The sequence below is a fragment of the Streptopelia decaocto genome (genome assembly GCF_964273445.1).
Source record: "Streptopelia decaocto genome assembly, chromosome: 6".
Classification (NCBI taxonomy): Eukaryota; Metazoa; Chordata; class Aves; order Columbiformes; family Columbidae; genus Streptopelia; species Streptopelia decaocto.
In genome coordinates, this window is record NC_138660.1 from 42112005 (window position 1) to 42172952 (window position 60948).

Genomic DNA, 60948 nt, shown 5'->3' on the forward strand with positions numbered 1-60948 from the left:
TTAACTTAGGAAAAGGGAGTTTATTTTGTGCTTTTAGTATTTTGTTTGTTTAATTTTATTTATTATTTAATTTTTAAAATGTGGGTCGCTTTAAGTTCAATAGTCTTCCCTTCAGGTTAATAGAGTGTTGCAGAAGGAACAGGGCCAAATAGTAAGTTACCAATATTTTTATCAACCTGTTGCTAAGTGTATTGAAAAAGTAGTTGTTTACTCAAATATTTGAAGCTGTTTAAAAATGTTATCTTTGTTATTATGTTATAGGTGCTTTCCAGAAGAGTGCTCCTGCCCATCACTCAACACATGCTGGTGCAGTGCCTGAAATACTGGAACAGTCAGAGCTGATGGGCACATGGAAGCTGCAGGAACTGCACGTGCTGTGCTGATTTTCAGGTCAGGCTTACATGGAAATGGAGGCTTTCTGAAATATTCAAAATGTTAGGGTCAACTTAGAGTGCCTTTCATCATGACAGACTTTGTTAGCTGTGTTCAGTGACTTAACTGATGAGGATAGTAAGCATGAAAGTTTTTAAATAATTCCGAGATGTGGCATATGTTGCATTCTGATAAAGCAGAAATGTGTATGGTTGGCAATAAGTTATTGATAAAGTGATTGCAGAAATAATGTCTTTGTTCTGCTTTGTACCTCATGAAAGCTATTAGCTGCTTTCTGGCAGGAGAAGAAAGGAAGGCATGTTTTCATTGGCGGGTGCAAAGAGTAGCTACCAGCACCACAAAGTGCTCTGTGGTATTTCAACTAGAACAAATGCATTGTAGAAGAGATAAGGGATAGTAAATGTCAAACAAGTCTGCTCTGTGTCTCTCTAGAGATCATCACAGTATCTTATGAATAAATTAGAGTAGCAGCATCTGTTTGCCATATATGTAAACTGCTAAATAAATACCTTGAAGGTAAGGAGGGGAAAAAAAAAAGCGCTTCTGCTTTGATCATGAAAACACCTTTTTGTTTGCATGTTAATATCACGAATGGAAAAAGAAAAAAGAAACAATAACCCACAGAAACATCTGAATAGTTTTAAATATGCTGTCAGGAGCACTTGTGTAATATAAAGTAGCTTCTGTGTCCATAAACACAACGCAACAACAGCCTGACCTCAGTCTGACTTAATGGGAAATGGTAGAATGAGTGAAAGTTACATTATACCATCAGATGCAACACAAGAGGCAGTTTTATTCCATACCTAGTTCTGGAAAATGAGATGCGAACAATAAGTGCATTTCACAGGACTGTGTATTGGATATTGCTCATCATTATCATGAAACACAGGATTTATTAGTTTCCAAGACTGGTAGTAAAACTATTTATCGAATATCAGCTAGAGAGTGTGTATAAGGCTCAAGATTTTCTTTTCTGTGGCACTAGTGGGTGCCAAGGCAGGCAGTCAAATTCACTGCTGCTAAACTGCCTTTTGTACTTTGTGGTTACTGATGACCAAATGACAGACCGATGGAAAACACTCCTAGGAGCTTCCATCAAATGACATGATGAGATTAGATAATGATGCTTACCAGATTTCTGATGGATTCTGCTGGGCAGAGTTGTTAAAGGATACTGTGGTTGTTCCTTTGTCTATCCCCATATCTACAGGAGTAGAATAGGCTGTGTAAGAAGTATGTGTACCTTTTCTTGCTGTAAGAATACATAAAAATTGATAAATATTGATTTCATTGCTTCTGACAAACCCTGAATATATGGACCAATCCATTCTTCCATTCTTGCTTAATGGAATCTTATTCAGTTGTGACTCTAAAACTTTATAAATTTAGGTGTTGTGGCTTATTTTCTCCAGAATGCTAGGCATGGCCGGACTGACCAAAACATGGTATTTGTGGAGTGGAAATAAAAGGAAGGATTACTTTTCAACATCTGTTATCAGGCTACATTTTTCTTTTGCACAGAGTTGGCTTTCTTTTTGTACTGCTGACCTTTTCAAGGCTTTTCAGAGAAAGAGTCTATGAGCAGTGGCAAGAGTACTTATTCATCAACAGTATGATCAGTAACTTTATTGAAGAGAAATAGTTATGTTACAGTTGGAGAGTAGAATTTTACATGTATTTTAAGATATTTTAATGATAATTAATATGATTATTTCAATTTTAGCTTACCAGTACAGTCCAACAGTATGAGAGCAAGGAAAGCAGGGCAGTGCTAGTGATGGCAGCCAGGGTCAGCTAAGAATCGAGATCTTTTTGGCCCTCCAGTATAAATTAACATTTATTTTCATTAATTTCCACTCATATCAAAGGACCCAGTCTGATTTATGCCAGTGGGTCATATTTTTATGCAAATGGATTATATGGATGACCCAATTTAGCTTTCTGTCTACACTGGTTGGTAAAAGATGCTGTTTAAATATAGATATTGATAGATATATGGTATAAATATATATATATATATATTTAGTAAATAAATACATTCAAATTGCAGGAGTGAGATAATATCATTATGAAAAACATTATGACCCAAGTTCAGCTTCATACAGATAGAGGTAAAATGACAGCACAGTATATACTGCCTAACAGGGGATTCACTGTTCAGTTTCAAGCTTGTTATGTTCTATAGGTCTCAAAAAATTATACATATAGAGTCTTACCCTATGTAAGTAGGGTATGACCAGACCACTGACCAGGTTGTCTGATTATTTTACTAAACCTCTAAGGTAGATAAACCTTGAAAGATACCTAATGTAATAAGAACATGTGAAGTTCAGCTGTATTTTTTTGAGTCAGTAGGGCTTGAAATTTACTTTACTTTTTGATCCATGCCACAGCATTCATTAGTATTATGCCTGTACAACCTAAGTTTTGAAGTACTTTCCCAACAATTTCAGTTAATCTAAATATTGCCAAATAATGCTCCTCTGCGTAATATAATGATTCATTGATACTACCCTAAACACTCCCTGTGTAATCAAACTATTTAATGGAAGTATAATTAAGTACAATTATATACATTAACCACAGCGTGACTGATTTGTGTCCTCTGCTCTTACCTGTTGCTGGGAGAGCAATATACTTAGAACTGTTTTTATTCTGAGAAAGTCTACTTTTTTGCAGCTTCTTTAAGCAATCTAAATCAGCTTTAGGCTTACCTCTAGGCTTGTAGAAGTTTGTCAAAGATGAGACAGTAGTTTCGTGGACTTTACTACCTACTCTTCTCTTGTTTATATCATAATTACTTTTCTCCACTAATACCAATTTGTAATCCTGTTTTAGCCGCTGAAATATGTGACACCAGGTTCAGAAAGATATTACAAAGCAAAAGTGAATACCAAAGGTGTCCTCTAATCCAAAAAGATCTCTGAGGAGAGATGGGCAAATATAGCTGAAGATTTGCCAAAAGAAATAACTGAGTTGTTCATCCTATGTAGGTTTTCAACTTCTTTTCAGTGAGATGGCCTTACCACATTTAATAACATCTGTTTATATTTTCTGAAAGCCTGAGGATAATGTCCTTTTATGTTTAGAGTATGTCACAGAGGGACCCTGAAGTTAGTTTAGGCGGACAACCAGGTCCAAAACAGGCTTTTATTCTGTCTGGGAAAACAACCAATTAGAGACGGGGTTTATACAATCAGTTACTCTGGTAACATAAAAGATAGATACGGATGTCAACTTTGAGGAAATTATTGGGGTACAGCAAATAAGAATAACGGAGATCCATAGTGTGCATACACGTGGGTCACCAAAAAAACAATGCCAGAGCCGTCCCTGACCCCAGGAAAAATACACCCACATTTTTAGTGAGGAAAACACCCGCCCAAGCGGTGAGGAATTATTTAAAACACTCGCTGATCTGGTGAGGAAATATCTAAGTTATATCTAAGTTATCACTCACCCAAGTGAGGTGACGAGGCTGTCCCAATCCTGGGAGGTTACCTTAGGCAACGATCCTGCCTAACTTCTTCTGGCATCCAGACCCGCGGCTCCAAGGAGACCACAACTGGCCTTTGTCAAGACCCCATCTATATCTGTGTCAGATTTGACTGTGTGCAGTCCAGAAACTTCGCATCTTCTCTGCACCCCTCTGCTGTGGCTATGTGCACCTCTGCACCCCACTGCTGTGGCCACATGTGCCCCCTCCTCTCTCCTAATGACCCTGGCCTGGATCTCACAATAAGAGCCATTAATGAGCCCCATTGTAGGAGGAGAGGGGAGGGCGTGCACACATGCAGCTGCCTCATATGTTCTCAGCAGAGCTGGGAGGCAGGGGGAGGGTGTACTGCAGCATAATCCACCCTGTGACCACCGTCATGATCTGACAAACACTTTGCAGTGGTGGTGCAGTCACCTCTTGCCTCCAAAGTCAAAAGGGGGCATTTCTGTTGGTGAGTTTTGATGTCCATTGTGGATCACCATACCTTATTTGTCATATTATCATTACAAATCAGTTTATGAACAAACAATAGAATAGTTCAAATTACAGCAATTACAATTATCAACCAATATTGGAGGAGGCTGGTTAGCCTTCCTAGCAAGGAAAACAAATGCATCACCAGTTGGTCCCCAGTACAGCAACAACTGCCCCTGAGTCCTCTGTTATTTGTCCTTATAATGACACAGCTTCCTGTATACGCCCTTTTCCTTCAATAGGATCAATAAAAGCCTGGTTTGGACATGGTTGTCTGCCTAAACTAACTTCGGGGTACCTCCGTGACAGAGTAAGAACCTCCATTAGCTCTGAAGCTGTTACATGGTCTCTATGGAATTTGTATTCCATTTTAAACCTGTCTTTGTATGATGTCTTACTGCATCTTAATTGTGCTACATTTTATTTCAACTTCCAAATTAACTACAAGTAAGAAGTTAACATCTGGAAGATGGTAGGGGAAAAAAGAAAACACGGATTACATTTTAATGAAAAGAACATGATGAATGAAAGGGTGGCGTACCTCTTTACGAAGAGCTCCAGTGTAAAGAGTCTTCCTTTTCGTGTGAATTCTACTTTCCACACAATGTACTTTTTTTCTGAAAGTATCTTAACTTTGCAATTACAGGAAAACTGGAATAAATAAATCTCAGTTTCCATGCTATTTTTACCAAATAAACTTCCTGTTCTTTTAGGAACTTAATGTATCAGTCATGTAATTTCTTTCTCACTATTCCTGTAAATTGAGGGATAGATGTAGCTTTCTGTGTTTAATTTCTTGGGTTTTATGATGCACTGAGGAAAAACTCATCTGTGGAATTGCTATTTACGTTGCAAGAGGAGAGAGAGACAATTTCATGTACTGCATGCTTTGACTTGTTCTGTAGCTACTTTTCAAATGAATGGAGTTGGATTCAGGGACTAAAGGTTCCCTTCCCCTTCGTGTTTTATGTTGTTCAGTTGTTTTACGTGATATATGTAAATCTTTGTTCACAAACATTATAAGCATTTAATTATTTATGCAATTTTTTGATCACTTTTTTTTTTTTGCTGTGCCTTTTTCTCTTTAAAAAAAAATTCTAGATCTCTAAGTTTTTTTGTTTTCTTAAGTTTCATAATTTTAAAAGGCTAACTAGACCTTTGAAATTAAGTGTGAAGTGTTGGCATTACAGGAAATGGCTCAAGCTATGAGTTCTACTATAAAGTATGTTCATAATTGCAAACACTTCAGCATTTTTCTATGAATAATCACTTATGTGGAATTAGTATGCATTTTTTGAAACCAGAAAGTATGGATTCATCTGGTGTTCATTATCATGTTACCACATATTAATGATGCCTGGCAAACATTTTGTTCTTTTCCATTAATGTGTTTGTGGCGAAGCTAGTTAGTTCTGCTTCATTTCAGCGAACTGGGCTAATGCCCAGAGAGCTATAATTAGAAGTTATATTGTCATAATTTATACTGAATAGCAAAATTTATGATTTTCAGGATGAAATGTGTAACCTGAAATGGGAATTCTTGGGGAAACATGTTTGTTTCTTTTTCTTTGTAGCTATGCCATATTCATGACAGCTACATTTTCACAGTTTATGTTGTTATTTTGGATATTTCCAACAATTTTAAAATACCCTTACATTTTGCAACTTTAGTCTTGGAAGCAATCTTGGCTGTAAGACATGGCCATATGAGAAAATCTATTGTAATGAGTACCTGAAGAAAACACAAATAATGAACTTCAATCTGATTTCTGATTTCTGATTCAGCTACATTTCCCTGAAGTAAATCTGCACAACCAGGAGGTTGGTCTGTCTTCATGGGTAGCTTCGCTAAAGAGATACTTTGTGATTATCACTTTTATAAAGAAACAATTGTATTTCAGCACCACCTATAGGTATTTAAAGGAAATTTATTTAGATCTGTGATCAGGATTACTAAATGGATTCCATATTTGTGGAAAATGAAGTCATTTGTCACAATTGTATAGCTGCTGCTACAAATATTTTGAATTTTCAATCCTGGGTCAAAAGATAGTTATAATACACTCTGCTTTATTGAAGAAATATTTGGTATGAAACTGAATGATCAGAGAGCATGACAAAAACCTTAATGAGATGCAGTTTTCAAAAATAGTGTTTTTCAAGGTTTTGCCATTTTTGTTTAACTAAAGGCCTAAGATACAAATAGAAGATTTTTCATAGTGTAAAATTTTCTCTTTATTCATAGATGGATATTCTATACTTTACAAAGTGTGTTTTTAATCAGTTTGCCGCTAAACTTATGTAAACGTAGCTGAGAGTTCCAAGTACCTAGTAAATTTTTATCCAGTCTCCCATTTGTATGGAATGATTCATATGTTGGCATTGAGTAAGAGTGGTGCAATTGCAGGACTTTTAAATGAGAACTTGGGTTGCATAGGTCTCCAGAGAAAGTATCTTGAAAGTAACAAACGCATGAGTTCTTTGAACAGAAAATGTACCAGTATGCCAGTGCCAACAGAATTTCATTTTAATATTTTGTGGAATTTACATATAGCTTAAAGAAGGGGGTTTGTTTGTTTTTGTTTGTTTTCCTGTTTTAATTTTTAATCAAAAGTCAGACTGTCTCAGATAAGCCATAAAATGTATACCAAAATCTGAAGCCTTAAAATATATTGCTAGATCTAAGGTAAAAACTGCTCAGCTAGATTAAATTTTCTACTTGCCTGGAATGGAGAATATCTGATTGCAGGGGAGAAGGAACAATATTATGTGCTTTTCTTGAGTTAATTTTTAGAAACTACTCTGTGCCAGGGTTTAAATGTTGCTAGAGAAATTCAACAACATAGTGTATGCTGTACAGGCTGGCTCTTCAGAGTCATTGTCACACTAAGTTGACCCTGGCACTGGATTTAGTGGAAGGGAAGAGAACTGTTAAAGGCTCTTCTATGACTGCCTAGGCTTTCCAGGCTAGTCATAGTACTAGTGGATTTATGTTCATCCAGTAATCATTGCCACACTGCCACAGTCCAAATACACCCTAAATACGTGAGGTAAATGATGTATGTCAAATACAGCTCAGTAATGCCTCGTGTACATCATTCAGAAAACTTTTACTCTAGGCCAATTAAGATAGTTCCTTGTGTACTGTATTCTCCACATAAAGAAAGCAGTGCCACAAAGGGTAGGGTGGCAAGATCTGTTTGTGGACATAAGGCCCAAGAGGGTGGGTTTTTTTTTTACTTTATTTTGTCAACAGTAGTAAGAAAATGCTAAATGAAGAGCAGGGAGTTCTGCCAATCTGGTGAGAATATTTGTTGCATGGGCCATAATTTTATTTTTCGTTTTACACAGCAGAAACTTCTTGCCGTGTTTGTATAATTTCTCTGTATAACTGGCTACAAACAGTTTCATGCCCCATTTGGTTTATAAAATAGAGACCTGTGCATTCTGATTTATTGACAAATGTATCAGGGCTGGCCTTTGATGGTACTTTGTGCTTTCCAGCTTGTATTTCTGAATGTGAAATTATCATGGACTAAATTTTTCTACAGATCTGCACAGTGAATATAGGCTGAGCCATCCCCTTGTCATCCCTTAATATCTTCTGTGAGTTCATTTTCTGTTTGACCACACACAAAGAATCAAGCAACTACTTTAAATTTGTTTGTTTGTCTTCCTTTCTAGACAGATGTTACTAGTAGCACAGGTCACCCTTAAGGTCAAGGGAAAGCATTAACAGAACCAATAACAACAGAACACAAACAAACAAACAAAAAAAAAAAAAAACAAAAACAAAACAACCAAAACCAACTCTGCAAACAAACTCAGAATAATTCCCAGCCTCCATATGGCACTTATCAAAGTGCTTTGAAAATAAGGTCAATATTTTTATACTTATAAGGTAATGGCATACATGTATTTATTACTGTGTTTAAAAATAAACACACACCTCCCTAATCCTAAACACCCTAAAAAAAAACACACCTAAAGTGAACCAGGGCTATTAAGCAATACAACACTAGGAATGGGGGGAGGGGAGACAGGGAAGTAGAAAGAAAAGATTCCTGACACACTCAAAATTGCAAAGTCCTACTGTTTTCATCTGAACCTTTGCATCACAAATATTTCTGTAAGGAACTTCATTGTAATTTTTCTTTGTGCCTTATTAAAGAACCTACAGTACAAAGCTGTTGTTTAATAATTATCCTTTCTACATAGTGAGGTCAGCCTTTGTAATGTAATCTTGTGTCACTGCAAAGCACTTGCTGGAAATTGATGCATCTTGTCTTTTGGATTTTCAAAGGCTGTGCTCTTGGAATTTTCAGTTGCTGTTCCAATCTAGGATTGGAGGAGTTGAAAAGGCAGCTTGTCATAACCTTTACAGAAGACATGAGCTGCAGCTGGTGAGGCTTTAACCACTCTAAGTCTCTAGAAAATACAGCTTGGTGAATTTGATTTCAGTTTACACTGCATATCTTATACTTCCCAATACTGTCCAATACATTACTTAACCAAAGTTGTTTTTCCTAGTAGTATGGTATATTATTTCCATGCCTTGGGAGCATGCTTCTGCTCCAATTTCTGCATGAACAATAAAATGAATCTTATACTATCTTACTTCAAAAACATAACAAATTATAGCTGTGGTACCACATGATTCAAACAAGAATTATTTATTTAATATTTTGTAATCTTTCCATGTAATCTGTTATTTTTTGCCTGTTTAGTGTGTGTCTTGACAAGATTTTATTATATAGTCTGTAAAAATCTTTCTAGTTTTGATCAAAAATGGTACACTTCAAGCAAGAAAGTGAAAGGTAAATTAATTTATCTTCTCCTTTAAATTAAAATTCAAAACTTAATCTGACTGTAACAATGAGCTCCCTCTAAAGAAATTAAGCTTTTTCTGATTTTTTTTTTTTTTTAGTTTTGTTCTTAAGTTTGCTACTAAAAAAGTTTAAGGTGAAATGGTGTTCACTGTATGGGAATTGTTTTTTACCCAGAAAAAGTAATGAGGCTTCCAGATATTAGTAATGTCTTCCTCCTTTCACCCAGAAAAAATCCATTGTAACAAGCTGTGTGATTTAAATGAGTAAGCCAGCTAAACAAAGACTTAAGGTAGTGAGTGGTGTAATTCAAGTGAAACAAAGACACTTTATTTCCTAAAGGAATCCAGTCAAACTATCCTGTGAAAAAGCAGAGTTTTGGTATGAGGGTGGATGAGGATAAAGGAAGAATGACCAGTATTCTGGGTGATCACAAGTGGGCGTGGGTTGTTTATCATGTGCTATTTTGTAAGCTGGTTATTTCCTCATTTAGCGACATTCCAGTCAAGGACGCCATGCAGCATACAAACAAAAAAGTTGCTGGATCACCGGTAGATTTTAATTTTAGTCTTTGGTAGAAGGGTAAAATTACATTTTGTTTAAGTTGGAAACAACTTTATGGAAAAGGCACTGCAGGTTATTATTTGTCATTGCCAACTATTACAAATATGAGCCAATTTAAACAGGTAAATAGATGTGGTGTCTATATCTGCAAGTTTTCAAAGAAATCAACCTATCTGAAAGTCTATTTCTTCATGCAGCCTGCAGCACATTTCTCTATCCAAAAGTAAGCAAAGAGATCATATTTGGTTTTTGTATTAGCAAATGTAAATACCTCAATGAAATTTGACAGTCTGTTTGTTTTGCTATTTTCATTTGTGTCAAGCAAATAACTGGTTTGAAATAATCTGTGTTTTTGTGGAGCAGGTTTCAGCATAAACAAAATAGCTTCCAAAATGAGAAGAGGCTTTGGCTAGCTGTTACACAGTAGCATTTCTTTTATGACCGGTTGAAATGTTTTGTAGTGCTACAAACAAAGCAATGCCAGAGTGCAGTGGTTTGTTTCTGTGCTATATAGTTCCAGGCTGTGTGGAAAAGTTTCTAAGTTCAGGCACTCGTCTGTCTGTCTGTCTCAATATTTTATGGGTGATGGGGAATCTTTGCTTTTTAAGTCTGCCAGGCTTATACAGAAAAGCAGCTTATCTGAAGAGAGCAACTGGAATATACCTACCTTCTTTGAGAATGAACACCTCAGAAAGACAGGTGCTGAAGGAATTTTAAAAGAATAGGAAAGGATACTTTTCAGTAGCATTCTTCAAGGGGATGGAGGTGGGCATAGGTCTATTTATGCCATGCGCTTGGGTTAGTTTCCTTAATCCAATGTCTGAATGTTTTAATTCTCCTTCAGCTGCACCAAGTAGAAAAGAAAAAGGTAGAAATAAATAAAATGACTCAACTGTTCTGCTGGAGTAAATTGAAAGAGATCTTCTGTTCGTGCAGAGTTTTTCTGTCAGCTGTTCAAAGGCTTTTTATATTAATAACAGGCTTGTTCAGTTTTCATGGTAGAACTTCAATGTCATTTTTTCAGTAAAATTACTGATTACTAATCTGCCCTTAGGCTCTGACCCATAGTGAGCTCAGCACCAACTGACCACTGCACCCACACAAAAGCTCATGGATCTCAGAGGTCTCCAGGGAGAGACAGTCAGATGAGAAAAGTTACAAAAAAACCCCAGACGGATTAATTACTAAAGGGCAGGAGAAAGATAGGTTTATTTTTTAATTATCCTCAAGGATCAAGTTACGTTAATACATGTTTTGAACGAACAACAGGTTATTTTTAGTATTTTGCTGACACTGCAAGCATTACTGATTTTTGATAATGTCTACTGCTTCCACATAGAAAAACTGAGTTTCAATAAATCACCTCTTCATTTATAAATTGCAGTGTTGTATCATGATTTTTTTTAAAATGTGTTATGTGTTTGAAGATACTTAGCATGTAATCGAGGTTTCAAAATCTGATTGTATTTTCTGGTTTTGTTTGTTGCTTTGCTAAAACAGATTTCCTGAGAAGGCTAAAGTGTTCCTTAAACCCCCCAAGAAATAAGAGGTGATAAATATATTAGTGTTTAGATTAAGGTTTAAAACAGTATTAGCCAATCCCATCAACAGTAATTCTTCAGAGCTGCTTTGTTAAGCCATGCACTTTGTGTACAAATAAGAGAGAAGGAAAGCATACTTGAGGCAACTTGAGGCACTGATGACAAGTTGTTCTGATAAGACATTACTAAGAAAATAAGATGAAAATACTCAAAATTATTTTAGATTGTAATGATGAAAGAATGGGATGAAGTTAATGAAAATACAGTGCAAACAATATAAATTAAAGACATGCATTGCCTTAGATGTCAATCAGATAGGACATGAGACAGCAACCAATAAGATTAAAAACTGAAAGATTTCCTTAACAGAGGAGATCAGAACGACAAGTTCATTCAGTTTAGGTATGAGTAACAAAGAGCATAGCAAAAACATATTGAATGAGTGTGATCTAGAGAAGGTCACTAGAGGATTTTCATTTACTGTCTCATGTTGGAGGAGGCTATAAATACAACCTCAGAGCTGAAAGGATGGCAAAAACTATTTGAAACCAAAACAAGCCTATAAAAATTATCAAGGTTATTAAGAGCAGCCTCTTTTTTTTTTTTTTTTTTGTCTCAAAGAGGCGCACAGGTACATTGACGACAATCCATTCTATGTCAGGTGAACATATTGCATACAGCTGTCACATTTCAGGTAGAGATACTGGTGAGAGGGCAGCAATTTTATTTGTTTTGACCTACATGTGTATCAGAAAAGAGAGGTCTGTAGCACAACTAGCTACAAACTGAGCGGAAGCAGTAATGAGATTAGCGTTAGAAATGCTGAAGCGTTGTCTTGTCTGGCAGGAGAAACTCAGACCAAATCAGGATTTGGGGAATTGCATTAAGAGAAATTATACAAGAAGTTATTATGCAAAGGTAGGATGTGGTGGTGGAAACTGCCAAGCTTGAGCAAAAGTGTAGGAAATCAATGCTGTGAGCCCACAGGTTGCATAAGGCAGCTATTATTTGCCCCATTTTTTGTGTCCCTGTTCCATGTTCACCTTAACTCGGTTCCATTCATTACACCAATGGTTGTCTATCCATCTGAGACATCTGCCCAAAGGGGACTAGGCATTCCTATCCTGCATTATTTATGGCAACTCCTTATGCATTCTATTTTCCATTCTGCCCCTCTACTCCACTCTGGCTAGAACCCAAGTGGAGTACTGCATCCAGCTCTGGAGCCCTTGGTACAGGAAAGATGTGGACCTGTTGGAGAGGGTCCAGAGGAGGCCACCAAGATGATCAGAGGACTGGAACACCTCTTGTATGAGGAGAGGCTGAGAGAGTTGGCGTTGTTCAGCTTGGAGAAGTCTCTGGGGAGACCTTGTTGTGGCCTTTCTGTACTTAAAAGGGGCCTATAGGAAAGATGGGGACAGACTTTTTAGCAGTGCCTGCTATGATAGGACAAGGGTTGATGGTTTTAAACTAAAGGAGGGGAGATTCAGGTGAGGCTTGAGGAAGAAATTATTTACAATGAGGGTGGTGAAACACTGGCCCAGGTTGCCCAGAGAAGTAGAAAATTCCCCATCCCTAGAAACATTCAAGGCCAGGCTGGATGGGGCTCCAAGCAACCTCCTCTGCATGAAGATGTACCTGCTTATGGCAGGCGAGTTGGACTAGGTAGCCTTCCAACCCAAACTATTCTATGATTCTTAGTGTCTCTTGTTTTTCTCTTATCTTAACCTTAGTCCAAGGCAGACAGGAAGAAAAAGGACACTGTTTAGTTGTAAAGTGATTATTAAATTCTTTAGAGACACACATGGGGATGCAGCTTATTCAGGTTTAGTAATATCATTATATAACGCTAAAAAAAGATAAAGCTTTAAGTATTCAGTACTCTCTGTCCTGTTACAGCTTCATATAGTAAGTTTGTTGTATACCAGAGAGCAGTATTTTTTTGGTGCTGTAGACAAATTATTCCTGTGAAGTAACGAAGTACCTACCTGGAGGAACACGCTTCCTTTTCTAGTTTTGGCCAAGTTATCACTTTCTGGAGCTTAAGTACAAGCCCTTAGGAAGCTTTGAAAGAAGGGAAGAATTTTCTGTGTTGTCTAAAGAACAACAGTTTACAGATGTTTATCTAAGTATTGAGTTTCCTATATATTTTTTTAATTTTTTTTTTTTTTTTAAGCCAGAGTTTCAGAATTGTGTTCTGCTAGGGCAGATTAAAGCCCAGACCTCTCACATTGCTGCTGCTGTCACATTTCTAAGTCACTGAACAAAATGTACAAAATGACAAGCAGACTGGTAAGTATAGCACTTCCCTGAGACCATTTTTTTTCTCTCCAAGTAAGGCCCTAATTGCTAAGGTATTGGCACTTCTGGCATCTGTCTTCAGTTTCTGGCTTTCTGCGTAAATTTGATTGTAGCATTCTGTTGGTATGTTCTCAATTAAAGGTTAAGTTTTAGTGGATTGATGTATTGTGATTGAAAGCTGTTTCATGATAAATCATCTCTATTTGTACAGCATATCCACATTTAAAGTGAAAGCGATTCACTCTCAAAACTTTAAGTTCTTTTGTCCTGACCAAGTAGGAAATACAGTGCATACTATTATAACTCAGTCCTACAGACCAGTGGCATCTTTCTAAGTACAGAATAATACTGCAATCTCCACATTCTCCCAGGGGAGTGTTAAATTCTTCATCATGTTCCATGTCTTGCACCAATGCCCTTCCTAGTACTTACCTGACACTTCTAGTTTGTGTAAGAACCCAGAAGCATAGAACTGCATGTACAGAAATGGGCATTTAAGAAGAAAAAATAGTCAACAAAAGTTATTCAGGCTATGAATGAAACACATGTATTAGTTGACTGCTGCATTTCTGCACAGCAGATCAACATTGCATCTCAGTTCCTAAAGACAGATGACTTGGAATATAACCAGCCTCTCATTGCTCGTGGTGGTAACTTGGCAGCAAAAAGTGGTGCCAGTTAGCTTCTAATTTCATACTTTATGTTGCTGCTTTTCTCAATTTACTTCCTCAGCTATTCCTTAAGCTTTCTTTGTAGATGTTCTCTTTGCTGAACTGACCTGCTAAGGCAAGCGCCCATCTTCCAGACTCAGTGTGCTTCATTGAGTTCAGTTTTACCAGCATGAGTCTGGTTGTGGTGCAAATGGTGGCTAAGAAAGGTGAACTGGAAATACTCTACTTTGAAGATCACACAGACTGGTTATTTTACTAACCCAGTTAATATTGTGACACATCTGCACGATGGACAAGATCTTACTTCACAACTAGTTTTTGTGAAATCAAACTGGAAGAAACAACAGAATGAACAGAGCTTTCTTAAAGGAAGTCATTATTCAGAATTTATCTTTCTGAATATATGTTTTTTCTCCTAATTTTCATTCCTGTCTGAAATCTACACGTTAGTGTATTCCAGAATTCCAGGTAAGGAGCATGAAGGGAGGAGGGAAGTATGTAATAAAAAGCTAGCTTTCCATCAAAAAGATCTGAAATTGGAAATCTTTCAATTACATACTTTCTTTTGCATATAGTTTCCAAGTAGGCTGCTTATTCTGTTTAAATAATGAGCTACTTTTGTATAACTGCTAGATTTTTTTCTTCTTTTGTGTGTGTGGGGTTTTTAAAATTTATTTTTATATGATTGCAAACTATTTGAAGAAAAAATTAATTTGGTCATATTTTATGTGGATTTCTAGATATGATGAAAAGCCACCATAAACAGGTATTTTGTGTGTATGTTAGCTAGTTCTTCAACAAGTAACAAAATTTTTAAAAAGAGTGTTGGAGGAAAGAAGTCTGAGGAAAATATTTAAATACATTTAATAAAATACGGTCCAACAGATGGCTCTGGTTACTATAAGCCTTTGTTCAGCTTACATTTAGTTATTGAGAGGAAATTGTTTCAGTGTTTGAATGATTGCAAATAGTTTGTATTAAGATGTTCCTTGAAACATAGGTGTAAGCAATTGCAATTTGTTGGAGGGTTACTCTGTGAAAGAAATTTATATGCTTCTATTAGAATAGTAATCCAGTGTATTAGAGCAGGGTGTGTGTATTCTAGTGTCCCGGCTCCAGGCAGGTTTTGTTACCCTGTAGTGTGAGGAAGCAAAAAAATACCACCCCTGCTATCTCACATGCTATGAAGAAATCAAATAAGCTGTCATGTTTCTGCCAGAATCTAGAGGAGATTTGTATGGTGCTGGAAAGAGGTTGCAGAGGACCAAAGGAAAATATAGGGTAATTCTTAATCTTCTTTTACCAACAGCACACAGACTTTATGAAAAGTCCTCCTTCGTTGTGTGTTTTCTTATTAAAATTGGCTAATTCAGGGAAGGTGGAGAAGAGACTTCAATCCTTGATCAGGTTCAAAAAGATGCGTAATGAGAAAAATGTGTTACTAAAAGGCCTCACAAAATCAACATTAGAAGGAAATTTCATATGTAAAAAACATACATCTTGCAGGTTTGGTTCAGAGAACCAGCCAAAAGTGTGATGATGGATTTTTTTTCTTTAGTAGTCGTTATAAAAAAGTTGTTTATATGATCAGAATATTGCAGTGTGAAACACTTGCCATTTAAAAATTTGCCACTCGGCAAACTTGGATTTTACAGAAATCAAATTTGGACTTTTCTATAGAAGCCATAGATGTTTCCATACATCATAAATACAATTTTTATGAATATTCTGAACAATTGGGTTGAACTGTGCTGTACCAAAGATGCACTTAGTTCCCATGAAGCACCTATAAATACTGCTTTTTTCTAATGAGTGAAACAGGATCATTATGTTGTTGTGAATCTTCCATAGGCTACACTGTTTCCTATCTGCCTTGTCCTCTGGTAGCACTATTAGTAAATCTTTCACATGAACTGTCATTAATTCATTTCTATTCAAGAACCATTATGGGTACAGTTTCAATAGGTTCATTCATTCATTTACTGACCAGATCAACGTGTCTGAATTTGCTAGATAAGACAATAATGCAGCAACAAGTAAAATTTTCTGTAGCAACCTGTCGTGTGTGTTTGGGTTTTTTTTTCCTTTTAAAAATACTTCCTTATTCCAGCCTTATTTCTTATGTGTATAGTTAAGCACACACTTAAGTGATTTTGTCTGGTTAGCATTCCAGATGTTTACTTTTCATTTTGGAAACATCGATCCTGAATGGAAAACTGTTGTGAAAGGCATTATGTTCTATTTCCTATCTTCTGAGACAGGCAATCTTGCACAGGATCTGTTCTGCTTTTTGTTGCTTTGTGTGTGTACACAATGAAACTGTTGCACATAAGAGATATTTTGAATACAGTGTATTAGTTGGAGTAATTTTGCTATTAAAGAAAGGAACAAATGATACTGCTGGTCAATAATCTGATGTATATCAGTCATCTAAGGTAGCTCTTAGCTAATGAGTTTGATGGGGTCTCCCACCTAGAGTATTGTCACAGGACCTATGACACACAGCTTGTTAGTATCACATAATGAATTTCTTTATTGCAGTGTACAAAATATTCGATGTTTGGCATAGTCTTCTTTTGACTGATAAGCTTTGAAATAGTGTGATACTGGACTTTGGACATACTTTGTTTTTTGCAGTTTCAATCCAGTACTTCCCCCTTTCTTGAAGATACATACTGATATTTAGAGTTCTTACCTGTGTCTAATCTGCTCATTATTTATTATTTATTTTCTATTACTGCAAAAAATAGCAATAATACTGGAAGAATAAGAATTTTTTTCTCACTGTTAGGCAGCATGAGCTTTGCTGAAGATGGATTAGTGTTCTGTCACCCGGGAAAGAAACACAAATTGTTTCCAGCTTCTTGGAGAGCAGGAACATGGCAAGGGGCAGACAGTTGTTCTGTGCTGTCTAGGAGTTATGAACACTGCGTTAATAATTGTCCTCCATTCTTTGGTAAGCATGTGCACTGCAGTAACTGTCACACAGGAACAATTGTCTCTTTTTAGTTGTCTAATGACTTCTCATGGGAACACTTTAAAAACTTGTTGAGTTTAGGGATGTCATCTTAGATACTGGATAGCAGTTGAAGACAGCCAAAGCCAGTGAGTTGGTGAGGGAGCAGCCAGCCCCAGGGAGTGCAGGTCTTTATCACAGTAGTTGTTGGTAATGCTTTATTTTCTTTTTTTAGCAGCCCAGTAGGTTTGGGAAACCATTTTCCTGCTTATGCGCTTGGATTGCCTTCTTATGTCTGGTTTAGACATTAAGAGTCAGCAGGTGACAGAACGGAAATGACAACTGAGGCAAGGATGCTGAGAGCCACTCTTGGCAAGAGGGTATGGCACAGTATTGAGGTGAGATGAACAGAAGGAAGCAGGTCTGACTCTGCAGCAGCAGGGGCTGAGGGGTGGATACACATTTGGCATGTCTGCTGATAATATTTCTTTACAAAGGCGCTCAGACTTCCCAGAACTGGCAGCAGATGGTGGTGCCCTCAGTTGCTATCTCCTTCATTTGCTCATACCCTCAAAATACTTTTCTGAAAACATTGTGAAACTCCTGTTGCTATTCCTTATGTTATGGTTTGAGCATCTCCTGTACCTCCTTTATTTATTTCCCATTCATAACATAGAGTAGGATGCAACCTGTGAGAAGCTGGCATGTTAAAAAAAAAAAAAAAAAGACACAGAAGCTGACCTGGGTTCTGTTCACCGGAGCATCTATAACTAGTGTCTTGCAGTCAAATTCACCATAGAGAAACTAACTTTCACTTCTATTCAACATTTGTCAATACAAAAGAAGTACAGGCATGCTCACAACTTTCTGAGAAATCCAATAAATAGGAAATTCTGCTTCTAAAACCAGCTTTCATTTAGTTTCATTTACATGAGAGTTGGAAACAGTTTAATATCGTGATGGTACATTTCTAGTTGATAACTTTGGTGCTGACACAATATATTTCAAGGGGTTTTGGAAAATCCTCTGTAAGAAGTAAGACTGACTTTGTAAGCTGCTTACATACATGCTTCTGTTATTCAGTTTTCAAAATTATGAACATATAAATTGGTGTTTTTCTTGCTGTTCAGGTTTTCCTGAGGCTTTTTAAGGCAAGGTGGTAGGTGTTTTATTTTTGCAATAATTGATCCTTTAAATTTATTGCTTATATGAACCTACCAAGAAAATTCTTTTTGAATGTTTTTTAGAAATCTTACAATGATGCTGTATGTGCGTACCAATGTGTAAATATGCATATCATTCTGGTACTGTTGTGTATATATATATGTGTGTGTGTATATATGTAGTTCCAGAATTATGTACACTGTGTATATACCGACATATATTCAGAAATAAAACTCTTATCAGAGTAGCAGAAACAAAGAACTAAAAAAAAAGGCATATTTTAAAGTTAAAATAGAAACAGAGTTTTAAAAATAAAATGAAAAACCACTGGTAGAGTAGTCTTTCCTGAAAGCATGAATTATACTTAGGCATTAACACTTCTAAATAGTGAGCCAATAATAAAACTCACTCTAATTTCAACCTGAGCAGGAATGCAAGCCTTCAATAATAATGAAGGAATAAAATACATATAAGCATACTGGCCTCCTGTTTCCAGATAAAATACTTAAGCTCTTAGTGCTGCAACAGTGACATCCAGTGACTAAACCAGTTAGTTCTAGACTTGATCTGTGTTTGGAATGAATGCTAAAGGACATGGATGGCAAGGGAGACTTAGTTACTAAGATCCTTAGTGAAGCACTGGAGTCATTAAAAGGATAAACAGACACTGTGTGAGAATGCAAAACATGACAAATAGCTAATCCAAAAAAATTACATAAATGTTTAATTATTCCATTTCTGTTTCAGAATTAGACATTTGTTGAGCCAAGTGGGGAATAAATTATTTTTTTAAAAGTGCTTTGTCCAGTGAGGCAATTTTTAACAGTTATTTAACAATAACAACAGAATTCAGTAGATAATACTCCTATTACATTTTGCTTCAGATATTATCTACTTCAGCTCTAAATATAGCTCTATGGTGGAAAGTTCTTTCAATTTTTATCGAATTAATGAAATAAAAAGACCAAAAATAATTAAGAAACCTTATTTGTGTAGTGAAGGTGACAAAATGCTCCCCATCCTTTTACATGAGAAGACCCTTATTCTTTGTTGGTTGAAGGCCCTTATCCTGTTTTGGTTGAAATCAGTGAGAGTTTTGTAACAAAATTCAATCCTTGTATCGCTTCTGGCTCTAAAAATGTGTGACATCTGCTACTGACCTGATCCCCGACTTCCTCAGTTATCAAAAGACTTTTGATTGGAACTGAGTCTTGAAACCTCCACATTATTCAAAATGTTACATGATATGTTCTGTACTTTCTGATTATTTTAATCGTACTATATAAGTAGCTTATCTCTGGGATTTTAAAAAAAGTAATTCTTTAGGATTTCATAAAAGTAGTTCTTTAGGATTTCTACTTCAAAGCATGCTCCAAGTTTCCCTCTTTTTACTGTGAAGAAATTGATGAATGAAGAAATAAGTATTTTGCTTATGTAAGCCCATAAGCAAAAATAAAGGCCCAGAAAACCTAATTAAAAAATAAAGCGTGGTTCTAAGAACTAGCTTACAAGTTCATGAAATGGACATTATGACGCATTTACTTGCTCTAGATGCAATATTTGTTCCAGGCCTCTTCCTCAGATTACTGTGAAGTAGAATATAACATTAGACTTACTCTCAATTTGTTTTTAAAGTAAAGATGGGAACATTTTAAAAGTCTATTAAAAGGGTATATATTGTTATTTCTAGAGTAGTGCAGATGTCAATTTACCATCATACGCTTTTCAGCTCAAAACAATGGGACACATATTGCATTCATTGGAAGTATGGTCCATGAGCAGAACCAGCTCGCTAAATAGTCTGCAGGACCAACACTTGTGACGCATTGCATTGCTTAAGTATAGGTAGTTTATTGTAAAATGGATTCCAATGAAGTAGTAGTTGAACAAGAGCTCTGATTCAGCTCAAGTTTTCCAGTGGAAAGCTTTTTGTTTCAATATTGCTTTTTTGTTTCAAAGTTGATTTTTTTTTTTCTTGAAAAGCAGCTTTCTATTAGTAGTACTTTTAAAAGAATTTCCTACATTTCTGTCAGTCAACTTCAGTAATATTATGCCTTATGGTATTGCTTAAAGGTATTACTATCTCAGAAGTGAGGACAGAAAGAAAACCTGTGTTTTTAGAGCTTCCTCATCGTACTAGCTCAATATTCTGCTATCTGCAACAATAGTCGCCCTCTCTGTTCCTTATAATTTCAGCCTTTAGAAAACACTTGAGATAGCCATGGTTTTTGTAGAAGAACAGGAAGTTACAGCAAAGAACAAGGGGAAAAAGAGAAATGTAATATAGAGACAGGTTTTCAAGGACCAGCTGCTGGGTTCTGATCTCCCTTTCACTGGAGACAACTCTTCAGTTTCACTTCCTTTCATGTATTTTATATCGGTTTTAAATATTCAATGCTATAAAGACCACAACAAAATTACAACAGATATAAAACAGTAACAGAGCCATTTGCAAAACACTTATTGAAAGGAACTTCAGATAAGTTCCTCTTTTAGAACCTGGTTGGGGTTTTGAAGTTGTATTTCATCAACATGTAGATGACTTCACCTGGCAAAAGTAGGCATATGCTTCAGTGGCCTCAAAAAAGTCAGCTAATTTTAAGATAAACTAACACTTAACTACAAAATTGACTGCTAATAATGCAAATGTGCAGTCTGTGATAGGTAGCTGACTGTCCTGTCCTGTGTTTGCGGTGTCAAGCAATTGTACACGGGGAAGAAGCAACTTCCACTACTTTCAGAAATTCTACAAGAGCAGCAGCCTTGCACTGTGTAAGATGATTAGTGTCTGCACTGGGAAAAGGCTCTTGGAAGCTTTTACCCTGCATGGTGACAGCGACTGCTACATCTTAGCTCTAACGCTATCTCACTGGGGCAAGCCAACTATGCTGATGGTATATTTCCTGTAAGCTTGCTATCGAGTTCCTTAAGCACCAAGTAGAAGTATTAAGTTATAATTTAGTTTGTTGAAGGCAGGAGACAAGAAGATCTTGCTGCGATGAATATTTTTAAGACAGTGGAAGAATGAAGTGACATCACTAGGGGGCAACAAAACATCACAAACATCTATTCTGTTGAAGTCCAAGCAACATCACACCCTCACTGAGAGAGGTATTTGTGTTATGACCTGAAGAACAGCTTGCGTTAGCAAATGCTTTTGTGCTTTTTCAAATGTGTTACATAGTGAATTTTGCTTCAGGGATGATAGAGCTCAAAAAGAAAAAGGAAAAAAAAAAAGTAAACTTTTCATATGGTTTTTTCTTGTAAAGTAAAAAATAACAGGATTGGACATTTGCATAATTTTCATTTCTGAACACCATGTGTTTAGCACTATGGTTCAGTACAGCAAAATCTGCTAAAGCACATCCACTTTGTACAAATAATGATGCACAGTATAAGATAATTTGAATTTGAATTTCTCTTTTCCTCCTTCCCTTTCAGTATCAGCATGATCACCAGCCCAAACTGATGACAAATGTTCCAGAAGAAAATGATGCTGCCCCAGTCCTCTGAACCTATTACATTAGGTTAGTTATTAGTCCTCCTATTTTCCTGAGGTCTCACTGGCACTAATACTCCCAGTGTAAGACCAGTAATACCTTGCCACACTGCAGTGGGAATGTAAGCTGCAGAACTTCCACGGCAGGTGATGGAAGGAGGAGGCTGGAGTATCTGATCTGTAGTCACTGGTGTGACTCAAAACAGTTTCAGTTGTTTTTGACCTGTGGATTGTAAGCATTTTTCAAATTCTGAGACTTTTACCATTAAGATTGTTATCCTTGCCTACCTTCTGCAGACCAGTAACCAAGACAGAGCTCCAAGCAAGGGGTTGTTCTGGGATGGCACATTCTCTCCCATTTGATGTGTTGGAAGAAGTGGAACTATCACCAGAAGGAGCTCCACAGTGAGAGCTACCTGTGGTCGGGTGGTAGCCAGGGTGCCTTTTCAAGCAGTGTCTGTACATTCATTAGGTTTGTAATAATGCTGACCTCTCACATAAAGCTTTCCCCATTTTTTTTTCCATTCCTTGTTCTCCAGTTTGTGGGTAGCAATTCTATGCATTGTCGGGAGTTTAAAATCTAACAATCTCAGCTTTGAACTCTCCAGAGCCAAACTACCTTTGAGTATTCTAAGAATTTGTACAAGGCATTTTTTAAAGGCATCTCTGTTTTAGTTTACTTTAGTTGTACTTTTGTATATATCTGCTTACTAACACATAATTACGTTTAGAGGTCACGAAAAACGAAGCTGTAAATATTTTTTTTTTTTTTGACAGAAATGCAATACAAACTGTGCTTGTGTCAAATTCATTTATGGAACTTCTCAGTGATATGAGCAATGTGGAATACACTCAGTAGCACTGGTCTTGTCTGCTATCCTTCAGACCTTCATGCTAGGTCTCTTCTGCATCTTTCCAATCTGTGATGTTTTGGGGTTGTAATCCCCATGAAAAGCTATTTTAGCTATAGCAGAAGAATCATGTACATGCTCTCTGGACTTGCCTTTGATTGTCAAACCCAAATCATTTCAAAATAAGCCAGCAGAGAGCAGCTTGTGGAGGGGGCTGGAATATTAGGCTTGTACTGCCCCTGCTGCATGCCGGTGTAATCTGTGAAAAACAAGCAGAATTTGGTAGCTAGCCTGTTGGCTTATGTACTGTAAATGGTGTTCTCTCACACTGATTCAGTGATGTGTACAGATCCTACTATTGCATAACTGGCCAGAGCTTGACTCTGGGGGTTAACCTCAGAAGTCACATGAAATGGTGATATTCCAAATTGTAATCTTTGTATTGGCAATTGATTCATGCAGCACATGCTACAAATAACTGTAAAGAGAGAACATAATGATAATTTCAAATACTCAAAGGTTAGAAATGCCCTAAGTAAGGGTTCTTAGGTTCTTTGGAACAGCAACAAACCTTAATAAAAATATTAATAACCACAGTTACAGGATTTCTTAAGGAGAAGCTAGGTCGGTCAGTTTTGTGATTTGCAAATTTGGGGGTTTGAGAGGTTTCTAGATTCCCATAGGACATTAGAAAAGTGCTTTTCAGTGACTAGTTTTGGACCTTACAAATTTAATCTTGCTCATCTTGAAAGCCCCTTCTAAAAAAGAATAAAAAAATGTTTTTTTAGAATTGTATGGACTTTTTCCCGCTGTGGACCTTTAACTATTGACAACTGTCTTAAGCTATCAGCAGGTTTCAGGGCAAGCCAGAGGTTAGTGTGATTATCTAAGCAAGGTCATAGCTGAATGGAATTCTTTGATCCCACTAAAGGTTCAAAACAGTTTTGTTTCCATCTTCTGTCTCAATTGAAGCTTTTTAGGTTAGAGTTATAATAAGGCAAGGGATTCCAGAGACACTTCTGACAACTAAATTAGGAAGACTGCACATGGGAACTAGAAAGACATAAACAGAAAGCAAAATATGCATTTTAAAATGAAATACTGTTTCCTTTGAATTTTTCTTCTGGACATCTGTTCTTCCTATACATGGTTGTATTTTTACTCTCATGTTGTTTTATTATTTACCAAAGATTCAATAATCTAAGTTTTAATCAAAATAAGGGTTTTCATTCTCTTATATGTTCCCCTTAAGTATGTTTTTTATATGTGATTCTCAACTTATTTGACCATAAGAAGACAAATGTGGTTTAAAACTGTAGCATTTTCTTTTTTTTTTTTTTTTTTTTACACACCCATGTCTGCATGGACAATTTATTTCAGAATTAATTTATTATTATTTGGCATACCAAATATGAGTGACTTGAGTGAGATCTTGTGAGAAAAGAAGCAACAATGCTAACACGTTATGACCCATAATTTGAAAATCCTTTTTTGTGTGTTCATTTAAAAAATATATTTCTCATTAAATCAAAAAAAGCCCTGTCGAAGTTTTGACCAGGTCAGGTCCCTAGACTAGGAATATATTTGAATAGATTGGTAAATTCAGACTATTCAGGATCTAGTAGAACTAAAAGTAAAGCAGCTTGTCTGTAAATGACCTGTAGAGTGGAGCAAGTTTGAAATTCTTTCTATTCATCCAGATAGATGCATTCTAAGAAAAGCAAAATGAAGTATGTAGTCTTCTGGAAATTTAATTTGGTTTGTTTCTATTGTAAACATACAGACTGAGATTTCTTTAAATCATGGTGTCATTTTGATCCTTGAAGAGATTTATGGGTAACACTGGTAGATATTAATTGTTAACACATGGACTCCCAAAATATGTTTTGCAGAGGCTTCATGTCACACATGACAGACTGATCATTTATGTTTAACTGACTTCTGAGCTGAGTTGCTACTCGCTTTATCTGAGTTAGGAATTAGTAATTAGTAACTGTATGTAGAACCCCACCCCCAGCATTTAAACTGCTCCTTTACTTCATGTTTCTTATCCATTTTTGGACAGTTAATCCATTTGATTATTGACCCAGTTAATAGTCAGTAGACTCAGCTGACCACTGACTTTGCTGTGAAAAGTAATACAGACATTCTTACAGTCAGGAGCAACAGGCGGGAGATCTAAGAAGCTGCCAGGAGCACTTCTGATAGTGTCAAAGATAGCTAACCTGTTAACTGACCATGAGAAACTTCTTGATCGTGATCAGCAGATGAATAGAAATGATTAATATACATTAATACAATGAAAGTGATTTAACTCACCTGTTTGTCTTTGCCTAGAACTAATTGCAATAAGTTACAGCTACTAGCTCTAAGTTACTGTTCTTCAGCTAGTCTGTCTCTGTTGCTGTTTAATTCATTATCTGGGAAATTTTAATCCTGTACATCCAGGGCTGAGATTCTGATCATCTGTCTCTACATCCACACGTTACAAGGTCTCAGTATGACATCTAGGATCCCAATCCCTGTCTTCAACCATGGTACTCCTACTGATCCTTAACTTCAGCTTTAGAACATAGTAGCTTGATTTTTAAGTAGACGGTATGTTCTAGCTGGAGGCAGAACAGCCTTTGTAGTACAGCTCCAAGTACTGTGATGGATGCAGCCTAGATCTAGAGTGACTAGCCTGGCTTTATTTAAGAACAGACAAAAAACAACAGTAAACCACAACGTATCTCTCTTAAACAGACAATGAATATGGCATCTTCATGAGCCATGTCAAAGCCTGCAAGGTACGATGAATAGTATACCTAACATTCTGTCTCTCATTCTTTAAAAGTGCATTTCATTTCAGCTGGTGCTGTTTAGAAAACAGTTGCTCTAAAGTGCAGGCAGATCTGAAAACTTTAAACAGGAAGCGTCGTCCCTGCTGCGGCTGCAGATCTCTGACTTCTACCCAGAGTGAACCCATGCACTCTGCAAAAAGCAAGAACAAACGATTCGCTGCTTAATCCACAGGCAGGAGCCTGCTGTCGGCAGATCAGGTTGCAGTCCTGCCTTTGTAGCTTTACACCACACCCCTTCAATGTGAATTAGTAGGGGAGGATCATATTCAGCATTGATTCAGGAATTCCATCTGTCTTCGAGAACTGTTGCTAGGAGTTTGGTGAGTACTTTGGAACAGACTTTCAGTCTTAAGAGAGATTTTTTTTTTTTTTTCTTGAGCTGGCAGAAAGGAGTATCTGCTGTCATGTTTTCTCCAGAATGTGGTAGATGCAGTAGTCTGATGTTTAGATTCAAAGTCCAGCCATGAGTGCTGCAGAAAGGGAGCCTTTTTTTCTTTGTAAATTTGAAACAGTAAGACAATGAATATACTTTTATGATTACTAATGCAACTAATCTTTGGTTGTCAGAAACTCAGACTAAGTTATTTTGAAGTCCAATACAGTTATTTGAAATAAAGCCGTCCTAAAGGTATGTTTATTTTGTTCAATAGCTGGAGTTGAAAAAAAAGTTCTTGTTTTTTAAAATAATTTCTCCACTGCAGTAGCTCTAAGAGAAACTTGACTCAGACAGAGTGGTCTGCCAGGCTGTTTCAAATCCTTCTAAGGCATGTAGTGTTTGCAGCAATTAGTATTTTGAGAAGTACAAGGACATTTTAGGATAATTAAATTAAGCTGATGCTACTATAAGCCAGTTTCACTCACAATGCATATTGAAATTCTCAAGAAACTAAAAAACCTTGAACAATGAGGAGGTTATTGAATGAGGCTTGCAGTGGTGCCAATGTAACAAACACCACCCCTCTTCTTCCCCCCAAAGAACCCAGAATACAGAATATTATTGTTGATTTTTGTAATGTTTTACTTGGGAGAACTGACATAAGCTTCAATTTTAGTAACTGCTTAATGAAAAACAGTGATACTAGCCTGTATTTTAAACAAAACAACAAAACCCAACCAAACAAAAAAAAACAACTGCTAGCTAAAATGTAAATAGTTATGTTTTAGAAAATGGAAATACAATTTACATGAGGAAAAGGTACATAACAACGGGAAAAGTGAAGCGGGGAAAACTCAATAACAGTTTGGATGGGGAGAGTATGTGAAAGGTCAGTGTGACTCAGTACTCTAGAAATTAGTCATCAAAGTACTTCGTGAAAAACATGTAAAGATATAAACCTTCCTTCCTGACTGTCTCATGGACAGACGCAAAGACAGGAAGTCCAGCTATCAGGATAGATACGAACAGCAAAGGCATGCTGTAGGAATTGCTAGGCACCTACTTGGGAAAAATTGTCAGCTTTGTAATCTGCTCATTCTTTAATTCCACTAGGAGAGAGTTTGTTATTGTCTATGAAGGCAACGAGTATCTGTATCCACAGTAAATTAATCTGGATTATTGATTAAATTCAATTTAAGAATGGTAATCAAGTTTACTTTGTGTGGAATGCACACAGAACAATAATGAGGAGGTAAAGATGATTTAAACACATTTGGTTCTGGCCTTTTCTCCTGTCGAATATATCCCACATGAAAGGGTTCATTAAAAAGTAGTCATGTGGAGAATTGCTTGATAAATCCATTTAAAAAAAAAATGTACAACTTTCATGTTGGAGAATCTCCAAGTGTGTTTTAAATTATTTATCCTTACATTGTACATTGCATAGTTTGTAATCTGGAGATCTAATGCATTTCAGATGTCCGTTGTAGTTATATGACCTTTAAAGTGTATTTAGCCTTTTAGTGCACTATCCACTTTCACTAATATTGCTAAAGAAAACTCAACTGTATCTCATCTAGCTAATATTCTAAATGCAGAATAATGGTAAAATAAAGCGTTACAATCTTCTTCACTCGGGACAGATAGAACACTTAATGGCATTGGATTTATCCTTAATCTCATCGGAAAGTTAATTTTGGAAGTTTAATGGTAAAAACTTATAAATTTTTGTTAATTATTTTAGAGTTTAGTGTCAGATGTAAAGGGCAGTGAGGGAGAGTGTACAAAAAGGAGGCGGAGTTTCTGTCAGAGGAAATTTTAAGAGGTTAGGGGAAAAGTGGTCCAAGATACCGTATGTCTAGGAAACAAAGCAAAGGTGTAAAAGAGCAAGCTTACTATTAGTGTCTCAGCGAACATACCCAGAGCATTTAGTGAGTTTGAAATCTCACCTCTAGCTAGACCAGACCCACAGAGAAACAGAGTTATTGGATTCCAGGTCCGTCTTCAAGGGCTGTTTCTGTTTCTCTGGTAACCCTTGCCAAGTGAAGTGCATGAACAGGAGCAGATACTGACACTCAGGCTGTCTGTTCTCCAGTAAACAGGCACTGATTTCCTTCATGGTGTTCTTCTGACTCTGTGGACCTTGAATTACTTTTCGGGAAGAGAACACAGGTTGCTTTCCCAGTTACCTCAAAGCAATTAGGATTGTTTCTAGAAATAGGAATATTAAGTCTCCTCTGGAAAAAAAGAGACGCTGATACCATCTTCCACATTCTGGGAAGCTGCTTTAGCTCCTACATTTACTTTAAAAAGGTGATTCTGGCAATAGCTCTTTTCTGCATTTTAAAATAAAGTGATAGCTGTTTGAAGTGCTTTGTAACTAGCATGATTTTGTTGGTGTGCATTCAGTATGTTCTGAGGATGTCTGCCAGATAAAGTCAGAGATGTTTACAGCAACACAAAAATAAATTGGAAAAAAAGAAAAAAAAAGAACATCAATGAAGTTTAGGAAGTTTACATGACTCTCATATATCATGATTTTGGGATAAACTGTCTAAAACCTGTCTAATTCCAGTACTTACTATTCTTCTTTGTTAGGGCTACATTCCGAACAGTCATATTTTCTCTATTAATAAGTAGGAGAAGCTGACAGTTCCTAAAGAAACCAAAACTAGATACATTTATTGGTGAAGACTGAAGATGGAGTCTTCATATCTAAAGCTTTTCTTCACATTGAAACCAGGGAGAGCTGTCTTAAAAACAAGGACAAATTACCTACTTCTGTGTGTTTCTCTTATGAAACTGGTTTTACTTTACAAAAGGGACAGACTGCCCCTGGGGACAGAATGAAGCAAAAACATATGGGGAATTGTGTAATTCCTTTCCTCTCATCGTTGTTTCATGGCAAGATAGGCTTATTTTTAGTCCTTTCAATTTTCTCTCATAGCTCCTTTGTTCAGTTTCCTTCATTTTATTTCCTGTTGCTATTAATACAGCTGTTCATTTTCCATCTTTAGTATTGTTGCCATCTTCTCCGACATATGCTGTTCATAACTGAGTACACCTCTGAAGTTAACCAGTTAATTAGATTTACTGTCTAGTGAAAAAAATAAGACTAGGCATTTGAACATGTTGATCCAGGTTATGATCTGGGCACAAGAAAGTTCAACCTTCTTCCAGAAAACAAAAAAATCCAAAATAACTGATTTTAAAAAAATTATATTGAAAATAGCATTAGCAGCAAGTGAATTAGAAATACATGTATTATATGGAGGAAATACTTGGCTTGTACAGTTTTTATGAACTTCACAGAAAGGTCTGCGGGAGTATATTAGCTTTTATGTAAACATATTCTATTTTTACTGAGAAGCAATATTTTTCCTCTATATTTGTACAATATCCGATGTAATGAGGTTTTGGACAATTATTTATGCTTTCATCAGTCAGAGAAAAGGTAGTGTAGAAAGATGAGGCTGAAGTTTTCTGTGCTCCAAGACTCATCTGATGAATACTTTAGGTTAGGGGTGTCAAACTCATTTTCACCAGGGGCCACATCAGCCTCACAGTTGCATTCAAAGGGCCAAATGTAATTTTAGGACTGTATAAATGTAGGAGTAGTTATGTTATAAAATTGCCAAATGTACAAAATGTATAAAACTAGTCCTACAAAATGTAGGAGTATTTACATTTATACAGTTTTAATGGGAAGTTTTAATGTGTAAAATAGCATAGAAATGTAAAACTGGAATTCTAGTTAGAAAATGAATAAGGACACTACTTCTATTTATTTGAAAAATACCTGAAACTGAACAATTGTAGCCCATCTGTGTTTTCTCAGTTTACATAATCTTTCAGAATTTGTAATAAGTTTGTTCCTATTCCAAGAGTAGTCTTTACATCTCTCATAGAAAGCAGTAATTTCTAAATTTGTTCATAGAAGTAAAAAATAATCTTTGAGGAAAATTTGTTTTAAAATACTGATTGATAGCACAGTGTTCTCAGTGTTTTTCACTACAATATATACTGAAGCCTTCTAAAGTGAATTGTCAATTTAAAAAAATATCCAAGTAATTAGTGCTACTCAAAGTCTGGTCTGTAATTTCATTAAGAATTATTTTTAAGAACGTATTTCTTTTTTTACTACAGATGCTGCAAGTTAGGAAAACACTGAGTATGCAGGAGGGAAAAATTTGTAAGTTGTCAAGAGAGAAAAGAAAATTCTGGTTCTGATTTGGTGTTGAAGATATAACTGTGCGTTCTGGCTCTGGCACAGTTCTGAGTAGCTGTAGGACATTGCTTAATTTCTCTTTGTGCAGATTTAACCTTTCTGAGACATAGTTTATTGTGTTTTCTTAGATACCCTAGCTATGATTTACTTCTAACTTCATAGATAAAGATATATCACTCAGAGAAAAGTTTAATCTGTTAAAAATGGCTTCTGTTAATGTCACCTGTCACTTCATAATCACCTCTTTAGCCTTCCTACCACAGTGTTGTATCCCAAGCACCATGCCAGGTCACCTCATCTACTCCGGGAACCCTGCTGCCCCACGTTTTGAGTGTTACACACATGATACCTTCACAGGCATGTACACAAGAACACTGAAGACAAAACAGTGTCTGAAGGCTGGTCCTCAGATCTTTAATTTCTGTTAAGTTAACATCAAGTTAGCTAAAGTTTAGTATTGTACTTGTCAGAGAATATAGGGAATCTATCTCTTGGTAGCTAAAGGAGATATTGAGCCTATTGTCTGATTAGAATTCAGAGATCCTTAGGAACTTTTAGTTAGTTGGAAAATACTTATTTCTAAAATGTTAAAGCAGAGGTTTTCCTGAGGTACTCTCATATGTGCATGCATATCCTCATCTTTGGCAACCTGAACATGACAGCTGCCATGGAATAAAACTATTTTCTTTGTGTGGATAACTAGAGTTGCACTGATCTTATGTGAAAGATAATAGCTCTACACTTAAGTGAGGTATTTATTATTAAAGGGATTTACAAGATACAAAATACTTCTTAAAGCATTGAAGCCCCTGTTGCAAAAAGTTCACTGTCTCCTGTGAAATGCAACTTACACAAAAGTCCAGGAATTTGGTAAATATAAATTGATGAAATATTTGTTAAAATATTTCCTATGTTCGTGGTAACGCATCTAGGGTCTGCAGACAGAGTAAAACTTATTTGGAAGGACTGGACATGCCTGCCAACTATATGCAGTGTAAAACTGATCAGGACGTGAGAAGTACATTGTGTTACATTTTATATCATTATATATTCTGGGACATGATGTCAATTGTGACTTAAACTAAAAATAATAGTCTTGACTCTAATCTGTACTGGAGCTGGGATAGAAGACTTGGAATCAGCTGAGCACAACTATAAATCTTGTCTTGTTTTTCATTGTGCTTACAATACAATTATACTAATATAACTCACATTATTTCCAAAGCTGCCAGTTTGTATATCTGCTCATATGTCTATGCACTACCCTGCAAATGACTTTTGCAGAGCACTGGGGTTTCATTGAAGTTTATATTCTCATTTATATGTTTTACAGAAAAGATGAAAGGAAGAAAGAAGGGATGCTCCTTACCTTTAATGTTTATCTTGCTGTTCATCTGTATCACTGGACATGCAACTACTGACTTAAAAGATGGCGAAGAAGAGGATGTTCTGGGTAAGAGGTTACAAAAATTGCACGTAGAACTATCTCAAACACAAACTACTACGTTAAAATGAACTATAGATGTAATTCTGTACTTGAGAATTTTTCTGGGGAACTTTTAAAAGTGGAAATAAGCTAACAATCTGTCCCTGTCTCTGGCAGTGAGATACTCAGAATTTTGCATTAAGCTCTAGCAAAATTGCAATCTATAAAGGCTTCTGTTTCCCATACTTTTTGGAACTTCTAATTCTAATAAAAAGCTATGTTAGATATCAGGATTATTCCTTTAAAACTCTGCTTTAGGACCCATGGAAAAGTTTCGTGCTTAGGGAAATGAACATACAGCTGGTAAACTCAGATTCTATCTCACCACGCCAGTGGAACAGAAACATGATGAGTAACATAGCAGACTGATGTTACTCTGTCCTGTACACAGCTCCCTTGAGTCACAGTTAATTTGCAAAGTTTGGTCTAAAGATGATGCAATTACTGCCCTCGTTGTTTTTCTGGGCCTTGAAGAAACTCTTTACATAGCCCCAAGTGATTTGATATTGCTGCATAAATAAGAACTCATCAGTTAGAAAGAGATTTTTGTTAAGAAAAATAACGTCAGAAGTGTGACTGCTAGAACTGGGTAGGTTCCTGAATTCTTACCTAAGATCACTGTTCACTTTCACTCCATTGGAATTAAGTAAGTGGATCAAACTTCTATACTGGATATCATTATGAAAGAGATTTATTTTCCTCCCAAACAATTTTCAGAAAGCAGATGAGGGAAAACTACACTTTTGGGCCACACTAAAATATTCTTCTTTTCTTTGAGAAAATTATTTAAAATTGTGATCTCTTTCTTAAGCTGCAGAGAAATGCAATGGATACTTCTCCCATTTGGCAGGTCTGATTTTGAAGCCTAACTGGGAATGCAGCTAAGGGGAACCTTTTTTTTTATGTTGGCACTCTACTCAATCTGCCCATGTCTAGTCCAATTTCCATCCAAATTATTTCTCTCTGTCAGTCTTGCAACAGTGTTCCTTGAGACAAAAATATTAATTGTGCGCACTCATGGATATACTACAAATGAACTAGTGCTTTAGGACTGGACTGTGTCACAATCAGTCACTACAATTTAAGACATGTACCATTCTGCATTGTGCATATGTTTTGCATGGTTGTGTAGTCAAAACTTTTTCATACAGAATAAATTTGTTTCTCTTTAACCCTGAAGTACATAAATGCCCTTCTTATTTGAGGGCACAGTCACATTTATCTTTGCTCTACCCTGCAAGTCCTAGTTTTATAAAAACCTAGAAGCCTAATCTTGCGGTTCACGAAGGACAAATTGTCTTGCTTGTTAAAATAACATACTTCATCACCAGAACAAGAAATCTGCTGGCTTATTTTTTTTCCTCTATTTACTTACATTATTTATAAAAGACAATAAAGAAATAATCACAAGGAAATTAAATAATCTTTTTATTGGGCATTATTTTATCACTGATTGTTTTACAACCTGTCATGTAAGATTATACAGCCAGTAACTGATTGAGTATAAGGAACAGTTCTGAACTTCTGGACTTGTATTCAAAGTTTAAAAAAAATAAATAAATAAATCAAATGTGATGCTTAAAAATTAAACTAGGACTCTGTTTTTGTGACTCATGAAAACTCAGTTGCAGTATTTACTAAAAATATATTTGCAGTATTCTATTTCTATTAAATTATTATTGTTGCTATTTAAAATTATATTTGTAGTTTCATGAGAGTGAAATTCTGGTGTCAGTGAATTTAACTGTAGAAATTTTGTATGCTGCAATTTCACTGATAGCATTAGTTTTCTGAGTTATGTGGTTATAAAATATTGAAATATTTTACCCTAGAATTCAATAGATTTCAGGTATTAAAAGGGTAAAATAAGTTGTGTGCATCCATTATGACATCACAAGTACTTTTGGATCTAAGAAGGTTTTTTGTCTGTTAGTATTTAAATTACAATAATAATTCAGGTTGCAAGTCAAGTCCAACAGGATAAAAAAGGATTCTCAATTTGTTCTCTTCTGACATTTTCCCACCAATAAATAAGGGTAATAACAAAAATTAAAGAGATAAAAATATTATATGTGTTGTTCAGTAATAACTTATGTGATTGGGAGCACTTTAGTTGGTGTTCCAAAGACTGAAGAGCATGACTCACAAGTTGAATGTGTTTTCTATTCATATGTGAAAGTTTATCAAGAATAAATGTGACTGCTTAAAGAAATGGGTAGGAAACACATGAGTAGGAAGAGCACTGAACAGTGTGCTGGTGGGAAGCTGTCAAACTGACAAAGATGGAGAGAGAAGGAACAGCTATTCCTTAGTGACAAGGTGCTTAGTATTGATATCACTTATCAAAGAGAGACATTTACAAGAAAGCCTGGAAAGATGACGGAATTTCTTTATAAAAAGGATAACCACAGAACTTGTATCAGGTTCAGACCCATAACCTAAGTAAACAAAACCAGAAATTATTTTACATGAAAAGTCAGAAATTTTTCTGATCCAATTTAATTTATATAGTTCTGTTGTGAAAAACAGCTGTGCAATAATATTGTTGTCTGCCTTATTTATTGTGTCATAGGTATAATACACAAATCAGTTCAGTGTCTAATTAAAAGGATGTATTTTTAAGCCCTGCCGATGCATTCTTCAGAGTCTGAAAGTCAAGTTAGAGTCTTATTATGCCAAATGGTCAGGGGAAAAGGTATTCTTTTTTTACTTGTATTCATGTAAGAGGATTAGAAACATTATTCACTGCTTCTGGTTTTGTAATATATTGCTTACTAGTAAAGTAGTGACAGTGCTTTGTGTTGATGAGAGTTCTCACAGTGACGTTACTGCGTGCTACCTGATAGTAGCTGTTCATATGCTAAACAGCCGTGTCTTGAGTTGCAAAAATTGTCATGTGAATGAATATAAATGCAAGAATGGCTGTGCTGTTTAGGAATAGTCTTGGCTGGCATCCTGTTTCTGACAGTTGCTGAAAGTAGGAAGACTGAAGGAAAAAGGGAGGAGGTAGTGACGTAAGATATCAGCACAGAACTCATGCTTACTGTGAGCCATTTCATCAGTGTTACTTTGCACTTACCACAGACTATAAAGCAGAAAGACTGTAAAGACAGAGCTGCAAAAACTTGGTGCCTTCTATTATGAAAACCTATGTAGCTGACGTAATGAAGTAATTAAGTTAAAAATTTGAGGGAGGACAGAGAAGGAGAGGAGGCTTTGCTTTGCTTTACTTTGTTTTTAGTACGTTAAGTAATCACTTTTGTGTGATGGTGAGCATCAGCTGTAACCATTACTTAATGTATTTCTAGCAAAACAAACTCAATTTTCTTGTTCTAGGGTAGTACAGTCCTATAATTCTATAGATTTTATAAGTTTATTTGGACCAGAAGCCTGAATAAGTAATAAATATCCGACAGAGCCAGCTCCAATCTGGAAAATTAAACTAATTTTCTTTTTTAAAATTACAAATGCAGCATGCTGTACTTAGGAGGAGTGACAATGCATTTATAAATACAACATGGAAAATAATTGTTGGAACACCTGTATAGGAACGTTATATTTGCTGGAAAGTAAGTGGAAGTTACAGAGCATTAAAAAAAATGCAATGTTATTGTAAAAAAAAAAAAAGGCAAGTAATTATGTGATATATTGAAAGAAAACAAAGCAAACAAACAAAAAACCCCATCACCAAACAACAATAACAAAACCAACACCAAAAAATAATGGATAATTATTCTTCTCTCTTTAGCACCAGTAATGCCTCAGGTAGACAGTTGTGTTCAGCTCTGGGCATCACACTTTAACAGTAATCCAGACTAATAGGAAAAGATCCAATGGAGAGTTGTAAGAGGGTTAGAAAGCAGGACCTACAAAAAGATTGGAAAAACAGAGTTTAGCATAGAGATAATTGAGACAAAAGACTTCCAAAAGAAAGACTAAATGGTTTTAAATTTTCTATCTATGCACTGAAGGAAGTACAAAATGATTTAATATGTAACAAGGATTATTTAGGCTGTATATTGTATATTACAAAAAAAGGCCTGTCTTGCAAGAAGCGTAGTGAAATCCTGGAAATGCCTGGTTCAGGTTGCTAGGAATTTTACTTCACTGGAGTATTTTAAAGACAACATGAAAAGGCCTCAAGGTATTTATCCCATAGAAATATACCACAACTTCAATGTGAAACTCCATTAAAATTCTTTCCAGTTTTGGCTTCCCATATTTCCAATGAAAAGCATTCACTGACCTTCCTGGCAGACATCTTCCCTAAATGTCACATCCTCTGATCTTCACACAGGACCTACAATCTAGTAGCAGCAAACTGTTCCAGTGTTTAAGAGCAGAGGAGGAGGCCTTATACTAAGAAATAGTTTTCTCAAGGTATATTCCACATATGAAGTGAGTATAGGCAGATTTGTATCTGTGCAGATTGCTGGCCAAACACTCATGTTCGCCTTCTCATCTGCTGCTCTCATCTGAGAAGGAAAGCTAATTTAATATCATCTGTGTGAGTTAAGTGTTCCCAGGTGTAAGATTACGGGGAAGAATTCTTTCACTGTTACCAGACACAAGAATGATTCAATTCCCATGAATCCCTGTGAGACTCCTTTCTTCAGAATCACTTGGTTCTTGTTCAGAGTTAGAGGGTTTAGCCCCGGGGGTTTTACAGGCTACAGATTTTATTCGAAGTATGGTAACTTGCTGGCACTCCTAAAAAGATAAATGTCTGATTGCCAAAAAGTGTGACACAGTCATTATATTTGCAGCAGATGTCTATACATCTGTCAAGGGTCAGTGTCACTGTGACTGCAGAAGAATGCCCTTAGGAGGTAAGCAAAACAATGATTTAGTTTGTGGGTTTGAGTGGAAACAGGCTAAGAATTGAGACCATAAAGTTCATAAGATAAACTCTACTAAAGTCATTTGTTCATCATCTTTGTGTAGTTTTGCAACTATGCTTGCAGACTATTTCTCTGTGGATAGCCCACAACACTGGTGTGGCATAATGTAGCAAGCAAAATGAGCTGACATAACCCCATGTCTGAAATTCCGGTAGTTAGGAAACCTAGTAAGTTCTCATAACCTCTTCTAGACTGAACTAGGTCACTGACTCAGGTCATGTAGGACATCTCATTTCTTGTGTGCCAAGAAAATAACATGTTTATAAAACAGCTGCCAGGCCTCACCCCATCTGCATTTGGGTTGGATCCGTTTCAGTGGAGCTCTGAATGTTTGATTTTACCATTTCAGGGGTTATTCCAAAAGTTACTGAATACTTTGATGTTTCAAAGGCATTTTTTCCCTATTACTAAGTGGGGGAATTCCAAAGTTTCATTTTGCAATGCAATATCCTCTTAGCTTTTCAAGTTGAGCCTTTTTAATTCTCTTCCAAAGGATTCCCAAAACTGTTAGAGAACCTCAGACCCTTGAGGTCCAACTTGGAATCACTTGTGACTTCTAAATCCTAATTCTTCATAAACAGAGGAAGACCCAGATAAGGAAACTGGCAAGAAACAAATTTCAGAAATTTGTTTGTCAAGCTAAGCAATATAGGAAATTGTCTTAATCTAACGTATTTTTAAAATGTTTCTTTTAATTCATCCACATTTCCTATTAGACAGTTTTCAATAATTTTAAATCTATTTTCCTAATCTGTAAGTCTAATTTCACTATTTTCCTAATATGTAAATCTAATTTCACTAATGAGGAAACAGTCACAGACTATTTTAGGGACTGAATATTTAATGAGGATTTTGAAATTAGTCATCTCAATCTGTATTTTAACACCAAGTTGCCCATTTTTGGCATATCTACTTATGTGCTACAATTTTTGTATTGATGATAATTATGTAATAAAAGTTATTAGTTTTTCAAGAATTTAAATTCTATAAGATTTTATTGCTGAAGAGTGTTTCTTTCTGGTAGGTTTAATAATTATAAATGGCTCAAATGGAAAAAAAAATAGTAAGCTTTCATTGACCTCAGTATTTATGAGGATTTATCTCAGCTGTGCATTTCATTTAAAGATTATATAATATAATAAAGCCAAATTTATATGTTAAAGTTAGATATCCACAAAGCAGGTAGGTAGTAGTTACACCAATTTCCGTTTTACCATGTCATACATCCTGATTTTTGTGGGTTCCTTTAATCAAAACTGGAAACTTAATTTAGTTATTGGTAGGAAGCCATGCAATGATCACGCAAACTCCTGTCCTCGTGTTGGTTTTTTTTTGGGGGGGAGTGTTTTTTTGTTTGAGTTTGTTTGGGGTTTTGGTTGTTTTGGTTTGGTTTGGTTTTTTCTCCTCTCTTTCCTGGGCCACTGCAAAGAGTACTGATAGATACTTTTGCATATATGTGTTAAGAGACATCAGTGTTCTGAATAGCTGAGAATGAATTAAAAAATTCAGGTCTGTTCTTCTGGCTGCTATTGCAAGCATACAAGCTCGGTAAAGCTTTCAAAATCCTCTAGGGTAAAATATTTCCTTGGAAAAGCAAAACAGGAAAAGATATTAAACCGTACATTGATAAGGGTACAGTATCACAAACCAGATCATGAGTCAGAATTTCCTTATAGACATTGACAGTGTAAAACTTTGATAGTACTCTCCTTCACAATATATTTGACCTTTTTAAAAAACATTCCTTGACCTAATAATGTATGTTAAAAGACATAAAAATGACACAATTTGAAAATATGCAGTTTCTTTTCACCAAAAACCAAAAAACCAAACCAAACCAAAACAACCAAAACCCCAAACAAACTCAAACAAAAAAACACTCCCCCCCAAAAAAAAAACAACATGAGGACAAGAGTTTGCGTGATCATTGCATGGCTTCCTGCAAGAACAGTGAGATTAAAGAAAATAAGACAGAATGACGACCTCTCAGTTGTACTGGATGGGTTTATTTACCAGTAAAGTGTAATCTGTTAGGGGAATGCTGCCCTCTGCAGGGCTGTTTTGCTTAGTTCATCCCATGCAGTTCACTATACGACTTTATGAGCTGTGGTCACTATTAGAAATGCATGGAAGAGAGCACCAAGAACCCTCATTCTGCTTTTTTTTAATGCAAGGGTAGTCACTCTGTCCTTGGGAGCCGCTAGGATTTTCTCAATGTATTTGTTGTTCCGAATTGTTCACTAGCTCCTGTGACTAACACACTATCTATAGCAATGTAGAGATTTATGATGAGGGGTTAAAGTTTATAATATGAACTGTTTTGGCTGAAAATTGAAACCACACAATTGGTTTGATAGAGTGGAATTTGTGCTCCAATACAGATGATGGTTTCTTTTCACATCTGTGTTTAGTGTGTTCAGAGTTTTATGGCCAGATATTATGTAGTGCCTCTCTAGCAGAAGGTGCAAGCAATCTCATTTGAAGTTATGCTGTGCAATAAAGCAAACTAACTTAATAACAGTTGTTCTACTTCCCTTTATTACAGGTGCTGCTTTTCCACCACTGAAACTAGGACATTCAGTCTGTGCTATGAAAGCAGATGAAGGTCCATGCAAAGCAATCCACATGCGCTATTACTTCAATATTCAAAGCCGTGAGTGTGAAATATTTGAATATGGTGGATGCCATGGCAATGAAAACAACTTTCTAACACTGGAAGAATGTGAGAAGACGTGTGTGGTAACAGGCCAGTACCCATTCTCTCATCCTCCTATCAGTTTTTCTTCTACATCTGTTATTTCTTATTCACAAACCATGTGAATTTTGGAAGTAGAGGCCCTCTTAAGTTCCTATTAATACAGTAGTGTGATGCCTCTAATTATGTTCCCAAGTATTATACGATGTTGTAGTCATCTGAATTATTTTACATTGTGCAAGCAAACATTCAAGATTCAGAAAGGTGTGACTTTTTTTAGTGGACCTCTGGAACAGAGAAACCAATGCAAGAAAGCTCATTTTTCTAGCCAGAGCCCTGTTTGGAATGAGTTCTTAAAGTGAGATTGATTTTGAGGCTGGGCTAAACTGATGGGCAGTACAGATATTCCTGATTGCTTTCAGAGTATCCAGCCCAACTTTGATCCTGGATTTCTCTTCCATTTGAGAAGTGGATACAAGTTGTCCAGAATATTGGATATCCACTGTGATTAAACATAATTAAAACTACAGTAGTAAATAATTATCATTAAAAATCTCAGTTATGGCTGTGTGTGATAAAAGATCTGTTTTGTTGAAACCTCATCAATTAATCATTAGAAAGAGGAAAATGAGATCCAAAATACGATAGGCAGCAGAATACACGGAAGGTGCCTTGTGAATGCTGTTTTTGCTATTAAAAATGATCCTTATAATTGACTAAGGCATTCAGCCTTGTGAAAGTAACTCTCTTCCTCACAGGACTGTATGATTCTTTAAACTGGAAGCTAATGCCAGTGAAGCTAGAAATTTCACAAGTTGATATTTTTAGAGACTGAAGGAATTCAAGCCTTACAGGCAACTACCTCTGGATACCTAGTGTGGATCTTTCTTTCATGCAAAGTAGATGGAATCTGTCTCCCTGTGTAAAGAGGAAGTGATAAGGAGGAAGGCACTGAGGGGAAACAATAGAAATAGAAGGAAAAATCCAGAATAAAAAACTCTTCAAAGGTGTGTAATGACCCCCAGGTAGTATACCAACTATGTTAGGTTTTCCCAAGTGAATTCACATATTGGCTGTTCATTTATTTGGACTTTGAGGTAAGGTAGAAGGATTCATTCTCAATAGAAGGGCAACGAAGATGATTAAGGGAGTGGAGCATCTCCCTTATGAGGAAAGGCTGAGGGAGCTGGGTCTCTTTAGCTTGGAGGAGACTGAGGGGTGACCTTATTAATGTTTACACATATATATAAAGGGTGAGTGTCATGAGGATGGAGCCAGGCTCTTCTCGGTGACAACCAATGGTAGGACAAGGGCTAATGGGTTCAAATTGGAACACAAGAGGTGCCACTTATATTTGAGAAGAAACTTCTTCTCAGTGGGGGTATCAGAACACTGGAACAGGCTGCCCAGGGGGGTTGTGGAGTCTCCTACTCTGGAGACATTCAAACCCGCCTGGACACCTTTCTGTGTAACCTCACTGGGGTGTTCCTTCTCCGGCAGGGGGATTGGACGAAATGATCTTTCAAGGTCCCTTCCAGTCCCTAACAGTCGGTGATTCTGTGAAGGTACATTTCAGCAATGTGCACCTTGCCCAGCAGCAAAATATGTCATCGTTACTGAGCTCAAGGCAGTGATGCTGGGCAATCCTCCAGTAGAGGATAGTTTATATGTTTTTCTGAGGATGGGCAACACAGTCCGATGAAAACTGTTTTTCTCTCCTGCCTATTAGAGATGTGCCCTGGTAACACTTTACTGCTATGCAGATCTTGGTAGCTGTTACTTTGTTTGCCCTATTTTCATAATTTATTCTAGCCCTGAGCCTTTCTGTAAAACTGGAAATCTGCTAGCGTGCTATAGGCACTGAGCTGGTTTGCAGGATATAAATTTGCACCTTGTAGGATTAGCTTAGGTCACTTTGAAGCATATCAAGTTAGTATATATTACCAAAAATACTTCCAGACGTTTCAGATGAGAAAACTGATTTCAGAAGCTCGTTTTTGGTTTTTGTGACCCAAACAGTCTATGTATGTAAGACAAGCTGATATATAACATCATGTGTTGTCTGTAATAAATGTAAATGTCTCTGTTACCCATCTCCTATCCCTTCCATAATTCACATCTACATAGTATTTAGATTAGGACTTAAATCTGTTATGTGATCTGATTGTCAACTTATCTGTATTTCCTGATAAAAATTACTATGAATTGTGTCACTAAATTTATTCTAGACACCAAAGTATCTGTCTCCCATCCCATTGTCAGGGTAATGGCTAGGGCTGGTGTTCACATTATCCTAAGTAATACTTTAATAATGTTTTTTAATTACAATGCTTGTAATCCTCAGAATCTGAAGACATTAACTGATTGTACCAACAAGCCAGGTACTGTAAATAAGCAATTTATTACCTTCCCATTCACTGACAGAAAAAGAAAGGTGGTAAGGTAACAGAAAAAGTCCATAGACTGTGTTACAATCAGACGAGGGAGTACATCTCAGGGGATCTGGAACTTACTTGACTAGTAGGTATAATCTCTTCTGCCTATATGAATGATACAGTCTCGCTGATATATAGTCTTAATACCTATTTACACTTGCACAAGGTAGATGAAGTTTTTCAAATAGTTACAGTGTTTAAAATGAAAGGAAACATTGTTGAAAATATTTTGCAGGTTCTGTATTTCCCTGTACTAGTTTTCAGCTACTTGTAAAGGTAGCTGATGTTTCCTTGCAGATGCATTTAGGTAGTAAAACAATTTGTTTGAATACAAACCAAGGCAACAATAACACATCATTGTCCAGCATAGGCTTTGCGAATTTCTTGAATCTGTAATTCAGTTCTTTGACTCAGACTTTTCTCCCTCTGTATCCAATCGAGGCACAGCAAGGGAAAGAATAAGTGAGTATTTACATTTATTATACATTTCTAATATGACAGTTCCAAATATAAGTATATTATATGTTTCTAGCATGACAGTTCTAATGATCTTTAGGGTTTACAGAGTAAAGCAGAGTTGCTTTCTTACCTACACAAGTGAGCCATAGTAGTGTGGGTGAGTGGAACAAGGCCTCAGTAGGACTATATGTTTAAATAAGAGAAAAGTTTAACCTGATGTGTTGTACACAAGCAGAGAGTTTCACTAGTGAGAAAATATCAGAACAGCCAACAGAAGGAAAACCCATCCTTCCTAACAGACATCCCTGGTCTTGATCCCTCTGATCTTTCCAGTGAGGACATCGCATACACTTTATTTACTCACTAAATATTCAGTCAAAGCATTATTTAGCATTGACACCTACTTGCTGATCTGCTGGCGCCAGCAAGCATTTCTGTTATTGTACCTGGCATACGACATACAATCCACTCAGAAGAAAGAAAAAAAAAATGAATCTTACATTTTAGAATGAAAGCAGATTTCAGTTGTTTTTCTAGTCAATTATGTTTTGCTTTCAAACAATTGCATGCTTATAAAACTATCAGGATAAAAAAAACAACACTACAAAATTTCACTAACAACTTGTCAAAATGAGAAAGATCAGATCACTCCAATCTTTAAGCGAGTGGCAGTTTTTCAGTGCATTTTACTCACTCTGATTGCAGGAGTCATATACGGGTAAATGTAGTGCTAATTATATTAAAATAAGGTATATCTTCAAATGACACCCCATCGAGGAAAAATTAGGTGGAAACTGTAATTCCTTAGTTACTGCATGACATAATGAAACATTTAAAGTGAAAAAAAAAGTGGCAACAAAGAGAGAAGCGTTTTCCTGAATGTAAACATCTCGCCCTACATGCAAACATGCATGAAGTCAATGAAACTCTGTCCTACTTGGACCTGAATTGGGTCTTATGGCAAGTCTTCCTGAACTGGCTGAGAAGGGAAAGGACCTTTACATCAGTGATTCAATTTCTTCTCATTTTACAGTCTCAGATAATACTAGAAGTGCAGATTACTATTTTGGGGCTCGTGTACTTGTGTACCTGTATTTGTATTTAGAAATCAGTTAGGATAAAAGCTGTTTACAATATTGTTCTTTCTCCAAACTACGCTATTTGTGTTTTGAATTTGTCATACCTGAGTAAAAAACAATAGATTAAAAAGTAAGGTAGAATTCAGGTAATATTATTTTAAACCTTCATAAGAAACTACTGGATATGAGCAGATGACAGTTCTTAGTAAAAAATCAAACAATGCAGAAATTCATTACAGAGGAATGGAAGATCGGGGCTGTGCTTAACCAGTATACAAAACTAACATGAGAATGACCTTTTGCTCTTTTCTACCTCTGATATTTTGTACATTTCCACAAATTATCCTACCCAAAGTTCTAGCTGTTTATCCTGTTCAGGAACTGATCCTTAGAATATTTAAGGAGAGCAAATAGCCTTGTGCTGGTTATAGTACAGCATATAATCAGTAACAGATTTCTTGTATCAAGGGCTAAGTGACATTTCTGATATCTCTGTCCAACCAGTATATGCCAGTTTTAGTGGCTGTTAGGAAAGAAAGTAGGGATGTAGTGCTTGAGACTTAAAAGGCAGGAATTGCCGTTGCTTCCAGCTTGGGCTGAAGGTTGCCTCCCATCAAACTGGATGTCAAAGACTTAAATTTAGCATTTGCTAGTCATCACCCCTGTAAAGGTTTATGGCTAAAGAAGATGATGTCTTTACTTAACCCAGCCTGGGCAGATTTTTGAGTATGACTTATTCTGAATGGTTATCCAGAAGGTGTTTTTCTATCAGAATTGAATTATGGTGTTTTTGTGAGCATTCAAGACAAATTTAAAGAGTTAAAAATTATCCAAATTGTGGTATTAATTGTTTGCATAGTAATTTTCTGTTTATCTGACAGATGGACTTTCTAGACTTAAATTCTGCCTTTGTCATATGGTTTTGGGGAGTCATAAGTTTTTATCAGGGATTTAACCTTTTTTTTTCTTTTTTTTTTTTTTCCCTAGGAACAATCAGCTTGAAAGTTTCTTTCCATATTTATTAAATTTTTAAGCGCAGAAATTAATGAAACTTGTAGCTGAACTCCAAACTTAATACACACATAAAAGTTTAAAAAATGAATGTTAGCAATGTCAGTCGAAGAGAACAACCTTCCTTAACAGGCATTTTCTTCATTTCTACACTGTTCTGTTTAGAAAAGTGTGATTAATCTGTTTCCAGTTGTGGCTTCACAAAGTTTAATGAATACAAACTTTCAAGATAAAAAATTGAAAGTTATTTTTCTTGACTAGCATTCAGTGTCAGAAAGATCTGGGATCTATGATGTGAGGATGAAGGTAGCTATTATTTTTCTGACACTAGTCTGGCTTTTGGTACTGGTTTGGGGTTTCAGCTGGACCCACAGCATTTTGCCATGCTTGGAGCAGTGTTGCTTGCAGGACTACATCTTCCAGTATCCCATCCAAAATATGCAACTTCCTGGTAATTTGGAGTGTTTGTCTTAAATTCCAGTTTAAAGGCTAAGAAAGAAGTCTAAACTGAAAAAGGCAGGGTTGATAGACACAGAATTTGAAATGAAAAGTGTCCAAAAGTCATGATCAGGTGCTATGAGTAAGTTCTATAAAACTATTTCTTCAATCTGATGTTGCTGTTTTGACTAATACTGTTATTTTAATTCTGACATATATGCTGGATCAAAATCTGGAACAGATCTTCTGGACCACATCCTATGCTGTCATATTTGGCATAATTCCATAGAATAAAACTGAAAGTTATTTAAAATGAGAACTAGCTTATTGTTTACATCTTGGTACTGAGCCCAAGTACAGTATTTGGTGTATGCATAATAGTGATCCAAGAATCTGCAAGTGTTGAATCTGCTATGAGGAAGTGGAGCAATAAAGCCTCATTATTTCAGTATTTCCCAAGTGAATAACAGTGGATAAAATGATTTGGTGGCACACACACTATGCTCTTAACTGTCAGCTGTGAAACAAAGTAAACTAGTAAGTTAACCCATTTTTGCCAGTATTACTCGGTTTAAAAAATTAAAAAATAAAAAATCTGTAGGTTCTGTTTGTTAAATCTGGCTCTGTGTAGTCTTATAGTATATGGTTATATTCACTTTACTTAATGTTTTCAGTATTTATTACTGCAGGAAGATTACTGTTTAGTAACTGCAGAAATGAGATTGAAAAGACAGTATAAGTGATAGGAAGATGCTTAAAAATAAAGAAAAATTGTAAGATATGCTCAGACAGTTGTCACTGTGAAGATTGTGAAGGTCAAGATTACTAAAAATAAGCTAAAGGAAAGTTATGTGATATTAATACAAACTCAAAAGAAATAACGTGAATAGGCAAAGTATCTGATTTTCCAATATTAAGCACAAATGCAAGAATGAGCCAGCATGAGCGAATTGCCAGGCTCCTTAAATGAGAACTTTTTACAATTTCTGAATGAATATGCCCTCTAGGACAGAAATGAGTAATTCCCAGAACTGAGTAAAGTCAGTGCAAAAGAGTTCAGAGAGCCAAACTACAGGTTAACCACTCCAAGACTCTTTATGACAGGGCTCAGATTCAAGATGCCTAATTCTGACTCAAGTCTCCTAGAAATCAGCTTGATTTTTTGTTTCTTGTGCCCAATACTCACTACTTCAGGGAAGAAAAAATAGTTTTAAGAGGAGTTTGCCTGTATGTTCCATTGTTTACTGGAAATGAGTAGAATCACAAATGTTTTCACTAGCACAAAAATCCAAATTTTCAAAGCTGTGAATATGTATCTTAGGCTACTTAAGCTTCTAGCATGGGAAAATACTTACTGATAAAAGGTTCTGGACATGATAGAAATTCTAATGTCAGATTTACAGTTTGTTTTCAAAGAAGAAATTAACTCAGCTGTAGATTTGGCTTTTTGACTGAAACCAGAAGGCAAAAAACACTGTTGACATGACAGTAAGATTAAAATATTCTAGGTCTGCATAAACTCACAATAAATTCTTCCTGTTCTGTGCCAGAAGAGATCATATGTCAAAGTATGGTTGCTGATTTTGGCCTGAAGGGGGCCAGTTGAGTGAAACTAGTGAAATGGCCTTATATGAGTGTCCATGTTTTAGGTCATGGGTTTAAATGCTGAAGGAACAGCCTCCTACTAATAGGAAGCACTGAAAAGATGTTCAGACAAATGATATGTCACTCTAAAGTGCATGTTATGTCTTTAAATAAGAGTTTTTAAGGATGCTGGCTGCATTGTCTCAGAGATGGAAGGAAAATGTACTGTGACAATAGATTTACTTGGAAAATATTCACAGGCCATGTTTCCAGAAGAAAAAGAAAAGACTGGTAGGATTATGGCACACAAGGGTAGTATAGCTAACACTAAAAGCTTATTAGTCATCAGCAGCACCTCTTAAAATAGGAGCCATGGAAGGTATGTCACTATAAAAGGATTATTACAAAGACTTTCTCTGGTATATGGGTGAAGAATAAATTGCTAATAGTCTTTTCAATTTTGGACTGTGAAGAGATTGTTATAAAGAGCAGTGATTCAGGGAGACCTTATTAAAATTACAAATTACAGGAAGGTAAGGATACAGATGGCTCAAATATCTTCTGTTACCCCTTCCATAACAGGGAAGGGCACAGCAGTAACTCTGCTTTCCAGCAGGAATTATTTTCAGTCTGAGGTCTTGCTAGTAGGTGCCTCCAAGCTGAGACGGGTCACAGCATTCCTGTATCCCCCACCCTCACCAACTGGGCAGAGCAGCTGTGTCTCCCACATCAAGTCACAGAGAGGCTGCAGTGATGTCCTTTAGGTGTGTTACTGAGAGGCCTTCTGGGAAACATGGCATGAGAGACTAATGCGTGGGATTGAAATGCAGATTAGAATCAGTACTTCCTTTTGAATTTCCTTTTATTTCGTGTTGCAAAGAAGGCTACATGGGTTACACTGAGACGTTATGAGCAGGTCTCTGGAAGGTGTGTATCTGCTGAAGCAGGAAGAGCCATCAGCAGTAGAAACTAACTGTAACATACTTCTGCTACTGAACTGCTACTCTTGGCATGCACTATAGGAAATAAGTATCTTCTTAAGGGGGGCTGTGGTAGCTAACTAAGATGACTAGGGTCAGGCAAATGTATCACTTCACTATAGTATGTTTGATTGCCTGACAGAGCAAAACGCAAAACAAAATCGTATTTGCTTTCCAGCAGACAACATCAAGCAAAGCATTAGCTGTACCACTCTATCCCTTCTCTCAGGTACAAGAGGTCAGTAGGCAAAGGGGAGTTTTAGAGAAACTAGCATTTTGTAATTCCATTACAAAAAGCACAATACGAAACAAGAATTAAGAAGAAATTCAATTAAGATGACTTAGGAGAAGCCCAGGAGATATTACTTCATGTGCCTTGAAAAAAGTATCTGTAATAGAAAATGTATAAGCTGTCCTTGACCACTTTCTCTCAGCTGCCGAAAAATTTTCAGCCTTTATTACACATTGGCTGAGCCTGTCTACCCTTGGACTCCTTTGTAGTTTTACAATTAGGCAGTCTCCTAGAAGGGGAAGGAGGTTTGTTCTCAACTGCTGAAAAGGAATGTGGAGTTGAATTCTCATATCCAGCTTCTTGAGGAAGTATGATAAAAGCCAGGTTCCTCCATTAAAAATGACAATAGCAATTTCATCACTACTCATCAGGTATTGAAAGAACAGTGCAAACAAGCTTGACTCTACTACCCTAAAGATAGTTGGAGATACTTGACCAAATGGTCTTTAACAGCATAATGAACACTTAACTCACACAATATATGGCATAGCAAAGAGAATGAGATAGCATGAGAGATGTCTTTATTGCTAACTAGATAAGCTCCAAAGCTAGTATCAGTAACAGCTGGGGTAAGTCTGCTAATTACTCCTCTTTTGAGGAGTAAGATTACACAATAAAGGATTCTGATTCCAGTAACATGGAGAGGAATTTCTCTGTTCAATTCAATATTGGCATAATTTAATTTCAGTACTTTCCATATCTTCATGTTTCCGGTATAGCAGGTCTTCTCATACAAAGGCAATGATACTTTAGTCCTCCAGAACAAGCTTTTGTGCTGCTTCTCTAATAAAGAGAAAAAAAAGAGAAAAGACAGTGTATTCTTCTTCCTCTGTGCTCATAGTCACTACTAAGTACCCTGGTATCCCAGGTGAGACTTAACATCTGCTTTTGCTAAATACGTTTTATTTGTATTGCAGGGTTGCCTCGGAAGATGATGTTAGCAAATATTAAGAAAGGTAATTATGTTTACTTAGTAATCTAAGACTCTTATGCAATAGTAAGGGATTTAGCTTCTTTTAATAAATTCTTTATGTATTGTTCCAAGCTATCTCCTAATAAAAAAGTAGTGTCAAAGTGAAATCTTATTCCTAGTCTTCTTCTGTATTCATCAAAGACTTTGAGGACTGTTGTCATCACTGAGAGTAGTACCTGCAATCTCTTCTCCCCATCGTGGCACTTCTTTCTTTTTCTTCAATAAAGAAAAAAGAAGGACTCTGCAGAGGTTCAAGCATTATATAATTAGCCATGATGTGGAACTTTTATTGTGTGTTTTGAGAATAATCTAAATGATTCCTCCACTTTTAGCAAAAACAGGAAAAAATCACTCCAAACCATAACTTTTCAAGTATTGCCTGTGTATGTTCTAGCAGAGATCACTCATTAAGTAAGAGGGACAAGTTTCACACTCCTACAGAAATGTAGATGCCTGATACTTGGACTTCCTAACTAACAAATGCTTAAGCTCTAAGAATCAATCACTTGTCTGAAACACTGTTGGTCTGGTGAAGTAACCTATGTCCCTGACAAGGATATTTAAGTTTGACACTTACAATAGAGCTTGTGAAGACTCATTCCACCCCACTCTCTCCACATTACAGACTTACTTGGATTGGGCCCAGTGCTGCTAGCTGGAGTTCCCCAAGCAGAGACTTAAATAAATTTTTTCACAAGTCAGCTCCTCCTTGTCTGCTTACCCTCCTTCCCTTATCACTCCTTCCACGTGCTTCCCCTTGAACTGGTGTGCATTTCACTCCTCACAAAAATACCACTATCTGCACATACTTTTTGAAATAGACTAATTATATAATTTACAGAAGGGTACTCTGGGATTTTTTCATGCTGAGATGATGGTTTTCTTGTTTCCCACTGTCTTTTCCATTCTGAATGCACATTAAAAAATGTGAATCTGTGCTATCGAAGTTACTAAAGTTGATTTTCTGCAGTTGCTGCAGACTTCTGGCACTACTTCCTTTAAGGCCTGACCCTAGTTCCCTGCTTTTAATGACAAAACAGAGCATATCCTGTTAAATTCAGCTCATGGCTATAATCAGAATTATTACATTTACTATTATTTCCAGTAATGTAGTCTTGAATATTGAGTCTCTAGAGAAGGACATGGCATTTAGAAATATAATACTAGTTTGTTTGGTTAGGACTGTACTGGCTTCGTGACTTCTCTCTTCAGAAGCAGCTATAAAAGTTAGCTGTGAGCTCAATTTATTTGGACTTAATTTCCTTTTTCTGCAAGAACCATTTTAATATAAGGATGTTCTAAGTGAAGAGCAGCTGTTTTTAAGAATCAGTCATAATCCTGTAGTCTGCTGTATATACCCTTATTATCTGCCTTCCTTTGTCAGTTAATATCTATAGAATTATTTTTTCTGTTATTTCACAGTATTATGGAATGTTTGATGAAAGAATCATTTCTGTAGATTCCGTTGTCTGTGAGCTCCTAATAGATGGTATATGAAATAGATACCACTGTGGTAGATTTTTGCCTGCTGCCTATCTATATAACTGTCTCATCTCTGTTCTCAGCTGATTGTATGCCTTACCTGTACCTCTCATTATTTTTTGTCTACATGAACTTAGTTTTGTAAGTCTGTGAAAATCAGTAAGTGCTGCATTTGAATAGTAAGAAACATCTGAACTGTAAAATACATGTTTACTGACAGAGAACGCAATTTGTAGTGAAAAATCAGAATTAACCTATCGAGGAGTGCTTAAAATAGCTGATTTTGTTACTTTATGCAAGAACATCTTAATGGTTTAATTTTATCTGTGATCTCTGAAAATTTCATTTTGCTGTTCATGAAGATTAGTGACAATTGAAATACAAGATATTGACAATTGTTTAATGGAAAAACACTAATTATGAGCTATTATGATGTTTTATATAAATATATGGTGTGCATCAATTGAATTCAATTATATTCTTGTCCTAGCTGTTTTTTACGATATATATTTGACTAAAATAGATATAATAGGAATAACTTATTTACAGCTCCATAATCTACTCAAAAAATGTCAGGGACTTGAAAGTAATTGTTCTATAGTGATTTTAATTAAAACGGCAGCCCTCTGCACACTGTTTTAGTCTCAATATTCTATTATGTTTCACAGGTAAGGAAGGCCTTTATATGTCACATTTAATATGATTGTCATACACAATGACCAAATAAACTTTGCTCTGAAAATCAGCTCAAGCAAGAATAGTATTTCAAAGTATCTACTAGCAAAATTTTGAGAATATGTCCTCATATAGTTCACTATTTTTTCCATTATTTTCTTTTAAGAATTGAATTTCAAGAAAAAAAAATATGGTGAGAATTTGACATTTGGAGTTTTTTTTATGGCTATGTGTTTTTCTTCTCTGCCAGAAGGCATGATGTCATGCCTTTATATTCAGGCAAATTATGCAGTATTAATTTCTTTTTCTTGGTTGATATTGTAGTTACTTATTGCATACTAGGAACTGGGACTGAAAATGATAGAACAGCTGCTCTGTCGCCCAGTTTCCTGTATCTTTTTATAGCAGTAGACTGTACCAGACAAAATGCGTTGTTAGATCTTTTTTTTTCCCCCCACTCTTCTTTTAAAAACTCTTTCCTTCTTCCTTCTATTTTAACATTGCGTTCTCTATAATTCCCATTAACATTGACTAAAATGACTACATAAATGACAAGAATGTGTACTTAGATTCAAATGATCCAGCTGGGATTCAAGTCTTGTTTTAATTCAGAGTGAAAGCTAATTTTTGTCTTAGAGCTTCAACGTAGGAGGACACATAAAGGAATCATTTTTCAAGATAAAATTTACTGGCTGCTTGAAAACAGAAAAAAAAAAGCAATAAAAACGTCCAAATAATGCTCTAGCATAATACTCCAATGTTGTATATAGAACAAAAGGAGTACAATAAAGCAGCAGTTATTTGACAGTTGGTCTTCTGTCCAAAGTTACAGGTTTATTTTATAAACTACTTCCAGTTCTATTCTTGTCTTAGAATGTGTGTTGATTTTTCTTCTTCCCCCACCTTGCTCATCATTTACCGTTGTTTCTAGAAAAGCCCAACTTCTGCTTTCATGAGAAAGACCCTGGAATCTGCCGAGGCTATTTTTCCAGGTATTTCTATAACAAAGAGACAAATATATGTGAAGTATTCAAGTATGGTGGGTGCCTAGGAAACCAGAACAATTTCAAGAATTTGGAAGAATGCCAGACTACTTGTCAAGGCAACTGTAAGTTGTTGTCCTCGTTATTCTTAGTGTTATTCTTGTATAAACAGTGTTGTGCTTTGAAGGTCTCTTGCATGGGGAAAGAAGGCAACTTAGGGTACCCTGAGATGGTAATAATTTATAACTGAAATTAACATTAATTATATATAAATTTTAAATAAAAATACAAAAATGAAAAATATAATCTAAAAAAAGTTGTAGGTATCATTAATTTTAATGAACATTACAGGACTCTTCTGTTTTTCTCATGACAGTTAATTGCCTGCATATATGTTAATTCTATAACTCCCTGCAAAATATATATTAAACTTGTCTGTGTAAGAAAGAATGCAATATTAATTTTCAGAAATCTGCATACTATTTAATATATCTAAGTTGAAACAAGTAGTGTGTGATCTATAATTTGAAACGGAATGTTAGAAGCAATATGGACAGATGAAGTAATTAAAGTAACATAAATTTCAACTGAAGAGGGGATTTGATCCACAATGAGTAAAGTTGCCTGGCTGTACCTTGACATTAAAGCATCACTTTTCTCCATTAAACCTGCCACTAGGGGAAAAAAATTATAAACACACTTTCTAGGACAGAAATTTGGAGAAATTTGGTTTGAAATATACTGTAAAAATATTGGTACCTACATTGAGGAAGGCAGAGACTTTACAGTAGTAGAGATTATAATGAGAGGGAATGCAGAACTGGACCTATTCTGGTTACAGCCACAAAAGTCTTTCTGTAATCTAGAATCTGCCAGCTGCTTGGATTTATGATATCATAAAAAGTCGATACATATTTTTTTAACGTGAGCACCTGAATATACTCTTTTCAAGCCAGGTTTTGTAATGAAAAGAGGTGCCAGTATAGGAAATTGTGCATTGCTGGCTTCCCACCAAAGAATCATGGGAAACCTGTCCCTCACTTCTGACTAATTTGGCTGTGTAGCTTAGGCTGCGAAACAGCCATTTAGACTGACCATACATAATTTATCCACGTGCTTGTCCTACTAGTGCCTATGAATTGTTTTATATGAGAATATAGTAATAGTAACCTTCAGAACTCCCCTTCACAAAGTGCTTAATTTTATTCATAGGATGAATACATTTTCCCACCCAGAGCCTCCAGACCCTTTTGTCTTGTTTGTCTGTAGTCATCCTTTTTCCAAGACTGTTTCATAATCTGCCATTTTGGCAAGGGGAAATTGAGCTTATTCACATTTAGAATAGGAAAGACCCAGCATGGTTCTTTTATAAATATGGGTTTTAAGTTATACATGCAGAACCATGTGATTTTCCTTGCTTTATCTGAAGCATTTATTCCTGAGCTCTGATTCTGCTTTTACTGTCTAGACTAAAAGTTCCACAATTTTTTTATTTTCTGACTTTAATCTGTAATAACCCCTCTGTGTAAATTTGTGTGAATAGTCAAGAGGAAGAAGAGGATTATGGGCCATTGCCAAGGACTAAATAGATCAAAGATTTACCTTCTTGATCTAGAATCATTGATATGAATTGCCTTTTGTATTTTTTCCTCATTGTTTTCCTTTCTTTTTTCTTTTAGCAAATCTGTTGCCAATTGTTCCAGCTGAAGAGCATCCTAACACTGTGAACAGTAGTTCCCCAGCAGAAGAGCCTCACCAGCTTCCTGGAATTTCCAGTAAGAATTTGCTTTTGCTCTTTATAGTTATCCTTTTTTAATGGAGACACTTGGCTTGTCCACTCATTTTCCTTGTTTATTTGAAGATATGTAGGTTAGTTGAAACACATAAGCACAGTGAAATCAGTAACATTAAAACTAGCCATTTTTTTGTCAATAATACATATTTTGGAAAAAGCTTACAATTGCAAAGGTTGAAATGTCTGCCAGTACTACAAAAACAACCTTACCAAGCCATGTTTGATTTAAATCTTACATCAGTAAAATTAAAGAATAAAAAGGAATCCATCCCAGAGTTGCCTCAGTACATCAGTTTCCTTTGCCTTTGGGACTTAAAGAAATGCTATCTTTTAGTGGTATTAATACTGGTATAGAGCAAGGAAAATGGGTACCAATCATACCTTATTTTCAGAGCTTTGTTGTGTCTAGACAACCTGTCACTTACGTTTTCATCACCCTTTTTTTTTTTTTTTTGTTTCTTCTAGTAAATTTGTTGCCAACTGCTCCAGATGAGAAGTCCAACACTCTGAACAGTAGTTCCCCAAAGGAGGAGCGCAACCAGTTCCCCATCTTTTTTGGTAAGGGTTCATTTCTGCAGTTCTTAGCTCTCGATCTTTTATATGTGCTCTAGATTACTTTTCCATTTCCACCCATTTTCCAACATATCTGAGACTAAAGAATGGGTTTCCATCTGTGTCAAATGTTTTGCTAAGCAGAGAAAGTCAAAGCAAAGAAATATATTGCTACTTACAGATCTCCCACAAATATCAGAAAGTGGAAGTCTGACCACATTTTGCCCTCTTCTGAAAGTAAATGTAAAGACTAAGAGCAAAAGAAGTGATACAGAGTTAGTTTAGTCAAAATTAACATGTTTATGAGGATCTAATTGGCAGCTGATTTAAAGCTCCTTTTACCTGTTAAAAAAAGACCATATTTGGAGTTTGGAATGTAGCACAATATATTTATAATATATTTTTATTTTCACTAAGACCATATTAAACTGAGTTCTTGGTTTGAGTATAATCAAAGTGTGTGCAAATTAATTTTGTGTCTGCTTCAAGGTATTCTTCCACTATGAATTATAATGTAGATGAGAATCTGGACCTTTACTGTAGAGAGCTAGGTTTTAAGAGTTTCTGCAGCTGGATGCTGCCCACTATAGATTGTTGGTATTTGCTGACACTGTAAAGGGTGATTGAATTTGAGGCATATCATTTTTATGATCCACAGTTATGCAAGAGGACACAAGAAACAGTTGGAAAAAGCCTGAGAATTCTTATCAAGTATATCTGTTGGGTTTTTTTTGCATTTATACTTACTGATACTTTTGGGGACTGAGTGATGGCTTACAGATTCGTTAAGATTTTTTCTGGTTTATGTGAACTGTAAGATAATGGGCATGTAGGATAATGTTCCTGTGCTCTTTGCTGAGAAGGGTATGTCTAACAAAGCTTGGATGTGTATTGTGTTCTATTTCTTGCCCACACTGTGATCCAAATGTACTGTTGGGTTGAGGTAAGTTTCCGTGATAGTTGGATTTGTTTGTTTACCACATAAGAAGTATCAATACACTGTTATTAAAATGACTGGACATAAAACAGTAAAGCTTTTAGCAAGTTATTCCACTAAAAAATATTAGATGTAAGAGTGTATAAGTTCCCTGCAGGCTTTTACTATAATGCAAATCCTCAAATTGCTAAAGCAACTAATCTATGCAAGCAACTAATCTATGTGATTCACTGTTTTCTGAGAGGAAACTGAAGGGTTCTTGGTTTTGTCAGCAATAGTGAATTTTCTGGTAGAGCAGATTTTGGGAGGGAGTGGTGAGGGTAAGAGAAAGACAAGACTTGAAGGTTGGTGGAAGAAAGGGTTGGGGACCAAGGATGGGTGGATTCAGTGCAGCTGGATGGGTTGGGTAAGAAGCATGACCTTGGAAGGACCAGTGTGTTTCAGTGGAAAGTCTGCTGGGATGGGCTGAAAACCTGTGCTTTTGTGCAATCCCGCTACAAGAGGAGGAAAGGGCAGGGCCAAAACTGATAGCTGATTTCTCCACAGAGATGTGGAGAACATAGCTTCCATTCTACTGTTGCTAGAGGTGTAAACTGAAGGTGCATGATCGAGCCGTCTCACACAAACACATGCTGTGACTCTCCGTAGCCCTCAGCAAGGGACAAGAATCTGGCTGTGCACATACAAGCTCAGGATGGACTGTTCAAGATGGAGTGGCTGATGCCCAACTTCTCAGTCAGAAGTACTTGGTCTGTCACTGTAACATCTATTTTGCATGTATATTGGCCTGTCTTTGTCTTTTCAAATACATTACTACCATTAAAAAAAAATTGCAAGGAGTTGTCTGCTGTAGAATACCTTACCTCACAATTGAAATGCTATTTCATCTTGATTTCAAGAAAAAAATAGATATTATTGGTGATATGTATAAATCTATAATGATACTAGGTTGTTTTCCAACAAAGTTCTTGATCTTGAGAAAATTAAACTCTTCTATGGCCAAACAAAACTTTGTTTTTTCTGCACATAAACACAAAACTTCTAACGCCATCTCTCAGCAATGAACTTTCTGAAGAGAGTGAAGATTTTTCTGGTCTTATAATATTTTGCTGCAAGATCTACAATAACTTATTCTGAGAAAGTGAAGCCAAGAATATCAAACCTTTTTAATTTTTAGTTATACGAAGTGATCTGTGGTAGGAAATTATGAGTGCTATACTCTGTGATTTGTGAGATCTACATGGGATGCAGGATCAAAAGTCAGCTTTCAGCTTGGCAAATATGGAGTGACACACAGAGGCAGTTCCTGTTATAACTTCCTAAAGTCAGGGCCATGTCTTTTGCTGATATAAATTGACACAGTTCTATTTGCTATAATGGATTGGCACCAATTTATACCTCTAGAGTACTGTCAAGTACAGATGACTCATTATTGTTGTAATAGCTTGTCTACTTGAAGAGTCTTTTATTTTCTCTTTGCTGCAACCAGAAATGAGATACTGAAGTGCACGTATATCAAAAACCTGGCAATAAATCTGAAGCTTCATTAATGTCACGCACCTGTGTCTAGCAAAAGAGAATGCAGTAAGCATTGTTTCCAATCCAGCTCACCAAAACAATTCCGAACTTCTTTTGTACTGTGATCAATTAACAGTTAATTGTCACATAAACCAAGCTGTGCCTGAGGGATAATGATTATTGTTGCAATGCAGGGTTGGTATTATTTTTGAGAAATATGAGTCTATAACTGAATATGCATGTTTCAGAGATCCTGAAGTATGATCATGTAATCCGTTCACACCACAGAGGTGGATATCTTGGATCCAAGAAGAGGCTGTATTATAAGTATTGAATCTTAAACCTTACCTATTTAAATATTGTTTAGGTAGCAGTGAAGGGTAAGGTACAATAGTCTTTTTAGCAGTAAGAACAATTGGTTTTTTATCTACTGTTTATTTCCTATAATTAGTTTAATTTCATTACAATTTTATTTTTATTTCACTAAACCGTTTTATTGAAAAAAATGGCTGCTATATGGCAAAATTGAGAGGTTTTCTTCATGGGCTGATTGCTTCTGTGAGTGTATATAACATGCAGATATTTTGAAGATGAATAGGAATAGTGTTTGGTATCTAAGGCATTTGTCTAGCAATGATCTAGACAAAGAACAACATGATTTTTAGTAAGAGTACCAGAGGGATTCTGACTAGCATTTGGATGCCACTCAGCCAGTTGTGTTATATGTACATAGGTAGTCCTTATTCACCAGTAACCACATCACTGGTTCCATGGCTCCCCTAAAGCTTACAGCTGTTGCGAGAACTCCTTCATGAGGCCATTCTGGAGTCTCTCTGGAAAGTTCTATGTACCAGATGAGTAATTTACATTAGAAAATATATATTTAAATTCTGTTGTATAATTAGCAAACCTATGCTGTTTGACCCTTTCAGCATTGGCAAGCCTTTCATTTTCGTTCTTTTCAGGTTCAGAAATTATCAGGTTAAAATAGGTAAGCATTTATCTTTAGTGTTGCTGAACACATGCTTTGAAAGCTAACAACGTCTCTGGCTAGAGAGGGATGAAATTAGTTCTAGGCACACGAGTTGTCTTTTAGAGTGGTACCAAAAGCATTGCATTAGTCAATTTAACTACCATCTTCATTATAAATAAAACAGATTTAATATAAATTGTATCACGTTGTGGGCTCTTGTTCACTCTGTGTCCAGAGTGAACCTTACTCTTACAATAATGTCACAGTTATAAAAAAGAAATTAAGTAGTGCTCATTTTATAACCTGAAACTAACTTAACCTTTCTTGAAAAACCAACTCATGACTCAATTTTTGCATTTCAGGATTCTTTTTCAATTGTATAATGTTGCTAACATAGCTTCAAATATAATATTAATTTTATTTTGCTGTCTTAGAATGGTGATTTATGGAAACCTATGTCTTCCCCAGCAATTTTTCCTACTTTTCAGCATGCCAGTATGGCTATTGTACTTGGTCAATGAACCTTTTTCAGCAGATGTAGTATGTATAAGACCACTAAGATGTACCATGTTCTTTTTGGATATTTTCTTGTCAGCCTCTTGAATTACCTAAGTTAATTCATGACTTCTTGCTTTCAGCAACTCATCTGTTTCCCACTTCTGTGACAACAGGATGTCTTCATCTCTACTGTAACTCAAATTCTTCCCTAAAATATTTTCTTTTTCTTTTTCTTTTTTTTTTTTTCTCCCTCTGAACCACTTGTGCCTGGCTTTATAACTTCAAGAAAGCCAGCTGACTAGCTTCACATTTCCATTTACGCATTTAGATCTTGGCATCTCAGCTATCTCAGTTCTGATACTTCTTGAACGACAACGGCCCTCCTTTGGGTCCCTCACAACTGATGATATAATGGCTCCCATTCACTTTCTTGCATACTGTGCAGCAATTGTGTCAGTTCTAATTTTGTGTATGAGTCACTCCAGGGTGAGAAATGACACAGTTTCTCCAGGCTTGGGAATTCTGGCACAGATTTGCTTCTTGAACTAGTTCCAGTGCCCAGGTGCTTCGGATACCTCAGGTTCATCTTCGTGTTTCAGTTCTCATACTCTCACTTGCAGTGACGCTGAAGAAACAAACCATCAGCCTACTTCTTGGAATGGTAAAAACCTCACAACAGCACTAAAGCACCAGCATCTCAGTTGCTTTGTGCACATATTCTTCACATCCAATCCTTTGTTATTCTGTGAGCTACAATCTGTTTCTTGATAATTGCTCAGTGTTTTCCAGTAGACCAACTAATGTTACTTAGGTCGAGCTTTCTGTATTCATATGATAAACAAATATTAAGGTATTGAATCTTACATTGGAAATACTGGGTACTTCTACCTTCTCTTTGATTTCAGAATGTCTAGCATTAATTAGGAAAATTCACTTAATTAGTTATAATAAATCTTTACCATATTTTTAATGCTGTCCAAGTTTAATTTCACTTCACTTTCTACAAATACTTCACTTGGAACTTCTCTTCTTGAATACTATCCCTTGTCACAGAAATGGCAATTTTATTACTAAATACATAGGAAACAAACCTTGCTTTCAGGTAAGCTTTTGCTGGCTTTTGATATTCATAGAGAGAATAACGTTTGCTGTGGGTTTTTTTGTAATCATAAAAAGATGTTTATGTAAAGTATCCTGGACTTTCATGAGGGCAGAACTATACTTGCCAGTAAATCTCACATAAGTTTCAAAGTTCTGTGAACTTCAAGTGTCATATAATATCAACATAACAGAAAACTGTTAAACTGCAGTTTTGTCTCTAACCTTATTTTTCTTGGTATTTCTAGAACCACCCCCTATTCCTTCGTTGTGCATGACCCCTATGGACAGAGGACTTTGTAGAGCCAAAGAGTTAAGATTTTTCTACAACTACTCAACTGGAAGATGTCACCCATTTAGCTACAGTGGTTGTGGTGGGAATGAAAATAATTTCACCTCCAGAAAGTCATGTTTAAGGATCTGCAAGAAAGGTATGGGAAGTGACACTGTCACAGACTGTAAGAGGTAAATATTATGTAGGCTGAAACACGATTGCAACTTTTCTAGTCAGTATTGGTCTCATAAAATGTAATAGTTGAAAGTCTTAGAAAAATGAAAATGGAAATCAGAAGAGAGACAGAATTAGATAAAGATGGACAGTAAAATACAGTGTACAGGAACTGCAGTAAGACAACTCAGCATTGGTCAGGCATATGAAGACTTCAGGTAAGACAATGTTCTTTTTTCCTTTTTCAAGATTATTTCTTGAAAACAAGGCTTGTCTCTTATTTCTGATAATCTTGGATAAGTTAATCATACAGCATCTAATCTTTCTTCCTTTTATCTTTAGGATTCAATAAAAAAAAAGGTGAAAGAAGATTAATAAAAATCAAGAAGACAAGAAAGAAACAGCCAGTAAAGGCTTTGGGTGATGAAATCATGCCTGAAAGAATACAACTTTGATTTTATGGAAATGTGAAGTAAACTACTATTAACCTGTGAATGAAAGCCTTCAGTGTACACCCTTTAAATATATTTACTGTACTGATTATTTTGATTACATATTAAGCTACTTGTATTTTTATTATGTATTCCTCATTCATATTAATAAACATTACCTTTTACTTTAATAATGTTCTTAAATTGTAGTTTGATTGTATATAACTGTCAGAACTGAAACAGGACAGAACAGACTGTGTGGGTGTATAAATCATAATGATTAAAAAGTAGATAAGATTCAAATTTACTTTATTACCCTATTCTTTTTTTGAAATCTATTTTTGTACTAAAGAAAGCATAATACTTGTCAAAGAGTAGTCACTTGTCAAGCATGATTGTTTCAATCATAGATAAGATAGGTCTATTGCTATGAAGAGGAAATAGACACTGTGTTTGTTTTAATCAGATTTTGGGTTATGCAAGCTAGATTTAACTCCATCAAAGGGCATATAATTATACTATTGCAAAATAAATATGAGATTAGAATTAACCCACCGAAAACCGTAGAGTGTTAAATGTGTGAAGCAATGTGACAGATACTTGCTAAGATTTAAAAATACATTTGCTGGGATAACTGATTTGTATTCTTGTTACTGAGCTAGATTCATGGCTAGCAAGTTAATAGTTTCCAGAAATACATATTAAAGGACAAATTCCTTTCATAGAAATAGATACAGTTGCTTTACAGATAACACTATGCTTATGCTCCAATTGACTTTGAAGGGATTTTTGTCAGGTTGGTTTTGTGTTTTGTTGTTGGTGGGTTTTTGTGGGTTTCATTTCATTTTGTCTGGGGGAGTATGTTTGTTTTTGTTGGTTTTTGTTTGTTTTTTTTTTTATAAGATTGGTATGAAACAGTGGTACAGTTCCTGCCTTCCTCCAAGGGACCTCTCTGATCTTGGGTAAATCTTTTATAATGAGATTTATTTTTTTTTTTAAGGAAAGAAAAAAAAAAAAAAAGAGTTGGTTTCCTATT

General features: G+C 36.0%; 1 protein-coding gene across 2 annotated transcripts; it reads left to right on the plus strand.

Moving 5' to 3' along the window:
• Positions 1–25681: 25681 nt before the first annotated feature.
• Positions 25682–60742, plus strand: TFPI (tissue factor pathway inhibitor). 2 transcript variants are annotated; one of them, XM_082056337.1, is made up of 9 exons: positions 25684–25905; positions 31523–31642; positions 39122–39322; positions 48467–48505; positions 51611–51787; positions 53342–53437; positions 53923–54015; positions 59282–59464; positions 59824–60718. In XM_082056337.1, the coding sequence occupies exons 2-9, from the start codon at positions 31528–31530 to the stop codon at positions 59934–59936; spliced, it is 1017 nt and encodes a 338-aa protein (XP_081912463.1). In that variant the 5' UTR covers positions 25684–25905; positions 31523–31527; the 3' UTR covers positions 59937–60718. The 2 variants fall into 2 exon arrangements, with proteins under 2 accessions (XP_081912464.1, XP_081912463.1); XM_082056338.1 differs by lacking the exon at positions 51611–51787 and having other exon boundaries at positions 25682–25905; positions 59824–60742.
• The last annotated feature ends 206 nt before the right edge of the window (positions 60743–60948 follow it).

Excerpts from the sequence above, each read along its gene's own strand:
- TFPI (XM_082056337.1), top strand. The coding sequence starts at position 31,528 with ATGAAAGGAAGAAAGAAGGGATGCTCCTTACCTTTAATGTTTATCTTG. Across the intron at positions 31,643-39,121 it reads CGAAGAAGAGGATGTTCTGG|GTGCTGCTTTTCCACCACTG; the intron begins GTAAGAGGTTAC and ends CCTTTATTACAG. Across the intron at positions 39,323-48,466 it reads GAAGACGTGTGTGGTAACAG|GGTTGCCTCGGAAGATGATG; the intron begins GCCAGTACCCAT and ends TTTGTATTGCAG.